Source organism: Felis catus, chromosome D1 (genome assembly GCF_018350175.1).
Source record: "Felis catus isolate Fca126 chromosome D1, F.catus_Fca126_mat1.0, whole genome shotgun sequence".
Classification (NCBI taxonomy): domain Eukaryota; kingdom Metazoa; phylum Chordata; class Mammalia; order Carnivora; family Felidae; genus Felis; species Felis catus.
Window position 1 is genome coordinate 115,109,385 of NC_058377.1, and position 65,524 is coordinate 115,174,908.

The following is a 65,524-nucleotide window of genomic DNA, read 5'->3' on the forward strand; positions in this document are numbered from 1 at the left end:
ACACCCCAGGCCCTGACCCCACCCACACGGGCCTGGGCTGCCAACTTCTCTGTGGCCACCGTCCAGTGCACGTGCGAGTGTGAGGCTAGGGCTGCACCTTGGTCTCCGTCCCAAAGGCCACAAGGAGTCACACAAGGTCACTTTCACCCAAACTAGGACCGCGGTCCCCACTGCACTGGCCTGCCCAGAATGACACGCCGAGACTTGCTTTATCCAGGGAAGCGATGCTGGACCCGGGTGCCTAGAGCAGGTCAGCTCCCACCCCCCCTTCTTTCCAGCAAGCACCCCACGGGCTGGTTCCTCACTCTGCCCTGAGGGCCCCTCAGAGCCATCCTCAAGGCCCCTTTTCTCCACCCCAGCTCTGTTCCGCCCAAATTCCCAGTGCTGCCCTCTGCTGTGGGGATAACTTCTTGGATATGGGTATTTCTCCCAAACTGTGCTGGGAGCCACCCCCCTCCTACGTGAAGGGGGCCACTGCCTCTCCAAGGCACAGACACTGGACAGGATAGGGCTGGGCGGGGGTGGAGCTGGATAGGGTCTGTCAGGTTTGGGGGCCGGAGTGGAACACTGGGCAGGGGCTGAGCCAGACCCCCGGGGGGTGCCCTCTGCCCTGAGTGCAGACCACATGTTAGTTAACAGTCGCCACCAGGCTCTGGCCACATGCCAGTGAGAATTCCCAAAGCTTTACAGACGCTAACTATTGTGGGGCACCTGTGGGGGCTCAGTCGGTTGAGCATCTGACCTCTGCTCAGGTCATGATCTCATGGCTTGTGGGTTCAAGCCCCACGTCGGGCTCTGTGCTGACAGCTCGGAGCCTGGAGCCTCCATCGGATTCTGTGTCTCCGTCTCTCTCTGCCCTCCCCCCGTTCATGCGTGCTCTCTCTGTGTCTCAAAGATAAATAAGAACATTAAAAACAAAAATCAAATGCTAACTACTGTGACCTCCACACCCTCTCGGGTTCTCTTTTTCGTCTCGGGCTGAGAGACAGAGATGCTGAGGCACAGAATGTTGGTGAGCCCCATACTCTCAGCTCTTCTGTCCCCCCTGGAACCTAGAGCTTCTCCCGACCCCCCTGCTCTGCAAGGAGCGGTCCACCTGCGGCCTCGCCCCTGGGCCTGAGCTCACCTCCACCGTGTCCCTGCCTGGACCACTACCCTTCACTCTGGGTACAGCCTGGCTCAACCCTCCCTTCAGATACACGCGGCCTGGCAGGGTCCACCATGGGACTCAGGAGTGGGGAAGTTGTCTCAGAAGCCCAGCACTTTGTGGCTCAGGTGGCCTGGTGGCATGCCAGAGCACTTAGCAGAGCGGCTCTGACGACATGGTCCAACACCCCGTGCCTGGGGCTCGCAGGGGGCCCGAATCAGCCGGACTCACCCCGCCTGGGGAAGGGCCCAGCGGCCCTGGGCTTCCTCAGCCACACGGGTGATTGCCTGAAGGCCCAGGCACCAGGGGCTGTGAAGGCGGCCGATTCTGGCCTCTCGCAGGCATAGCTGGTCCTGTGAGCGCAGCACACGGAGCCTCAGATGTGGGTGGCGTGTGTCCTGGGCTCAGATCCCAAGGTTTCCCGAGGCCCGAAGGACCCACATTCGTGGTGGTAAATACTGAAAGTATTCACGGAAATGCTCTCGTAAAACACCCTTACAGGGAAGGGAGAGAAATCTGCGGGTGTCGCCACGACGCCTGTAAGTCTGTAAAGGTGAACACACTGCGGAGAACTCCCCCACATTCTGTTTTCTGAGGGCTGACGGAGAGGCTGGGGCTACGGGACTGTCAGCCCAGGCAAGAACGACTCTCTGCTCCTTAAAAACAGGAGCTGCTGGGAATTTGAGGCCCAGAGGGCTTGGCTAGGGGAGCATCAGGGAGACAGAGCTGCCCCCGGGGCGAGGACATCCGGGCCTGGGGTCCCCACCCTGAAGCCCTGGTCTGACAGGCAAGGACCTGTGTCTGGCCGATCCCAGGAGCAGAGGCCCAGCCTGGGAGAGGAATCTTCCCTGCAGGGGCCTGAGGACGGGGGTGGGGTGGGGGGGGGTGGGGGTGTCTGCTGCCCCAGACGGGCACCGTGAGCCAGAGAGGCCAGAGGGAGGCCAGGGGCATCTGGGACCAGCCCAGAGAGAGCTTGGGAGGCCCTGACTCCAGCTGACCTGGCTGTGAGCCTCTGAGAACTGTCCTCACTGAGGCATCAGAGTATCTTTGGGCCACAAGACAGGCCACTGGGGCTGGGAGGGCAGATTCCCAAGGTGAGGACATGCCCGTTCCTGCTTGCGGGATTTTACCTGGGGCACTCCCGGTGGCTTTGTCATCCTGACCCCCTCCGCAGCGTGGCCACCAGCCCCCAGTTAAAAGGAGTCGAGGCATGGGGCACCTGGGTGGCTCAGTCGGTTGAGCGTCCGACTTCGGATCAGGTCACGATCTCATGGTCGGTGAGTTCGAGCCCCGCGTCGGGCTCTGTGCTGACAGCTCGGAGCCTGGAGCCTGCTTCGGATTCTGTGTCTCCCTCTGTCTCTGCCCCTCCCCCGCTCATGCTCTGCCTCTCTCTGTTTCAAAAATAAATAAAAACATTAAAAAAAAACCCCCAAGGAGTCGAGGCAGCCTGGAGACAGTGGGAACGGGAGGCCCGCCTCCTGCTGTACTTTGGCCTCACGGAGGACGACGGCTGGGCAGGGTGCTCTGGAGCTCGGAGGAGGAAGGAAAAGAGAGCAGGGTCCAGGGTCCGTGGCCCACGGAGGCCTCGTGCTCTCCCCAAGACAGGGCAGCATGGAGCCCGACACGGGTTCCATCCTGCGACCCTGGGATCATGACCTGAGCTGAAGTCAAGAGTCAGACGCTCAGTGGACTGAGCCCCGCAGGCGCCCCGTAATGATTCAGTTTGTAAAAATGATGTGTGTTATGGAAAACTTGAGGAAAGCAAGCTGAGGGAAGAAAAGCGTATCCCTCCATTCACAGTTATATATATTCAACCTACTCTTCAGTTATTTTAAGGCATTTTCACTCAGTTGAGACAAAAAAATGCATATGTGTTTTTAATCTGTGTTTTTTCACTTAACTGTGTAACATAAGCATTTTCCCATATGCGAGTAGCACTTTGAAAGAATACTTTGTAACGGCTCAGCGGTGCTTTCTCAGACGTCTCCCTGCAGTTGGACATGTAGGTGGTTTATAATTTTTGCCTCCAAGGACAGATTCATATACATTGTCATTATTTCGGGGTTTTTTCCTTAGGATAGTTTATAAAAAGTTGAGGGAATAAAGCATAAGCAGTTTTAAGGCTTCTGATTCTTTTTGCTGAATTGCTTTCCCAAAGGGCTGTGCCAGATGGGACCGGGTGATGAGATCGGCCTTTATCTCACATCCTTCACCGAGAGTAGGACACCTGTCTCCGTCGGGCCAGGCATTCCTCCCCCACCTGGGCTGGAGACGCCTGCAGTGACGCCTGTGTCAGGGGAAATCCATTGGGTTGTTTTAACATGATGCGAATGTAAATGCAGACAGACCCCCCTGCGCCGGTGGAGTTGGAGACCAGGAGGAGACCGAGCCCAGGAGCCGGCTGGCAGCGTGGACCATGAGTTTGCATTACTCGTGCTCAAAAGCCCTTGCCTCTGTTCCCTGAACTCTAATGGGCCATTTGAAGACTGTTGGCCTGTGCACACTGCTGTGTGACCCTAGCGTCCTTCTACCTTCTCAGGAAGAGTGATCGTAGTTCCCAGGCTACCTTGCAGGAAGTTGTAGGCAAGTGACCAACTATGTGACAGGTGGAGCGCCCCTCCTTCACTTTCCTCTCCCTGCTGGCTTGAATGTGGCTGTGATGCCTGGTGGTTTAGCAGCCACTTTGAGCCATGTGGTGAGACCAAGTGTTTACAGTGGCAGAACAACAATTAATACTAGTCCTGGACTAACCCTGCCATGGGGACTCCGCGGCCTCAGTCTTAGTGCACGTGTCTGGGTTTGCTCCATCACACCCGCACAGGCTCTGTGCTGCTAGGTCCCTCTCTCGGTCCCTCTTTGTCACAGTTTGGTCCTGGCCCCTGCTGCTGTCACAGCCTGCCGTGGGGTTCCCGAAGCAGAAATGTGGGTGAGATGGAGCCACATAATCCCAGAGCAAATGTGTGTCAACGCTGGGCCTGGACCACAGGGTCACATGGGCTGCATGATGATGTGCCCTGACGCTGTGGGCGCTGCCTGTCCCCCGTGACCTCAGGGGCCCACTAACGCTGTTCCATGTTTCCACGTGCCTTGCCCTGCTGCAGTGCCACTCTGTCCTCAGCTTCCAAGCCGGGTGCCCCACGTCCCCGTTGGGGGCACTCTGCTCTCTGGTGGCCCAGAGCCTTCCCCAACTGCTGCCCTAGGACCATAGGATCCATGCGGCCCAGGGCCAGCGTGTGCCCTCAGGATCCCAAAGGTCCTTCCCTCTCCCAGTTGGGGTCCACAAAGCAGGGGCTCAGGGCAACAGTTTCTTCTTCATCTTCAATCCTTCCTGCCCAATTTTCCTCTAAGGGAACAAACACTGGACTTGGGGAGTGGGAGTCAAGGGCTGGATGCTCTGGGGGCAGGGGGCTGGGGGAAGTGTGTCCTGGGATCTGGAAGAGTGAACCCTGGGATAGTGGGGCGTGCTCATGCGCTCCACTCATGCTGTACCCCAGGAGGGAGGTGCCAATCTAACTCATCTTATAGGGGAACCCCCCTGCAGGTGAGCGCAATGCCCTCAGGTCGGGGGAGGGGTCCCCACCTGACCAGGTCCTCAGGAAGGTGTCAACACCCCCCCCACACACACACACACACAGGGAGGGGTGTGCCTTCCAGCACAGGAGTGGCAGCAGAAGGATCAGCCAGGAGAAGGAGGAAGAAGGAGGGAGGGGTGAGTCCCACGCGGAAGTCAGGTAGGACGCGCCCAGCTGCCTTGCTGCCACACTCCGGTCCAGCTCTGCGGGCACCGTGATCGATCGCTAGCCCCTCGCCAGGCTCTGGGACCAGCATGCAGGTGAGTCGGGCTGGGCGGGGTCCATGCTTGTGGCCAGGCCACGCCCACCCCGTGGGCCCCTCCAGCCAGCCCTGCCAGCCTCGCCTGGAAAGTGCCCGTGGAGGTTCCCTGGAGCCCTCAAGGCTGAGGTGAGGGTGGCCAGAGCTCAGACGGAGCCCCTGGGTTGGCTGGGGGTTGGAGCAGGACAGAGGGCAGATTTCCTCCTGCCCAGCCAGGGATTCTGGGGACCCCAGGGCCAGGCCTTTAGTGCATACGTAGGGCCTACAAGAGGAGAGCTTGTCCATCTCTAGACTTTGCAGCTCTGCCCTGCAGAGGGAGAGGGGGCTCTGGCCTCCAGGGTGGGCTGACCTGGGGTTGGGGAGCCCCAGGGTGGCCGACCGGGCCCTCTGCTCCCTGGGAGTCCTGCCCCAGGCGCGTTGGTGGCCGGCTGGGGGATGTTGGACTCTGACTCTGGGAGGCAGAGTAGGAGGCTGTGGGAGTCCCAGGGAGGTGGGCAGGAAAACATCCTGGGAAGACATCGTTTCTCCCCTCTGCCAGGGAAGGTCATCCGGGCCCGGGCCAACGACTGGGTAGCTCTGGGAGGAGAGCCATGCCGAGGATGAGAGCGAAACTAGCCTCCCACTCAGCCTCCCTGGGGCTCTGCCAGGTGTGGGCCAAGCAGGCGGCCTCCCGCCCCACCTTTGCCCAGGGCCTCCTCGGCCCTTCCAGAGCCAACTCTGGCACCTGGCTGCTCAGGCTAGCACACGGGCACACCTTAGCCTGACCCCAGCTTCCTCCGCCAGCCCTTTCCCCTCATGCCAGTCCCAAGCTGGGGTGAGGGAGACACTCGGGGCTGCCCAGGGGCGGGTGGGGAGGTGGCACGGGGTTTGGCTTAGGCTCGAGAATCAGTGCCTTGAAAGGGACGTACGCAGATGCAGACGGCAGGGAGGACTTGGTGGCCCCAGCCACGAGCGGGATCTGAACACACCCTTCCACTCCAATCCCGTCCGTGGCTCCCCATGGCCCCAGCGGCCTGAGCAGCTTCCATAGTCCCTCTTCTGCCAACCCCCAGCCTCACTTCCTGGCAGCTCCCTTCTTGCTCTTTATGCTTCTGCCAAGCTCAAGTGCTGAGTTCTGAGTCCCTGGGAGTACTAACTACCAAGTCCTTGTTGATGCTGAGCACTGAGTCTCTGGGAGGTACTGAGTACCAAGTCCTTGGAGGTGCTGAGTACTGAGTCCCTGGGAGGTGCTGAGTACTGAGTCCCTGGGAGGTCCTGAGTACCAAGTCCGCGGACACTGATTGCATGCTGCCCCTCAGGGCCTGTCCCTACATGTTTCCCTCTCCCAGGAACGCTGCCCCTCCTTTTTTGCCTCCTGCCAGCCTGTTGCCCTACAAGGCCAAGCTCCGGGCCGCCTCTCCAGGCCCCCGTGTCTACTTACACCGCCCATCACCCTCAAGCCTGCTCTGTAGCAGGCTCCATCATAAAGGGTCTGGGGATGGGTGGATGGACACATGCGACGAGGAACTGACAGAAGACAGACGGACAGCTGAGGAGGTGGAGGGGGGCTGGGGGTTGCAGATGACTGGCTTCAGAAGTTGAAGAGAGAAGCAGGTGTGGGGAGATTCGCTCAGGAAGGGTGGACCCAGGGCGTCTGGGCTGAGTAAGCGAGGGTGGGCTTCTCTGTGCTTGTACGCTTCAGTGGGGGCAGGAGGGTCCCCTGCTGGATGATGAAAGTCCAGGATGCCCATGGGGCCCGGGCAGAGGTGTGCTGTGACCCCAGGGTGAGATGTGCCACGGAGAGTGAGGGGCGGTCCAAACGTATTCCTTGTGCAGCTGGGGTGTCACCCGTGCGTGCTCCATGTGGCCCACCTGATCAGGAGCTGGGTGGCAGTCCCACCTGCACAGCAGTGTCCTCAGTCTCACTGGTGACCTAGAGGCCAAACTGGGAAGGACTGCCCCACTCTAACTGTTCGTGTCCTGTGCTGTCGGGGCGGGAATGTCTCCCAGGAGTTGTGGTGTCTCCAGAAGTTTCCTCGTTTGGAGCCACTCTGGCCCGTGTTACGCCGTGGGCCCTGGCCCACTAGGTGTGCGGCTTGCCGGGGGTGGAAGCTGGAAGGACTAAAGGGAGAACAATATGGGTCTCCGAGCCTGCACCCCTCATCTGTGCAGGGACTTGCCTGGGGTCTGCACATGGCCGAGGCCAAGTATGTAGGGACAGCCCCTGTCTCTGCCCTGGGGGCCTGGGGGCCTGATGGGCACACACAGCTTCCTGGAGGTGGAGCTTGCTGGAGGTGGGGGCGACTTCACATAAGCCCAGTCCCCACGTGTGAAGGCCTGTCACCCCGGAGGACAGACGGACCGATGGACAGCCTCGTCCTGGAGGCCGTGGCTGTGGCTGTGGCCCACAGAAGGGACTTGCATCCAGCGAGTGACCTCAGGGATGGTGAGCCCAGAGTACATGGGAAGCAGATTCTCAGAACCTGGTCCCTGTCTGGCTGTGGGGAGGAGGACGGCCAAATGGAAGGGGGGACCCTGACCTGACTGCTCCTGTGGGTGCCTGCCCATTGTCGGGGGTGACCAGGCAGTGACCTGGGGGGGGGGGTCTCTGTCCAGTGGCGGGAATCAGATACCTTAGGTGCATCACTCCCCACTGTCCAGGTCACACGCCAGGCCCCCAGAAGAGGCCGAGTCAGCCTTTCCCAGTTGCTCTGGGCAACTGTCCCAAAGCTGTGCAATGTCTCTGGTAGGGGAAGGTGCTGTCCAAATCGGGAGCTGTACCAGGCCCAGCAGCCTCATTTCTGGGATTCAGTAAGGGCCCCCCGCCAAAAGCCTGAGCTTTGAGGTGCCTCTAGGACAGTCCCTCCTCCCCAGGCTCCATCCTCCTGCTCGGACCCCCGTGTTCTGCCCAGTCTGGTTTCCCCGTGCTAACCCTTCACCACCTGGGGTCCCATCTCCCACCCCTGGTTGTCCTGCCTGTTCTTCCCACTGAAGCTGGGGTCTCTCCTCGCAGGATCTGCCAGAGGCGCTCAGTTCGGGGTTGGGGGTGGACAGGGAGAGCCCCCTCCCGCGTCTGAGGTCAAGCACATGAGGTCCTGTCGGTGCACGGGTCATCGTCCGACACGGCACTTGCTGAGCCTGTGGTGGGCGAGTCACAGAACCCGAGGCTGATGACCTGGATGTCCCTGTTCCCATTCAGTTGAGACTTTACTCTCTTCCCCGAGACAGAGGCACGTCAGCCCAGGGGCTCTCCCCGTCCCTGCAATTCTGTGAACGGCAGGTTTCTCCTCTGGCCCAAGATGGGACAGGAGTTTCAGACACCGTAAGCCACATCCGAGCGCTAGAGGCTTGTTGTCTGTGTTAGCCCAGGCTTCTGAGATGGACACAGGGAGAGTGGGGCCGACCCGGGTCCCACCCTGGGGCTAGTAGTTCCTGGTGTGCCTGGGTGGGGTTGCAGGTTTTGAAACCAATAAAAAACAGATATACCCAGTTAAATTGAATTTTACACGAAAACTTTCTTTTTAGGTATAAGTGTGTCCCATGCAATAACTGGGACATACTTATACTACAAAGCATCTGTTGTCTGTCTCGGATTCAACTGGGACCGGGCAGCCTGCATTCTTCCTGACAGCCCTTCAGGGCGGACCGGCTGGAGCAGTCCAGGGAGGCTTTCTGAAGGAGGCAGGTCTTGAGCTGGGTGGAAAGTGGTTGTGGAAGGGAAGGGGTAGGAGGTGGGCGGACCAGCAGGGGGAAGGAGGCCTGGCAGCGGGCAGGATAGAGAGGAGGGTGTGATGTGGTTCCAGACAGCCACGGCCCACACTGAGCTCGTAAGCCAGGAGAAGGGCGGCAGGGGCGGTGGGCTGGCAGGAGGCCACGGCAAGAGCCCAGCAGGAGCGAGGTGGGTGCTCTGTGGGCCCAGCCCCCAGGGCGTCCCCCGCACCCTCATCCCCGGGACGCTGCAGGGTCCCTGCGCCTCCCCGGAGAGCTGCCGCCTGGGAAGCACGCTTAGCGCCACACTGGGGTGCAGGGCGCGTCCTGCAGCCAGGCCGGAAGAGGTGGGCAGTCTTGCCTGAGGGCGCACAGGGTTGGCAGCCCAGGCTCTGGGCTCCAAGGCCAAGGTCCCCTCCACATCTCAGCCTGGAGCTCCCCCCTTGGGACCCACTGTGACCGTCTGCCCTCGTCGCCCGCCTCCCGCACCTCCACTCCCTCGGCTGCCCGGCCCCGCGGCGAAAGGGCCCAGGTCTGCCTCGCAGCCTGCTGTCCGTCTGCTCATGAGGAGTGAGGCCTGAGCCCGCCCCCTCCCCACCTGTGCACGTTTAGCGCCTCTGCAAAGATTCCTGCGGTGTATAGAGACAGCACGAGGCTTCTCAGCGCCCCTCGCCCTCCTGCCCCGATGCCACAGCCCCGTGGCTGGGGATCTGGCCAGAACCTAGAGCCCGACACGGGCACCTGGACTCCGATGTCACCAGCTGCCCTGCTTGCGTCCTTCCTGTTCCCGGGTCCTTGCAGGATCCCACGTGGCACTTATCCTCACGTCTCCTTGGGCACCTCCCGTCTGTGACGTTCCCTCTCTCCCTCCTTGTCCCTGGCCATCCGGCTTTGACACCGCTCAGGCTCTGGAGAAAGTCTGCTGTTTTCTCAAGCTGACCCAGGACTCCGTGTTTTGGTGGGGGGGTCCCTAACAGCTAACCCATACCACTGTGACCTAGACCTTCATCACGCAGGGTGGGGGCCGCCGCTGGGCTCCTCTCCTTCCCCTTCCCACGTGTCCTTTCTCAGCCGGGAAGGCTGGAGCACACTCACAAGGGGGAGCACCGAGGGAGGGAGAGAGAAGGCCCCGTGCTGTCCATAAACGCCGCCACAGTAAGGGGGGCCCAGGAGGGGCCCCGGGGGCTGTGGACTCGTCTGCCTCCTCCTTGAGGTTCTGCCCCTGACTTATGATCCGTCCGTCTGGACGTGCCTGCAGCACGTACCTCTGGGGCTTCTCATCGACTTTGACTGAGCTCAGAGCCGTGTCACGTTGGTCCCCAGGGCTCCGCGTGTCGCAGCCCGTTCACGTCTCTGCTGCGTGATTGTCCACCGTGTGCGGGATAACTTCATCCAGCCACCCGCTGGTGGGAACTCGGGTTATCGCCACAATTTCTGTATGCAATATGCTACCGGGAGCATCTTGTTCAGGGGTAGGTGGCCCGCCCGGCTGTACAGTCTAGGATGTTCAGCTTTGTTTCGCAAATTCGTGCGCAGGGAATCTGTTTGACGCGGTCGGGCCACTGAAACGCCCGTAACCCAGTGGGTAGAGGGGATGCCTCCGGTGACCTGACCCGTGTTTCCCTGACCGTCGAGAGTTCCGTGTCTTCCTCTTCTGCGAAACCCCTCTCTGCTGCTTGTCTTTTCTCAAGGATTTGAGGAGCTGTTTGCTTCCGTTTTTGAACAGACCTTTGCCGGAGGCCCCGACGCCTCTCCGGCCATCCTTGCTCCTTGAGGTCCCAGCCCCGCTTGCAGCTTCCCTCTCGTCCTCTCGTTTCCCTGCACCCCTGCTTTACGTGTTGCCCCGTGCTGCCCCTCGGTGCCGAGGCGCCCCGGCCGGGAGGGCTCTCCCCGCAGGAATGAGCCCCACCCTCCTCTACTCCCAGGCTGAGGAGAGCCTCCGGATCCTGGTGGGGACCGAAGGAGACAGCCTCCCGCTGATGGAGATCAACGCCGGTGAGGTGAGTCCCCTGGTGAGGGGAGATGGGTCCCACCCATCCCGGGCCCCGTGCCGGCCCCAGCCTCGCGCCTCCTACCTCCAGACCGAGGCCTCCGAGCAGTGGGATTACGTCCTCGTGGCTGACCGCCGCACCCAGAGAAACCCCAGGCAGGCCTGCCAGCAGCGACGGTTCCTGGAGGAGCTCAGGACAAAGGGCTTCCATTACAAGGTGTGCTGGCTGAGCGCCTGGCTTGGTGTGGGGCACAGGGGACAAGTGTGTCCCGGGGGCCCGGAGACACGGCTGGGGCCTCGTGCCTGAGGTGGAAGGGACAGGCCGGTGTCAAAAAAGGACGAAGGGGATGGTTTCCAAAGCGGAGCGGAGGTCCCCAAGCGCCCTCCCGCCCCCCAGATGATGGAGGACCGCGAGAAGGTGTTCTTCGGGGTCCGAGCCGACAGCAGGATCTTTGATCTGTACCGCACACTCCTCATGGAGCCTGAGGGTCCTGCCGCCAGAGGGCAGCCTGCCAGGCCAGCCCCCATCCCAGCCACCACCAGGTGAGAGGCTGGCCCAGAACGCCGTGTCCCTGGTCCGGTCAGGCTTCCAGGCGTGGTCTCGTGTCAGAGGTCCCAGGGGCCGGGCTCCGTGACTCGGTGTCCGTGTCTGTCTGTGATAAGGGACAATTCAGTTCTTGCTTCTAGGAGAGTTCTGGAGGTTACGTGTGTTCCCCGAAGGGAGGGCGGGATTTGGACAGGCCGGGAGGACCCTCCCAGCCAGCCCTCCCCCCACCCCCCCCCCCCGACCTGGGATGTGGGTCCCCACCTCCCCTCTCCAGACCAGCTGCGCCTCCCCGGACCTCTCTCCTCAGCCTCCCAGGCCTCCCAGCCTCTTCTCTGCAAGCATCTCCTTCCCCTGCTGAGGCTCCACCTTCCACACCACTCTACCCTCGCTCCTCATATCCCTCCTCTGTCACCTGCCTGGCCTTGGCACAGGCCTCTCTGAGCCTCAGTCTCCCTGTATGCAAAATGGCTCACGGGGTGCGAGGGGGATTTGTGCATGTAAAGGCGTAGAGTGTGCTCTGAATGTGCGGGGGCTCCAGGTGGGAGGTGTGCTTGGAGGCGGGGGGAGGGGGGTCCAGGCCCAGTATCTGGGAGGGAACGGTGCAGGCCTGAGCCCTGGGAGGGGTCCTGGGAGGGGAGGGCCTACCCTGAGAGAGCCCCATCCTGGAGCCGTGGGGCACAGGCCACAGAGGACTTAAGAGGTGGGGGTCGGGCTCCCAGGTGAGTCTTAGATTCTGGGCTCCGGTCAGGCAATCAAGGCAGGCAGGCTGGAGGCTCCACTAGGGACACAGAGGGGCCTGGGACCCGGCCAGACAGAGGGTGGGGTCCCCTGAGGAGCTCTTGTGTTCCAGAATCCGAATTGTCAACTTTGTACTGAACAGCAAGACAGCAGCTGGTGGTAAGGATGGGGTGGGCAGGTGGCCTGTGCAGCGCCCCACCCCCGTCCCAGGAGGGGTGTCGATGTGGGGAGAGCAGGGCAGGGTCCCCCTCACCCCTCTGACCCGACACTTCCTGTGACCTCCAGACACGTTAGAGGATTTGGTGAAGAATGGGGTCTTTGAGACCAGATTCGCTCTGCACAAGGTGAGGGGTGGGCCAGGGCTGGGAGAAGGCCTGAGGGCGGGACCGGAGGCAGGGAGCCCTCGCTGTCTGTCACCTGTGCCCAGGGGGAGGACGACCTGAAGAAGAAATGGGCCCAGTGGAGAAACATGGTCAACAAGCAGCCGATTGATGACATCAGGTGACACTGCCTCAGACAAATCACCTGCGTCCCCACAGACACACCCGTGGCCCCACAGACACATGCATGTGCCCACCGACACACCCAAGATCCCAGACACGCCCGTGTCCACGGCAGACAGATGTGTCTGTGCTCCTGGGTGGGACACAGCAGTCTGGTCTCCCCATGTGGCACCTGGACCCCGGCACTGGCCTGTGGGGTCACATCCGGGGGTGGGGAGGGGCGGCCTGACGGGGCAGCCTCCCCACAGGGACTACTTTGGCGAGAAGGTGGCCCTGTACTTCGCCTGGCTGGGCTGGTACACATACATGCTGGTACCCGCTGCGGTGGCCGGCCTCGTCATCTTCCTGAGCGGCTTCTCCCTGTTCAACGCCAGTCAGATCAGGTGGGGATGGGAGGCCTGGGGCGCGGGGGGGGGGGGACAGGACCCCTCAGGGACCCCTCCTCCCCGAGTCAGGGGAGAGCCGCCACCAGCCCGTCCCTGCGCCCTCAGCAAGGAGATCTGTGAGGCGGACGACATCCTGCTGTGTCCTCGCGGGGACCATGGCCGCAAGTACCAACGGCTCTCGGACACCTGCACGTTTGCCAAGGTTTGCGGCTCCGGGGGTTCTGCTCCCCCCCACCCGGGGGTCCCCTCCGGCCATCCTCTCCCACGAGCAGGGCGGAGGGTCTGCCCCTGCAGAGCCGTGGGGTGGGGGGCGGCGGGCCACGGAAGGCTGTCCCCAGCCTGGCTGCCGCTCTCCCCAGCTCACTCACCTCTTCGACAACGAGGGCACCGTGCTCTTTGCCATCTTCATGGCTCTGTGGGGTGAGTCGCTGGGGCGCTGGGAGGGCGGCGGGGGGGCGGCCTGAGCCCCGGGGCCACTCCCCGCCCCCTGCCACCACCCCAGCCCTGCCCCCTCTCCCCCCCCCCCCCCCAGCCACGGTCTTCCTGGAGATCTGGAAGCGGCAACGAGCCCGAGTGGTCCTGCACTGGGACCTGTATGGGTGGGACGAGGACCAGGTGAGCGGCCGGCCGTGCGGGGCTCTTTCCAGCGCCCCGTGCGGCCCCCACAGCGCGTGGGACGCGGGTGTCCCTGTGTGGCAGGCCGCCCCCCGACCGAGCGTTGCGTTCCCTCCACAGGAGGAAATGGCACTTGAGCTCATTAACTGCCCTGATTACAAGCTCCGGCCACACCAGCACTCCTACCTGAGAAGCACGGCCATCCTCACTCTGTGTCTCTTGATGGTACTCCTGGGGGGCCTGCCGGGGGGCTGGAGACCTGGGCCGGCGACAGCCCTCCTGAGGACCCTCCCCGCAGATCTGCCTCATGATCGGCATGGCCCACGTCCTGGTGGTCTATCGCGTCCTGGCCGCCGCCCTCTTCAACTCGGCCCTGCTCTTCCAGGAAGAGCAGGTGACCACGGCCGTGGTGGTGACCGGGGCCCTGGTCCACTACGTGGCCATCCTCATCATGACCAAGGTGGCTGGAGGGGGGGCGGACAGAGGGAGGGCGGGGCGGGGGTCTCCACCGAGGCCCCAAGTGAGCCGTCTGGTCTCCCGTCCTGCAGGTCAACAAGCGTGTGGCCCTCAAGCTCTGTGACTTCGGTGAGAGAGGAGGCGTCCGGCGCCTCTCTGGCCTTGGGGGGAGGGGTGCGCGGGGGAGGGACAGGACCCTTCGGGGCTGGGAGCCTGGGTCCCTGGATCCTCTGTGTCTCCGCCGCCTCTCACAGCTGGCAGACAGGTGAGGGCTGGCGGTGTCTCTGAGTTGTCGGGAGAGGGACAGGTTGGGGACGGGAGAGGGACAGCCCCCGTCTCGTTCTAGAGAAGCCCAGGACGTTCTCAGAGCGCGAGAGCAAGTTCACCGTCAAGTTCTTCACTCTGCAGTTCTTTGCCCACTTCTCCTCCCTCGTCTACATCGCCTTCATCCTGGGCAGGTAGGGGCGGCCCCTCCCACCGCCTGCCTCCGACTCTTTCCCCTTTAAAGGAAATACCTGCTCATCTTAATTTTTAAAACGGTTTGTGCTCAGAGCAGTTGGAGCCCAATGTAAAACCACGTGCAAGAGCCCACGGTGAACCCCCGGCTCTCTGCTCCCTGCCCTCGAGGTGACCCTGTAACCGTTCGGTGGGTCTTTCCAGAACTTTTTACACATTGAAGTACCCACGCATATACACCTGTCGACATACACTGCTGTCTCCTGTGAATAATCCTATCTTCTCTTTACGCTGAAAACATACCATGGGCACCTCCCACATCCGCATGGATGCTGAGGCCTCATTTTTAAAACCACGCTATGAGTGCTACTTTGTGGAACGTGCTGGAATTTGTTTTCTCAGTTCAGCTGGTGGACGTTCGGCTCATCTCCAATGTTTGAGCTTCACAAAGCTGCATCCCGTGTAACACACATGCACCCCCCATTCCCTTTCCTTCTGGCAAAATGGACACGTTTTCGGTTCAACCAACATACACTTTTTTGTCCCTCCTGAAAAAAATAATTGCTTCACCTGTTCTGTGTGTTTAAATAGCACAAGACACAAACATGTTGCCAATTGGTTCCAAACTCCAGCAGAACTTACAAAACCAACCCAAACCACACCAACTCCTCCAAGTACGTTCAAAGACATCAGGCGGTGCCTAGACCTGGGCCGTCCTTGGAGATGCCCCCGCCTAGGGGCCTGCCCGTCCCCTTGCGGCTGTGTGTGCTCATGCTGGGTCCGGGAGCCCCTTGTGGTCTGCCGTGTGGGACCCCAGGTTTCCCAGGCTTCCTGAGGAAGGGTCCGTAGGAAATCGGAGGCCCCTACTGCTGGAGGCAGACTTCTCCCTGCTCTAACCTCGGCTACGCTGGCTTCTGAAATCTCTCAGCAGACTGTCTTGGTGGGTGTTTTCACTGGACGGGCTTGAGCGGTTCGCCTCTCTCCTCTGCCTCGTCCACGGCGATCTCTGTCCAGGATCATCTCCACCTCCACACAAGTCTCCTGCCCTATTCCTTTCCAGGAGTGCTCTCAGCAGTGCGCCCGATGTCTGGGCCTCCCTGCTCCTGCCTCTCCCCTCCCCAGGCCTGCCGGCCCTTCCCTGGATGCCCACTTCTCCTCTTCTCCCGGCCTCGAAACATGCCAACGCCCTGGTATCTGTCCTCATGACCTGACGTCATCTAGACACATCAGTGAGGCCCGCGTTCCTGTCTCCAGCACAGATCTCTCCCTGAAGTCCAGACTCACGGGTCCGGCTGCCTCTCGTTCCCCCTCAGATGCCCCGGCGGCACGCCGGCCTTACCGCCCGCTTGTCCACGCCTTCCCTCCTGCGCCCAGAGCCCTGGTCCTCCCACATTCCCCACCTTCCCTCTGGCCCCACGCCCTCTTTGCTGCAGTCTCTCTTACGGGACCGCAGCTCCCTGAGGGGTCTTTGCCGAGTGGGCAACCACAGCAGGCTTGGCCTGTAGAATCGACCTCAGTCAAATGGACAGGAATGACCAGACACTTGCTGGGCCCGGAGCCTCGGGTCCTTCAGTCGCGAGTGGCTTTCATGCATCTTGTGTCTTTGGACACAGACGCCATTCCTTTTGTTTGGAAATGGGACCTTCTGAACGGACCGCCTAATTGCTTTTGCTTTTTTTCCTCCCGTTTTTGCTCCAGCTTCTGGGAGTTCTTCTTGCACTGTTTCCCAACCCTTCGATTGAATGTTTTCCTTCTGTACACGCACTTCCCCTCAGGGCCCTCCTTTGGACAGTTCCTTCACAGCCTCCTTCTCATGCCCCCTGACCCCATGGCTTTTCTTGTCTGAGGAGCTTCCTCTTTTTTCCCCTTCTGCTCTGCGATTCCTTCTATGCTTTCCACATTTCTTTTACTCTTTCCCTAATGGTCTCCGATTTGGATGTTAGCGGCCTCCTTAGATGTCCTCCTTAGATGTTCTTGGCCCCCGTCCATCAGTGAGAAAGGCGCGTGCCAGTGGCTTTGCTCTGGGCCACACCTCTCCCGCGAGGGGCTTCTGCTCTGTCAGTCCCTGCATCCTGCCTGGTGGCAGAAGGAAGCTTGTCAGTGTTGCTGGGAGCTCAGTGGGGGAGAGACAGTATGGGGGTCTCAGTATGCAGTGGTCCAGCCCCCTAGGAGCGAGACTCTGTCTTCCTGACCGTTGGCCAGGAACCTGACTTTTGGTTTAATGCAGTTTGTATTTTTTTTATCATGTAAGGGAAAGGAGGTGATTTTAAGCACAAAGTAATCCTGTGTGCACGGTTTCAATGGGGAGAAACTGAGGCCACTTCTAACAGGTCTTGTCAAGCACCTGTCTGCGCCTGGGATGGCCGGGCTGCTTGTGTGTGTGTGTGAGTGCGTGTGGAGGGATGTGTCTGGATGTGGGCAGGTCCCCCACCCCCACCCAGTCAGAAGCAAGGTCTGCCCCTCCTCTAGCCTAACTGTCCTTCCTAGGATCAATGGTCACCCTGGGAAGTCTGTGCGCCTGGCGGGGCTGTGGAGGCTGGAGGAGGTCAGTCTGTCCGGTACACTTTGTCATGCTGTCCCTGAGCACCGCCCCCCCCAGCCCTGCCTCCCCATACCTGACCTCCCATCCCCACCCCTGATCTCCCACTCCCCACCCCTGACCCCCTGACCCCCCCATCCCCCCACAGTGCCATCTCAGTGGCTGCATGATGGACCTGTTCCTGCAGATGGCCATTATCATGGGTCTGAAACAAACACTCAGCAACTGCATGGAGTACCTGGGCCCGTGAGGACCTCCCTCCTTCCCTAGGGCCCTCCCGCTTCCCCCCCGACCCCAGGGAGCCCCCCCATCTCCACATCTCCCAGAGCCAGCAGTCCCAAAGGGTCCTCAGCCCCCAGTTCCCCTCCCTGTTCCCCACTTGTTCTCATCACCCCCAGGTGGCTGGCCCACAAGTGTCGCTTAATACGGGTCAAGCTGGGCCACGCGTCCGAGGACCCTGAGCTCAGGGACTGGCGGCGCAACTACCTCCTGAACCCGGTCAACACCTTCAGCCTGTTTGACGAGTTCATGGAGATGAGTACGTGGTGGGTGGAGTTGGGGGCCTGACCGCGAGTCTCAGGGGCAGGTCCTGGGGGACTGGCCGAGGGGGCGGGCGTTCTGGCGGGTGGCGTGCCCCACGGCACAAGGGGACATCTCCACACCCCCCAGTGATCCAGTACGGCTTCACGACCATCTTCGTGGCGGCCTTCCCGCTCGCCCCGCTGCTGGCGCTCTTCAGCAACCTCGTGGAGATCCGCCTGGACGCCATCAAGATGGTCAGGCTGCAGCGGCGCCTGGTGCCCCGCAAGGCCAAGGACATCGGTCAGGGGCCCGACTCGGTGGCGAGGAGCACGGACGTTCCAGCCAGGGGCGGGGTGGCGAGGGGTGCTGGGACCAGGGGGTGCCCTCGAAATGATCCCAAGCCAAGCCCCTCCCCCCAGCCCTTCCCCAGGTTCTGCCTAGGCTGAGAGCTGGCCTTGGAGAGTGGTGCTCAGGCCCCGGGAAGAGGCGGGGCTGGTGTGCACCCGCAGGCCCCTGCCTCCCTCCCAGAGGAGGATCCAGCTTGGGGGGGGGGGGCCAGGCAGAGGAGCTGGGCTCTGAGAGCCCGGAGCTGAGGGAGGGAGGGGTCCAGCAGCTGGGGGCAGGGGCTAAGAGGTGGCCTCCGTCACCCAGACTGTCCTTGCCGAGATGGCCAGGTATCAGGGAAGAGCAGAGGGGACTGGGTGCTGGGTGTGGGCAGAGGGAGAGGTGGGGGGGGAGAGGCCCCACTCTAGGGCCCAGGTTAAGGTGTTCTGACCCGGGAGTGGGGCAAGCTTGGGGCAGCTGAGGGGTTCAGGCAGAAGATGGGGGCCAGGGGGGACCTGAGCCCCTCCTGGTCTATGTCCACCACGGCCCAGGTTTTCCTCGTCAGTGAATGCTGCCCACCGAGCAGAGGCATGGGCAGAGGTGACAAGGCCCCATGACCATCCAAGCTCCCAGCCTTGGGGACCATGGGTGGAGGTGGGGCGGGCAGTGTCAGAGGGTCAGGGTTTGAGGAAGCAGACTGCTTCACCCCACTGCTGTGGCCCAGGGACCTGGCTGCAGGTGCTGGAGACCATCGGCGTGCTGGCGGTCATTGCCAACGGAATGGTCATCGCCTTCACGTCGGAGTTCATCCCCCGAGTCGTGTACAAGTACCACTACGGCCCGTGCCGAAAGGGGGCCGACCCTGCAGTCGAGTAAGGGGGCGCCAGGGGAGCCTCGAACTGTCCCGAGATGCCTGGGAAAACTGGCCCAACCACAGCCCAGCCCTAGGGGAGCGCAGGGGAAGGGCTTGATGTGGCCAGTGTTGTCTGTGGTTGTCATGAATCTGGGCCTGAGGGGGGTCCTGCCCTCCCATGACAATCTGCTAGGAACCCCCATGGGGGAATTAAGGTCCCAGCAGGAGCTGTTTTCTGAGCAGCCACCACCAGAATGACTCCCTCCCAAAAGTCAGATCCTCTGGGGCCTGCTCCACAGAAGAGGGCCGAACAGGGGACCACTGCTCCTACAGATGGGGTTTGCAGGGGTCTCCCTCCGGAAGGCTCCCCTCGGTTTTTGCCACGGAAGGCAGGGGGGGGCCCTCTGAGTCCCTTCAGTCACCCCCAGAGGCCCCTCTCCCACGCAGAGAAATGAAGGGGGTTCGTGCTGTGCTCCACCCTGACAGCCCCCACCACACAGGGATTAGCTCCAGGAAAGCACCCTGGAAGCCAGAAGAGGCCACGCTCTGCAGCCCACACCTGCCTCTGCCCTTCTCTCCCTCCCCCAGCTGCCTCACAGGTTACATCAACCACAGTCTGTCCGTGTTCCACACCAAGGACTTCCAGGACCCCATCCGGATAGAGGGCTCAGAGAACGTGACTGAGTGCAGGTCTGGATTCCCCCAGCCCCCATGAGCAGCCTCTGAATTCCTGCCCTCGGCCCCCTGACCTCAGGTGCTTCCCCCCACCAGGTACCGGGACTATCGCAACGCTCAGGACTACAACTTATCCGAGCAGTTCTGGGTCCTCCTGGCCATCCGCCTGGTCTTCCTTATCCTGTTTGAGGTGGGCCAGAACCGGGGGAGGGGCCCCACAACGGAGGCGGCTCTCTCCAGCCCTTCTCCCTGGCCCCCAGCCCCTAAAATGCCTGCTCAGCCCTTGTCCCGTCCCCCCACGCCTAGCACGTGGCCTTGTGCATCAAGCTCATTGCCGCCTGGTTCGTGCCCGATGTCCCCCAGTCGGTAAAGAACAAGGTTCTGGAAGACAAGTACCGGACACTCCGGGAAAAGATACGGTATGGGAGGCTGAGGCCAGGCGGGGGTGGGCCGGCCCGAGGTAGGGCCTCACCCTGAACCCCAACGCTTCGCCCTGATCCCCAACAAACCCGGTCCTGCCTCCAGCTCCAGCCGCAAGAGCACAGATGTGTAGGAGACCCAGAGCTGGCCAAGAAGACTGGTGCCCAGAGCTGGGACTCAGAGCCACCACCACCTACCCCCCCCCCCCCCCACCGCTTATGTGTGGGGTCCCGGGAGGCCGGTGTATACGCGGGGTCTTGGCGGGCCTGCGTGCATTTGAGGTGTTGGTGAGCAGCACTCTGTGGTCTAGGAGGCCTGTTTCACGTGTTAGGGCTCAGGCTTGGTACAGCCCTGACTTGAACTCTGACTGACTCCTGCCACCCACAGAACTGGGGTGGGGGGGTGCTTCTCAGCGGTCAGAACACAGGAAAACCAGCCCAGTCTCCTGAGCCTCTCTCTGACTTGTGGGACCCATATCCTCCCCTCCCCCCCCCCCCAATTCTGGCTGGTCAGGGGGCCCTGACCCCACCTCTCTGGCTCTCCTCAGCCTGAAGAACTTTCTATAATAAAATAAAAACTTCTTCATGTCAATTCTGGGCCTCTTGTGGATTGTGTCTGTCCTCAGGGCTAGATGGGAAATTCTCCCAGATGGAGCAAAGTCTGGAATGTGGCAGCCTCCTGGTCCTCCTCTGGTTTTCCGTGGGTTTCCAAGCGAGCAGCGCCGTGTTGAGATCCTACCGTCCCTGCACGGGAGGGTCAGGGGCAGGCTTCCCGCAGGAAGAGCTGGGGAGGAGGGGCAGAACCAGAACGGTGCCCCTGGGGACAGTGGAAACTCTGAGGAGTCCCCCAGGTCCAAGACTCTGCCGGCTGGTTGGGCCGGTTCGCCCTCTGCCCCCAGGCTGCGTGGCTGCAGTTCCGAGGCTTCCCGGCGCCCGAGAGCAGGACGGTCTTAAGCGCCGGACTTGGGCGCAAAGCGGGACTCTCGGGTCCGCCCTCAGGCCCTGGCTGCTGGGCGGGGCTGCACCTGCCGCCGCCGCCGGGATCGTCGCCGCTGCGCACCTGGCTCAGGTGAGCTGCCCCGCCCCCGCGGTCGGCGCGATCCCCAGGTCTTGGCAGCAGGTGAGTGGCTCAGACCCACGGAGGTGAGTTGAGGTCGCCGGCTCCTGGGAGCCGGACTAGGCTTGGAGCTTGGGGGCCCCTTGTCCCGAAGAGCCTCTGGGCCGTGGCGGGCGCGGTCCCGCAGGAAGTGGCTCGGAGTCGGGCCGGCTGTCCCCGTCGCCCGGAAGCCTGAGTTTATCGGCGTCCCGGCCCCGTGGGCCTGGCGGCGGAGCGGGGAGGGGGGGGCGGGGGGGGAAGGGGAACCGCAAGGGCCACGTTTCCCGCTCCGCCCGACGTGGGCAGTGGTGGCTTCCTCGTGACCTTTGCCCAGGGGAGGGAGGTGGGACGCGGAGGCGCGCGGGGACCCTCGCCGCCGCCCGCAGCTCGGATCCCAGGCGCGAGGCCTCCCAGGGCCCCCGGGGCGTACCGAGGAGCCGGCTGGGGCCGTGCGCGGCGCTGGTCGCCGGGCGGAGCTACCGTCACGCGCGCGCTCCCGCCGTCCGTGTGTGGCCCCCACCTGCCGTGCTAGGCCTGCGCGCCCTCCGCGCCACCGCCGTGCGCGCCCGACCCGCCATTCACGGCCCCCTCGTGCGCGCCCCAGTCCGCCCTCGGCTCTCGGTGCGCGTTCCCATCGCGATACCCGCGTCCCCGCCCTCTGTGCCCGACCCCCACCCGCGTGCTCACCGCGCCTGGAGGGTGGGGGCCTGCTAAATCCGGATCGCCCCTGACTAAGGCGGAGCGCCGGAGGTGGGGTGTATAGTGGAGGAGAACGGGGCGTGTGGCCCGGGGGAGCGGGACAGAGCTCCTCGCCTGCGGGGCCGAGACCTTGTGTGCAGTTGTCCTGCGGGAGACACGTCGGGGGGCGCAGCAAACGCGTGGTGCACAGAGGTCTGCAGGCCCGCTGAGCGGAAGATGTAACGAGACCGTGGGGTTCTAAGCAGCAAACCAGACGGCGGAGGGGTGGGATCGCCGCCCCTCCCCACCCCCACACCCCCTCCCCTTCCCCCGCCGTTTCCTGCGCCGCCGCCGCCGCCGCCGCCGCCGAGGGAGCCAGACCTCCAGCCAGAGCACAAGCAGAAGACCCGGAGCTTTCTAGGAACCCCTGGGAATGGGGGTGGGGGTGGGGTGGGGGAGGGGAGGGGCGGTTCTTGATGGTGCCTGAGGTGACGTGGGCTTGTGGGCGCTCACCTTGGAGCGTGAGCCTGGGGAGGAGGGTGTAGTTTAGAGGAAGAAGGTGGGGGCCGTCATGGCTGTGAGATGGTGGCACCGGGGGACACACACTGAGCAACAGGAAGTCTGGCAGGAACTTTGAGAGGCAGCAAGGCTGCTCGGGGCTCTCTGTGTCCTCCCTGGGTACCCCTAGGCCGGTCACTGACGACTGTTTGCCAGGTGCTTACACCATCCACCTCTGGGCGTCAGGCCCATCGAGGCACCTTCCAGGAGGGGCTGGTAGCAATACCCGCGCGCAGCCAGGAAGCTGCAGCTCGGTGGGGAGAGGGTGCGGGCAGGTCTTCCGGTAGTTCTGTGGGACCCTGAGCCCTAGATGCACCATCAGCTGAGGGTCTTGCCAGCCATGGGGTGGGGGTGGGGGTGAGCAGGGCTGGGGCAGGGTCAGAGCAAGGACAAATGAAAGCCAGTACTGAGGGTGGCCCACTGGTGGACCCCTGCTCTGGGTAGGTGAAAGCAGGGACAGGGCCTGAAGGGGCCCCTTGCCCGGTTTCTATGGGTAGTGATGCCAGCCACCGATTTCTGGGCCCTGAGTCCCAGTCAGTCTGGGGGGGAAAGTGACAAGAGGGGATGCCAGCTGCCTCGCCTCCCCCCCCCCCCCCACAGCTGGGCTCAGAGCCCAGGAACCTCTATTGAGGCCTTTTCTTGTTTCCTTATCTGGAAAAGGGGGGACTGCCTTCCCATCCCAGCCTGAAACTAAGGTCCATGTGATACCACAGCCCCTGTCTGGGCACTGTAGGGGGGAAGTGGACCGGGAGGGAGCCCAAAAGCTCTGCTCAAGGCCCCATTATTGGCAGGAACATCCACAGGACTCCCCTCACCCCAGCAGGTCACAGGCCAGATGCACATTGGAGGCTCTCACCATCCTGAGTGTCACTCTCTGTAGGCTGTGTCTGGGAAGCGGTGACCCTGACTGGGGGGGTCTCCTTAGGACCCCCTCACATCACCCGGGGCCCCAGCCTCTCCGCAACCTCCTCTCCATCGCCCAGGCTTGGCCTCGGGAAGTACACTGCCTCGGTGGGCTGGGGTGGGCCCCGGAGGAAGGAGCCGCTTGACTCGGAGTTAACAGGAAGAAGTTGAGCAGGCGGGGCAGGGGCGAGAACCACCAACTGCGCGCCTGCCTGGGTGGGGTTTGGGGTCAGGAGAGGATGTGACTGTAAAGCCAGGAAGCTGCAGGGAAAGTTCTGATTAAAACACACACACAAACAAAAGGCAGGTCCTCACTGTGCTTGGCGATGCGCTCTGGGGCTGCGGTGCTGCGGGCCGGACCTGGGGCCCAGCTGAGCACACAGTTTGCTCCCAAGCAAGCATCAATGACCTCGACGACCGCCATCCCCCCCCAGGAGGAGAGAGCTGGAACCAGGTGACTTCGCGTGCTCCCCCGACAGCCCTGCCGCTCCGCGTGGGCCTGTGTGTGCCTGTAAGAGCAGGGGGTGACAGGAGGCTGTGTGCGCGCCATGGGTGGCAAGGGCAGGTGTGAGATGCAGCGTGCGGTGTGGGGTTTGTACAGATGCTTGAGGCCATGCGCCCTGTGCGAGCTGTTGCAAGTACGTGTGTGCTGTGTGTGTGGCCACAAGAGTGCTGGAGGTGCGGGGGGGGGGTGCATGTAGTGCAGGTGTGCATGGGGAGAGGGCTGTGTGTGCATGTGGTGTGCAAAACAGACTATGCAGGGGAGGGTGCGCAGGGGGAGGTTGTGCAGTTCGGCCTTACCTTCCAGGAAGGCCGGAGACTGCCTCCCTGGGGGTAAAAGATCTTAAGAGTTTGAAAGGTGTGAGTGTTACTGCAGGAGTTTCCCTGGGACCCGCCGAGCTGGGGACCCCGGGGAGGGGGTGTGCGCTGCCCTGTCTCCCACAGTCTCCCAGTGGACTGGTTCTGCTTCAGGGACCTTCCCGAGACTGCCCCCCACCAGAGGGCTTTGGGAAGGAACCTCCTCACCAGTTCCCTGCCTGATGCTCCAGCAATCCCCGAGGAAATTGAGCCAGCCGAGCCCAGGGCTCCTGGGGGTGTGGAGGCTGGGCCAGGCCCACGGTGGCATCCCACGCAGAAGGAACGCAGGGGAGGCTGAGAGACTTGGGGCCCTAGGCGTGGGGAGGACAGCCCTAGGCAGGAGTGGAGTGAGGTCTCACTAAGTACCTGCTGCATCAGCTGGGGCTTCGAGGAGGTGGCCCCAGGCCTCTGGCTCCTGCGCTGGGGGGTTTGGCCCCTCCTTTCAGCCCAGGTCGCCCTAGAGCTTTTTGTGTCAGGAGGCACCTGCGGCTGCTCCCAGTCTGGGTTCGGATGGTCCCAGCCCCACAGAGGAGAGGAGGGTCACCCGTGGTGGGGTGGGGGCCTCCCTTGGAGAACTAGACAATGTGGACAAAGGTCTTTGGTTTTGGACATGACAAACGGGGCGGGGGGGACACGGGTGTGGGACCCGGAAGGAGGGGGGACCCACAAGGCCTTCTGGAGCAGACTCAGTCCAGCCAGGCCCCCTCCCTCCTGCCTTGAGGACTGTGGCCTGGCTCAGCTCAGGTGCCCTGTCCCCGCACACGCGTGCACACGGGACATGTCCAGGACAAAACGCTACAGCTGGGAGTATGGCTCCGAGTCCAGCAGCCCACACCCACCCCGTGGTGGCAGGCAGGTTGCATGTGACCCTCGGCGCTCAGGGCCTGGGTAAAGCGAGGTCTGCACCCTAGTCCTCCTTGTCTGTGGCGTCCCTATCCCGGGGAATAGTGGGGACACAGCCACATGCCACCCTATGAGGGGTGCCAGGGGGCCCTCCCTGGGCCATCGTGGTGACACCGGAGCAGGCGAAGGTAAGTCTGAGGGCTCTCCAAGCCCCCTGGGCCGTGCCCACTCCAGCATGAGCTGCCACACATGATGCTGTGCTGATGTGCCCGGCACCCTCCAGGCAACTGGTATGAGGTTACATGTTAACTCATCCTGTTCTTGTTTAACTTTCTCCTTTGGGATGGCAGCAGCCTCTGACCCCTCCTGGTGTCCTGACTGACCGGCCACAGAGACAGAGAGCCCTGGGGGACCAGTCTGCTCAGCCAAGGAGCCCTGAGGAGCCGGGGGGGTGGCACCAGTGCCCAGCCTGCCCCGAGAAGGCCCCGGCCAGACCATGGCAGGTAGACGGGTCAGAGAGGGACAGGCACGGACCCCACTCCCACCCCCATCCCTCGGGCTGGCTCCATGCTGTGATGTTGACTGGCCTCCGGCCAGGGGTACAAAGGCCTCTACTCATCCCTCCCACATAGCCCAAGGTCCTGACCCCACAGTTAGGGCAGGACCTGCGCCTTCTCCTTCCCAAAGCCTCTAGACTATGGTCGTGGAAGTCAGTAAAGCCGAGAGACACTGGAAATGGCAGCTAGTGGGGGCCCCTGGGGGCAGGATGGGTAGGTGTGGGCTACCAAGAGACCACACCACCAAGATGACGGTGGTCTCCTCTCACGTCCCCTGGGACTCTTCGCCCTGATTTAAAGATCAGAAAGCGTAGGTCTCAGGGAGGTGGGAAAGCTTGCTCGTGGCCAACAGAGGAAGGTCCTGGAATCCCATGCTGCCATCCCAAGTGGAAGGAGTGGCACGCTTAGCACCTGTGCCCCCCCAAACCCCTGGTGTTTACACTTGTTGTAGCTCCCCCAGCAGAGGGGCCGGGGGAGGGGTGCAATGCCTGGCCATTCACCTGGGCGGGAGTCACAGTTGCCGGCAACAGGTGCACACAGAAAATGTGGGAGCTGGGCTCATGTCCCGGGTGGATGGGCAGTCAGGTGGGCCCCCTGAGCTAGGGTGGGTCAGCTCAGCTATGACTCTGGCCCCTGCCTTCCATGAAGGCAGGCAGAACACCCAAGACCTTGCCAGGCCCTGTCCCCTGTGGGACCTGTGCATGGACATGGTGAGGCCACCAAGCATCACATGGCACTGACCGTCTTGTTTTCTTCCTGGCCCACAGACCATCTGTGGTTGGTGGGAGCCCAGCATTCCAGGCATGGCTAATCACTGGGTCCTCTCTCTGCAGGTGTCTGTGACACGGCCCCCAACTTCCTCTCCCCGTCTGGAAACCAGGCCCTGGAGCCTGCCCTGGGCAGTGCGGTCTCCCTGAACTGCACGGCCTGGGTGGTCTCTGGGCCCCACTGTCCCCTGCCCTCAGTCCAGTGGCTGAAAGATGGGCTGCCGCTGGGCAATGGAAGCCACTGTGGCCTCCATGAAGACTCCCGGTAAGAGACGGGGGTGTTCAGGGTCAGGTGACTACCCTGATTATACCCGTGGCCACCTATACCCTGGTCTATAACCACCTGGACACGGGCAGAGTGCCACTTCTGACACAGACCAAGGGTCAGTGACTGCAGGGACAGATGGCCCCTTGTAGACAGCCCAGGGCCAATGGTGCTAGCACAGTCCTATGGCCTGAATTAGGCACTGACCCCCCAAAACCCAGACCCAAGATCACGTGACTGCCCCAGACAGATCCACACCCCCACCAGGTTTTGGCCACTTCTCTTAGCTTTTGGCTCAAGGGCTACTCAGGAAGCCCACACCTGCATCCTCCGTGGGTGAGTCCAGGGACATCCACTGATGTTCTCAGGCCCTAGGTAAGAGGGTTGGGCCTGGTCTCCCCAGGATCAAGGCCAACTCATCAGAGGTGCTTGTGTCCAGTGTTCTGGGGGTCAACCTGACCAGTGCTGAGGACTATGGGGTCTTCACCTGCTCCATCCTGAATGTCAGCTCCTCCTCCTTCACTCTTTGGAGAGCTGGTGAGTGGGAGTACACTGAGTGGAAGGTGGGAGGTCTGGGGGGGGGGCTGGGGAGCCTTGAGGCTTGGAGAATGCCGGGTGGGGGTGGCAGCGGTTCAGACTGCAGCTCTGTCCCAGGCCCAGCTGGCCACCTGGCCGCAGTGCTGGCCTCACTCCTGGTCCTGCTGGCCCTGCTCCTGGCGGCCCTGCTCTATGTGAAGTGTCGACTGAATGTGCTGCTCTGGTACCAAGACGCCTACGGGGAGCTGGAGATGAACGGTGCGTGGGGCCAGGATGGACGAAGAGAATGAATCAGCTATGAGACCTCCCTAGGCTCAGTTTTGGGTGGGCGGGTTGCCCCGGTAAGTGTGGAGGGGGGACCCTGGAGGTCCCTCAGGGGCTGTTGAGCACGCAGTCCAGGAAAGAGGGCAGAGGGCTGGGGTCGGCAGAAGCCAGATAGGCGGCCAGCATCCAGAGCTGGAGGCGGCGTTGTGGGCGTGCGTGCGGGATCTGCTGGGTGGGATCTGCCAGGTAGGCAGGCCTGGTCCCCCCAAGCTCGTGGGGAGGGGTTAGAGGACCCGGAATGGGCGGGGGCGGCGGCCAGGGTAGCGGGCCCGGGCCTGGAAAGCCGGGCGCTGACCCTTTGCCGTCCGCAGACGGGAAACTCTACGACGCCTACGTCTCCTACAGCGACAGCCCCGAGGACCGGAAGTTCGTGAACTTCATCCTGAAGCCACAGCTAGAGCGGCGTCGGGGCTACAAGCTCTTCCTGGATGACCGCGACCTCCTGCCACGCGCGGGTACCGCAGGCCCAGCCTGGTGGCCTCGCTCCAGTCCGGAGACCTTGCCCGCCCACCCATGGCCCCGCCCCGTTCTGGGCCCGGGCCCCGCCCTCCCATAGTACCGCCCCCGTTCCGGGACCGGGCCCGCCCTCCGTGGCCCCGCCCCATTCTGGGCTCAGGACCGCCCCCCCATGGTACCACCCTCGTCCCGGGACCGGGCCCGCCCTCCGTGGCCCCGCCCCATCCCCGGGCCCCGCCCCCGTCCGAGACAGGGCCTGCTCTCTGTGGCCCCGCCCGCTCTGGGCCCGGGCCCGCCCCCCGGGGCCCCGCCCCATCTCCCTCCGGGCCCCGCCCTTCCTCGGCCCCGCCCTTCCTCGGCCCCGCCCTTCCTCGGCCCCGCCGACGCCTGGTTTTCGCAGAGCCCTCCGCCGATCTCCTGGTGAACCTGAGCCGCTGTCGACGCCTCATCGTGGTGCTGTCGGAAGCATTCCTGGGCCGGGCCTGGTGCAGCCACAGCTTCCGGTGGGTCCCGCGCAGGGTGGGGTGGGCCCCCGCCTCGTCCCCTCCCTGACGGTCCCGCCCGCGCAGGGAGGGCTTGTGCCGGCTACTGGAGCTCACGCGCAGGCCCATATTCATCACCTTCGAGGGCCAGAGGCGCGACCCCGTGCACCCCGCGCTCCGCCTGCTGCGCCAGCACCGCCACCTGGTGACCCTGCTGCAATGGAAGCCCGGCTCCGTGGTGCGGAGAGGGGCGAGGGGAGGGGCGCCCTAATGGGGATGGTGGTACCGGGCTCCAAGGAGGGCCTCCTCCCTCCAAGGAGGGCCTCCTCCGTGGGCAGCTCTGTGGTGTGGGGACTTGTGGATGGGACCCCGTGGGGGTGAGGGTTCTGTGGCCTGCTGCCCAGAAGAGGGGCCTCTTTTGAGGCCCCTGGAGCCAGGTGAACGCATGCCTCCAGGTGTGCTCTTTGGGGCCAAGGCTACCAGGCTAACAGCCCAGTCCTGGCCCCCAGGCGCCTTCTTCAGAGTTTTGGAAGGAGCTGCAGCTGGCACTGCCACGGAAGATGCGGCACAGAGCCATGGAGGGAGACCCCCAGACCCGGCTGCAGGGTGACAAGGACCCCATGCTGATCGTGCAAGGCCACCTGCCCGAGGGTCGCACCCTGCACCTGGAGCTGGACCCCGACCCTGAGGGGGACCTGGGTATGCCCCCCTGGTCCCACCCCAACCCTGAGAAGCTTGGCCTGGGGCGGAGGGGGTGCACGGGGCTGAGGAGCCCAGAAAGGGGTCCAGGTGGCGGGGACTTCCTCCCTGCAGCCCATCGGTGGGCTTGACCCCCAGCACACCCTCACTGCCTCTTTCCCGGAGGCACGCGGACCCAAGGCCTGCCTGGGAATCTCCAGGACCTCAGATGCCACTATGCAGGAGGGTGAGCAGGGAGTGACCCTCATTCATGGGTCCTAGCAGAAGTCAGGCTGTGGACAGCCCAGCCTCAGGCCTGGTGGTACCCTCTTCCCAGGTGTCCGAGGGCCTATCTTTGGGGAGCCATCAGCTCCACCCCATGCAAGTGGGGTCTCCCTTGGAGAGGGCCGGGGCAGCGAGGTGGATGTCTCGGACCTCGGCTCCCGCAACTACAGTGCCCGCACGGACTTCTACTGCCTGGTGTCTGAGGATGACGTGTAGCCTGCACCCGCCGGAGCGTCAGGATCACCAAGGACAGCTGGGTGCAGGGCGGGGTGGGGTTTTTCTCCTCTCAGCAGGACTACCAGCCATGAGACCTTGAGGGAAGTGGGGGGACTCTAGTGTGCCTCCTTGTGCCAGAAAATAAAGTCCTTTTAGATCCTGCCTGAGCCTCAGCCTCTCCTCTCCTGGGGCAGGAAGGAGCACATCCATCTCAGGGTCTCCACGGTCCTCGGCCCCTCCCCTTCCTCATCCCCACGGCCACCCAGTCACAGGTCTGGCTGTCCACGCAGTCCCGCCCTCTCTCCAACCTCCATCCTGAGCCAGCTCAGACACATCTCTTAACGGTAGCCTCCTTGGGTCTCTCTGCTTGGGGGCGTGACGGTCCCCAGCCCCGCTCTGATCCACACAGGTCCTGGAGGAGGGGCAGGCCCCTTAGAGTCTGCAGGTTCTGAGCTTTGCAGAAGAAGCCTTTTGTTGTAAAAATGTGAGTGGGAGGGAGCTTCACCACCAAATGTCCTGGTTTGGTGAGATGGGTTCCCACGGCTCAGTCAGACAGTGCGAGTCCCTGGTCACCCCCAGGACACCCCCAGGCCCGGCGAGGCAGGGCACAGACAAGTGTTGGGTGTGGACGGCCCAGCAGGGCAGCACCTCAGCCAGGGGAGGTCACAGCTCTCCCAGGAGTGGCCACCCCTCTGCACACACGGTCCCCAACACTGCTGCGTTTGTGCCTCGGTTGGCCCCTGGGCTGCCTCTGCTGTCTGCCCTGGTCCCTCCGGTTCTCTCCCCACCGGATACTCTTGTCCTGGTCCTGGGCATTCTGACCTGGAGAAGCATCTGAGTGACTCGGGGTGAGTATCATCAGGGGCAGGCGCGGCTATGCTCAGGGACGCTGCTGAGTCCCTGGCTTGGACCCCCAGGTCGAGCCAGCCGAAGAAACTTGCAGGGCTGTGTCCACAGCTATCTTTATTCCCAGCGCTGGCAGTTCACCACCTCTGCCCAATGACCCGGTCACCACCCCCCACACCGAGCAGCCTCAAGCCCTGCCCTACCCCTGCCCTATAGAAGCCAAATCCCTAAAACAGCGCCCCCATGCCCTCCCTGGTGCCTGGGCCCCTGCAAAGTGGCACACAGGGCTCCCGTGAGAGGCCCCGGGCCATCAGCCTTCTCCGCCAGGCTGGCCAGCGAGCAGCGCAGAGCTGAGCCTATCCCTTGGAGGCTAGGCGGCGTTGCATCCTCCTCCAGGAAGGCCTCACCTATGGGCCCAGGAAGTCCTCCTTTCGATAGCCTTTCTGCAGTGGACAGGGGGGCCCAGAGTCAGGGTTCCTGCCCGCGGGCCCTGTGGTCCCCATGCCCCACTCCTCCCTGGGCCTCTGGTCTCCTTTCTCATGTTCCCCACTTCCCGAGTCTCCCGTTCCACGTGAGTTGCCAGGTCTGTTCCCTGCCGCCCGATGTCCCGCCCTCGGGTCCGGCCCTGCCTGCCCTGGGTCGCCAGAACGTACCGCCCGGAAGTCTCGGTGGAGCTTGCTGTATTGCCACAGGTTGGCCAGGAGGCTGGAGGCTGCTCGGGAGGACTTCTCACTGTCAGGGCTGGGGTGGGGCGGGAAGGGCAGGAGTCAGCAGGAGGACAGGCTAGGCCGCGAGGGAGGGTGCCGGAGGGGCCTCACCTGTCCCGCTTCTTCTTGATGAAGACCAGCTTTCGGAGCCCGTCAAAGTAGAGCAGGTCTCGGGCAGCGATGGGACTGGCCACCACCAGGTTGTTGAGCACGGCTATGATGTTGACCAGCACGTCGGCGGGGGGACACTTCTCGCCCACGCTGCCCGGCAGCTTCTCGATCAGGTGACTCACCACCTTGGTGGCTGCCGGGAGGCCGGGAGGTGGGGAGGTCAGGAAGGCAGCCTCCGCTCCTGGCCGCCTGCCCACCCCCCCCCCCCGTTCCGCACCCCCATCTATCCGCTCGGCTCTAGCTCGCCAGGGGCTCGCCCAAACGGGCAGCAGGAAAGAAACCCCAGGTGTGAGCCCAGCTAGGCAGGGTGAGGGCAGAGCCCGGGCTGCGGGGTGGCCTGACTCACACATCTCGTCCTTGTTTCTGGCATTCCGAGACAGGTTTCGGATGAGGCCAGTCAGCGAGCGGAGCTGGTGGTGGTCAGCGGTCCGAACCCGGTCCAGCAGCGGGTTCAGGACACGCTCCTGCTCTAGGGCCAGGCGGCTCAGCACGCCCGCCCACTGCGGGTAGGAGAGGAGCTGGTGAGCGCCGCGGGTTGGGGCTCTTCTCTGTCCCCGTCCCTCTCCCTCCCCAGAACCCTGAGGCAGGACTGGACCCCACCGTCTCTCACCTGCTCTGTTCTTTCTGCTTCTGCCCTCGCAGCCCAGCCAGGAGCCTCATCACGTGTGACTTGGGTCAGCCCCTTCTCAGCTCACCCCTCTCCCTAAACCCTCAGGGATCCTGGGGGCCTGTCCCGTCTGGGAAACTGGCCTCACACTCCTGGCTGCCCCTCCTGTCCCCTGCCTCTCGCACCCCTGGATGCGTGTCCTGTCCCCTCCGGTGTCCCCTGCCTCTCGCCCCCCTGGCTGGACGTCCTGTCCCCTGGTGTTCCCTACCTCTCGCACCCCTGGCTGTCGTCCTGACCCCTGGTGTCCCCTGCCTCTCGCACCCCTGGCTGCGTGTCCTGTCCCCTCCGGTGTCTCCTGCCTCTCGCACCCCTGGCGGCGCGTCCTGTCCCCCAGTGTCCCCTGCCTCTCGCACCTCTGCCGGCGCGTCCTGTCCCCCGGTGTCCCCTGCCTCTCGCACCCCTGGCTGTGCGTCCTGTCCCCCAGGTGTCCCCTGCCTCTCGCACCCCTGGCTGTGCGTCCTGTCCCCCGGTGTCCCCTGCCTCTCGCACCCCTGGCTGTGTGTCCTGTCCCCCGGTGTCCCCTGCCTCTCGCACCCCTGGCTGTGCATCCTGTCCCCTGGTGTCCCCTGCCTCTCGCACCCCTGGCTGCGTGTCCTGTCCCCTCCGGTGTCCCCTGCCTCTCGCACCCCTGGCTGTGTGTCCTGTCCCCCGGTGTCCCCTGCCTCTCGCACCCCTGGCTGTGCGTCCTGTCCCCTGGTGTCCCATGCCTCTCGCACCCCTGGCTGCGTGTCCTGTCCCCTCCGGTGTCCCCTGCCTCTCACCCCCCTGGCTGGACGTCCTGTCCCCTGGTGTTCCCTACCTCTCGCACCCCTGGCTGTCGTCCTGACCCCCGGTGTCCCCTGCCTCTCGCACCCCTGGCTGCGTGTCCTGTCCCCTCCGGTGTCTCCTGCCTCTCGCACCCCTGGCGGCGCGTCCTGTCCCCCAGTGTCCCCTGCCTCTCGCACCTCTGGCGGCGCGTCCTGTCCCCCGGTGTCCCCTGCCTCTCGCACCCCTGGCTGTGCGTCCTGTCCCCCAGGTGTCCCCTGCCTCTCGCACCCCTGGCTGTGCGTCCTGTCCCCCGGTGTCCCCTGCCTCTCGCACCCCTGGCTGTGTGTCCTGTCCCCCGGTGTCCCCTGCCTCTCGCACCCCTGGCTGCGTGTCCTGTCCCCTCCGGTGTCCCCTGCCTCTCGCCCCCCTGGCTGGACGTCCTGTCCCCTGGTGTTCCCTACCTCTCGCACCCCTGGCTGTCGTCCTGACCCCCGGTGTCCCCTGCCTCTCGCACCCCTGGCTGTGCATCCTGTCCCCTGGTGTCCCCTGCCTCTCGCACCCCTGGCTGCGTGTCCTGTCCCCTCCGGTGTCCCCTGCCTCTCGCCCCCCTGGCTGGACGTCCTGTCCCCTGGTGTTCCCTACCTCTCGCACCCCTGGCTGTCGTCCTGACCCCCGGTGTCCCCTGCCTCTCGCACCCCTGGCTGCGTGTCCTGTCCCCTCCAGTGTCCCCTGCCTCTCGCACCCCTGGCTGTGCGTCCTGTCCCCTGGTGTCCCCTGCCTCTCGCACCCCTGGCTGTGCGTCCTGTCCCACAGGTGTCCCCTGCCTCTCGCACCCCTGGCTGGGCGTCCTGTCCCCCGGTGTCCCCTGCCTCTCGTACCCCTGGCTGTGCGTCCTGTCCCCTGGTGTCCCCTGCCTCTCGCACCCCTGGCTGTGCGTCCTGTTCCCCGGTGTCCCCTGCCTCTCGCACCCCTGGCTGTGCGTCCTGTCCCCCGGTGTCCCCTGCCTCTCGTACCCCTGGCTGTGCGTCCTGTCCCCCGGTGTCCCCTGCCTCTCACACCCCTGGCTGTGCGTCCTGTTCCCCGGTGTCCCCTGCCTCTCGCACCCCTGGCTGTGCGTCCTGTTCCCCGGTGTCCCCTGCCTCTCGCACCCCTGGCTGTGCGTCCTGTCCCCTGGTGTCCCCTGCCTCTCGCACCCCTGGCTGCGTGTCCTGTCCCCTCCAGTGTCTCCTGCCTCTCGCACCCCTGGCGGCGCGTCCTGTCCCCTCCGGTGTCCCCTGCCTCTCGCACCCCTGGCTGTGCATCCTGTCCCCCCGAGGTCCCCTGCCTCTCGCACCCCTGGCTGCGTGTCCTGTCCCCTCTGGTGTCCCCTGCCTCTCGCACCCCTGGCTGCGTGTCCTGTCCCCTCCGGTGTCCCCTGCGTCTCGCACCCCTGGCTGCGTGTCCTGTCCCCTCCGGTGTCTCCTGCCTCTCGCACCCCTGGCTGCGTGTCCTGTCCCCTCTGGTGTCCCCTGCCTCTCGCACCCCTGGCTGCGTGTCCTGTCCCCTCCGGTGTTTCCTGCCTCTCGCACCCCTGGTGGCGCGTCCTGTCCCCTCCGGTGTCCCCTGCCTTTCGCACCCCTGGCTGTGCGTCCTGTCCCCCCGGTGTCCCCTGCCTCTCGCACCCCTGGCAGCCTCCTGTCCCCTCTGGTGTCCCCTGCCTCTCGCACCCCTGGCGGCTCGTCCTGTCCCCTCCCTCTTGGGTTTTGGCTCATCCACCTGGCTGTGTTCATCCCGCTCCAACAGACTAAACTGGAAAGCTCCTGCACCCTCCTCATTCACCCTTCGTGTCCCCAGTGCAAGGCCACACGTGGGTCCTCACCCTGCGGTCGCCCGCGGTGATGTTCTGCAGTGCTCCCGCGGCTGCCTCGGTCGTGTGTGGGTTGAGTTCACAGCGCTGCAGCAGCCGGTTATACAGCCCCACGATCTGGGGGCTCCACAGCCACTCAAGACCCTTGGGGTCCTTAGACACCTCGGCGAAGGTCAGTGCATCAGCCGTGAGGGGCAGCTGGGTGGGAGGTGTGGAGGGTCAGCTGGGTTCGGGCCGGGGGGCCCTGCTCCCAGCTGCCCAGGCCCGCGCCCACCTCTCGAAGCCGCCGGCTCTGAGGCGTGAAGCAGCCCACCACCTCGCCGGGTGGCGCCCCGGCCGTGTCCCTGCGGCCCCGGCCCTCGAGCCGCTGCAGGGCGGAGGGCGGCATCTCATCGTACAGGCGGTAGGACAGGTTCCTCAGCACGCACACGGCGTTCTCCACACTCTGCAGAGGGTGGACCGTGGTCAGCGTGGGCCAGAACCCCCCAGGACCTTTCGGCAGTGGCCGCCCCTCACCTTGTCCTCACACTTGCCCACGTCCAGGGCGTGGTTGATGTAGGTGACCAGGGCATCCACCAGCCCGTGGCACTCACGCATCTTCTGGCGAGTGGCCTGGGAAGCTGAGCTGAGGTTCCTGCGGACGGAGGCAGACCGGGGACCCCCCCCAGTGGGAACCAGTCCCAAGGGCCGAGCCCTTGAGCCCCAGTCACCTCCTTGCCCTGAGCTGGGCCCCGCCCCCTGGCACCTGCAGCCCCTCTGCATGCCCATCCTCCCCCACCCCCCGCCAAGTATCCAGAGTGGAGGGGAGCCTGCGGACCCCAGGGCCTGCTGCCCCCTGACATATCATCGCTCTGCCTGGGACCGGCTGCCTGCCTCACTTCTGTGCCAGCACCCGTACCTCGCGTGGCCGGCCTGCTTCTGCCTGCCGCCCTGGCCAGCCCCACCCTGCCATTCAGACCTGGGACTCAAGTGCCCCTTCTCCAGGCCTCCCCTGCCCCCTTCCAGGCACCCAGTTCTTTCCCCACGGCCACCCTCTTAGCCTCTCTCTCTGCCCCCCCGCCCCGGCGCACCTGAGGAAGCCCGTGGCATTATAGAAGATTTCAGCCTCAGAGGCATTCTGCTGGATGAGGGGTGGTCCTCCGGCCCCCGAGAGGGGGCTCAGCACCAGGTCTGTGAGCTGTTCCAGTGTGTCCCTGGCCAGGCGATCCTTCAGATGGTCGCTGGAGGACAGGTTCCACAGGATCCCTGGGGCAGGCGGGGCGTGGCCATGGTCAGCAGTCGCCCACTAGTCCCCTCCAGGGAGGGTGGGGACGAGGCTCCCAACCTCTCCCAGGGCCCCTCCTGGCGTTTGGAGCCTCGCTCGAGAGCCCCGTGGAGAGAGCCTGCACGCAACCTACAGGTCACGGGGCTGTGACACAGCCGAGAGACCGTGCCTGGGGACACGGGGCCCGGGGGCTGGAGGCTAGCTGCAGACCTATGGCACGAGAACGGTCGGGACCGATGGAAGTGGCGGGGACAGAGGAACAGAGAACGGAGGGAGGGAGGGAGAGGGCTGGCGTGGGCTGGCAGGGCACCTGTGACGTTCTTGCGCAGCTCGTCGTCATGCTCACGCAGCGTGCGCAGCAGCTCGAAGATGCCGTTCTCCTCCACCAGGGCCAGCTTGTTGTCCGCGTTGTCGTAGATGAGGTTGCGCATGGCGCCCGTGGCGTGGCGTTGCACCTCCTGGTTGGCGTGGTTGAAAAGCTTCACCAGCCTGGGCACGGCCTGAAGGCTGCGGGCCTGCACGCACAGGCACGCGGGTGTGAGCAACGTGCACACAGGCGTGTGCAGACGGGTGCGAGTACGGGAGGGCGTGTGCTGGTGACGGAGACGTGCAGGTGTACGCAGGCGTGTCAGGCGTGTGCAGGGGTGCGCAGGTGTCTTTAGATGTGTGCAGATGCGTATAGGTGTGCGCAGGTGTGCGCAGAGGCACGCAGCCGACTTGTACGTATGCACCTCACTTCCTCCTGCCCCTCGTCTGCTGGGGAGGTTCTGGGCCAAAGGGGGGTCTGCCTGCCCACTCAGCGTGGGGACCGTTGAGGGGTGGTTAGGGACCGGAGATTAATGACAAGTGGGAGGATCACCGAGGGTGGTAGGCAGGGGTATTCACGGACCAGTGGGCCGCAAGTGGCACCAGCGGGGGCGGTCGGTCACCTGCTTCTTGGCTGCCGCATCGCTATAGCACTTGTGCTGGATGTAGGCTGCTCCCAGCACCTGCAGGTTGGGGTCTGAGGCCATGAGGTACTTGACTGCTGAGGGCAGGTCGATGTCGTCAAATCTGTAGGGACGGGGGCCAGGAGGGGTCAGGCTGACCCTGGGGCCGGGCCAGGGCTGTGGCAGAAGTCCCCTCCCCAAGCCAGGCCCAGCTCACCCGCTGCTGAGCCTCTGCAGAGTGCGGTGGCCACCGTAGCTGTCCAGTCCACGCACATCCGGCAGGTGGCTGGAGTCGGCCAGGCTCAGGCTGAGGCTGCGCACGGATGGTGCTCGGGCCACAGGCTCCAGGACACCCCCTGGGGCCACCCCGGCCACGCCACGGCTGCGGTGGCCGCTCTGGAATCGCTGCAGGGTCCGCATGGCCGGCGCACGGATGGTCCGGCTGGGTGGCCCCTCAGCGGCTCCCGGCCAGTCCAAGCCCCCTGACCGGCCGGAGCTGGCCTGGCGCTCGTAGCCAAAGGCCCTGTAGGCCGAGGCAGCTGGGGGCTCCAGCTGCTCGGATACCACGCTGTAGCGGTCATCCAGGCCCCCGGCCCCTAGCCTCAGCGAGCGCAGGGACAACGTGTCGTAGTCCACCCGGCTCCCCGCCCCCCCACGCTCGTGGAAGGACATGGGCCGGGTAGGCATGGGTGCGGCAGGCTGGGCTCCCCCGTACCCCGCGACCCCAAAGGCGCTGCCCCCGTTGTGGGCAGAGCTCAGCCTCCGACTGGAGCTCAGATCCACAGCTGAGCGGGAGGACCAGGAGGCCGGGCTGTAGGCAGGCTTGGCAACGGGCCGGAAGGTCTGCGGGGCAGGGAGGAGAGCAGTGAGTGGGTGCTGGGGGCTCACCTGGCACCAGCCCCTCTCCCTGACCCGGCAGCTCCCAGCTTCCCCCAGAGCCTCCCCCACGAGCCTCTCCTGAGGCTGGAGAGAGTGTACTCACAGAGACGTTGTCCCCACCGAGGCTCTGGGAGCGCGAGCTGAAGCCAGACTGCAGGGTGTGGTAGTGACCGCGGGATGTGCCTGCCGACAGGGACAGTGGTGGCCTGGCTGGGCCAGATGCCTCATGGGTCTCCTCCGCTTGTGGGTCCACCCTGGTCGGACCTCTCCCACAGCCCCCTGCCCCTCCAGCTGTGCTGGGGGATGGGCACGCTCACCACCCCCCACCCCCCCACCTCCCACCCCCGACCCCCTGGCTGCCTGGGAAGTGTGCCGGGACTCCATCAACTCTCTAGTCCCTACCAGGACACACACCTGACCCCCTCCTCCAGGAAGCCACACTGACCTCTGTGAGCCCGTCCTTTGCTGTGGCCACACGGGAGTGATGCCACACTCGCCACGGACACACAGTTCCCTGTCCCACCTGGAAAAGCCACGCCCACCCCATCCAGCCACACAGAAACTGAGGCTGCTGGCGCCAGCCTGACTCTGTGGTGAGTGGACAGACGGGGGGGTGGATGAAGGGTGGAGAGATGGCAGAGGAGGAGGAGGGAGGGCTGGTCGGACCGTTGGAAGGAGGGGTGGATGGACAGATGGATGGCTGGTTTGATAGACAACAGGTGCATGAGCTGGAAACACTGAGGACGGTTGGGTGAAGGTCAGACCAAGGCAGAGCAGGGGGATGGACTGGGGTGAGGTGGCTCCGGCGTCTCTGGACAGGGAGGAGGTGCCCGGAGGGGATCAGCCTCTGCCAGGGTCCCTGCTAGGGCCATATCTTGGGGGAGAAGAGTCACACGTCCCCAGAGAGCCTAGGCAGGGTGAGTGGCTGAAAGGACTCATGATGTGAGTGAAGGGAGGGGGCCTCGGCCCCTCCCCCGGCCTCTTCCAACTAGGTCTGGGGGGCTCCCCTCCCAGTACGTTCCCCAGACCCGCCCTGGTTAATGAGGCTTCTGGGCAGGGGCTATTAACCCTTTGACGCTAGTGAGGCTCAGCCTGGGGGGACACACCCCCAGCCTGGGGACCTTACTCCCACCCCCAAATTATAATCCTCCCCCTAATTGGCAGGGTAGCCAGGGTGGTAATTAACCCTTCCCTGCTCCCTCCTCCACCCCATGACCCCTGGGCACCCAACTACTTAGCCACCAGCAAGGCTGAGGCCCAGGGAGGAGAGGACCCAGGAATCCAGGCTGCTCTGGCAGGCTCCTATGCTGGCTGACCCTCTCCCCCGCTGTCTGGCCAGCATCTGGAGACCTGTCCTGGAAAAGGGCCCTCTAAAGGTCACGTGAACCACTGGGGAACTGGTGTCTTGGCTTCTGACATCCTGGGAAGTTCACCTTACTATCTAACCTTGATCCCTGTTGCTGCAGTCTGGCCAGGGAGGAGACGGCATTTCTAGAACAACTGCTCTGAACTCACCGTGTCTGTGGGATCCTTTAACAGGCATGCGCCCACATGCACACACACACATCCACACACACATGCACGCACACTCACGCATTTGCTCTCGAACTCACACACACCCTGGTAGAGCCGGGGTTCCGACACAGGGCGGTCTGCCCGCACCGAGGGGGCCCTCCCCCACCTGATGTTCTCGGGAATAATATCTGGGTCACTCCTGCGGGCCCCCACCCCCGCCCCGCCACAATTCCACAGGGAGACCCCGGTCCAGACAGGCAGGTGGCTCTGGTCCAGGCTTCCCAGACCCGCCCCCTCACGTTTCTGTCTGCTTATTCCCTTGGGGCCTGGAGGGTGGTGGGGAGGGACGCTGGAGTCTGGGTGTCTGTGTCTCAGGGTGTTTGTGTCTTAGTGGGACTGACGTGTATGTCTGCGCGCCCGAGGCCGCGTGCGAGCCTGTGTTACGTGGGACCGGACGTGTGCGCGGCCCCGTTTTGCCGACAGAGGCAGGCCCGGGTGGCCTGCCATGTGCCGATCGTGCCATGTGCCGACGGCGGCGCTCGGGGCGGAAGGGGCGGCGGGGCCCGAGCTCGGGGGGTCCCTGCCGGCTGGTGGGAGGCCGCACCCATGCCTTCTCCCACACCTGGCGGGCGGGGCGGGTGACTCAGTGCGAGGCCTCGGTGAGTCAGGGCGCTGAACCCCATGCCGGCTCTACCCCGGCCTCTGGCCCTCGTACCGCCACACCCACCGAGGCCACCTCTGCCCACTGCCGTTCCCGCTGCCCGGCACCCACCCTGCAGGCGCCCGCTTACCTCTGGCCACCTCGGTGGCGCCCTCGGGCTCCGCCGCCCCGTTGTGCCGAGCCTGCCGGCCCAGCTGCAGGAGGCGGGCGCAGACCTGCTCCTGGACGCGGGCCGCCCGCAGCCGGTCGGCGTCGGGCCCCTCTGCGCCCCGGCGGTCCAGCTGCAGGTCGGAGGGCAGCGCCAGGGAGCACACGCCGGCCTCGGGCTGCAGGGCCGACAGCAGGAAGTTACCGTCCTGCATGGCGGCAGGCGCGCGGGGCTGGGTATGCGCCCGGCCTGGGCCGCCGCCGCCGCCGCCGGGGCCTCCTCGGCCTGAGCAGTCTTCACCGTCCCGTCCCCGAAGTCCCCTCCCCACTGGCCTCGCCCAGAGCCAGCCTGGAGACAGACGCCTGCCCAGCCCTGAGCTTGGCTGGGGGCGGGGACACCTGGGCCAGGTGAGAGGGAGGGGCCACCACCAGCTTAAGGTGGAATTTGGGCGGAAGAACAGGCCCCACGTCCCGGCCTGGCCTCCCCGTTCCTTCCGCCTGTTCCGGGACGGGGCGGCAGGGTCCGGGCCCATCTGGGTTCCCCGGCCACAGTGGGGCCTTTGGGGTAGGGGCGGGATAATCAGGCCCCACTGTCCTGAGTGTCAGGGAAGGGCCAGGTTAGGTCACTGGGGAAGCTAAGGCCAGCCACCTCCAGGAGTCTGAAGGGAGGGATCTTCCCTCCCTGGGTGACTGGGGCCCTGAGCCAGGCAGGGGTCAGCGTCCTGGGTCACTATTAGGAATCAGGGGTCCATGCTAAGGGTGAGGACTGAGGACAAAGGGCATGGGGTGGGGGAGCTTTGGGGTGGAAGAGGGCCCCATGGACCTCGATCTTTGGTGCCCAGGAGACCCCAGAAGCATACAGATAGACTGGCCCACACCCTAGTCTTGTGACCCTCTGGATCTCTGTCCTGTAGACCCCAGAAGTTGCCCCCATCTCCCCAACTTCTGCAGAGGCCTCCAAAGGGCTGGCTTGGCCCTCTCTCTCACCCCTCCCTGGCTTCTGCCCCCCAGGCTGTGAGGTAGAAGGCCATTCCCTACATGTGAGTCAGGGCTCAGCTCAACAGAGCTCTGATGGGGCAGGGTAGGCAGGACTGCCACAAGGCATTGACTCAGAGTCCCCCCCCCCCCCCCCCCCCCCCCCCCCCCCGTCCAGGCTGGGGGTGCAGGAGCAGAGGCTGTGTCAGGGGAGGAAGAACCCAGGAATCTGGCAGAACAGTGATTAGGAGGGGTCGGCATCAGGGGTGGGGAGGGGGGCCCTGGCCTATCAGGGCTTGCCCCCAGAAAGTCTCCCTGGGGTGCTCCCATCCAGCTGGACCAGCATGCTGCAAGGCCTCCTGGGTAGGCCTAGAGTGAATCTTGGATAGGCCCCTGGTGGATGGAGTAGGGGCAAGGGGTGAGCTGGGCAGGGCTGGAGGGGTGGGGGGGTTGAGTGGCTTCAGGTACCTCCTGGGGCCCCCTTGAGGAGTCACTGTGGGGCCCACCCTAACAGCCTCCTCTCTCCCGCGGGAGTCCCTTACCCTGGCCCCTGAAGACAACTGCCTTAATCTGCAATCAGTCTTTTCAGGGGATGTGGCCCCAGGTGGGGATGGTGGATGGGGGCCTGGGGGTGAGGAGGGAGGTCAGGGTCAGAAGGCAGGCCTAGGAGTGAGGTCAGTGCTGGAGAGGAAGGGGCAGGGTGGGGACAGGCTCAAAGGGGAGGGGAGGGTCCCGGAAAGGTCAAGGTGAAGCCTGGGGTGGGACTGCTGGGCCGAGGTGGGCGCTTGGGTGGGAGACCTACCGTGCTGGGGGTCTGGATCCTGCAGGCTCCGTGGCTCAACCCGGAGGCCACTGCTACAGGCAGAGGGGTCCTGGACTCCATCCCAGGCCCAGCGCGTCCGTCTGGGGCGGCCTCTCACTGCAGGACGGGACTGTGGGGGCACCAGGAGGGCGGGGTGGGAACGCCCGCACGCCTAGCTCATCAGACCGGTTGCTTCCCTGGGAGACGTGTTTTGTGTGGAAAAATCCTGGGAGACAAGTTTGTGCGGCGCTGAGCTCACCTGAAGGCACACGCCTGGCACGGGCCTCGGGCCCGCCCTCCATCTGGGGTCTACCTGGGCCCACCTGGGGCCCTGCCTGGGGAACCAGCCTCGAGGCTGCAGGTAGGGGTTCAAAGGGCTTGTGGGGTAGCCCCAGGGGTAAGCCGGGTCAGCCGGGGCTGCAGAGGAGTGGAGGGGGCTTTGCTGGGGTGGCACGGCTGGCTCCCACTGCCCCAAAGGTGTGCTGAGCATCCCTGAGGACATGTGGACCCCTCCCCCACCATGGACCTCTTACCTCTGTGGCCCAGCGTTCCTAGGAAGTCTGGGATTCTGGGTGCTGTAACCACCGCAGGGCCAGGGGGCTGGCCGTGGCCCAGACCTGTTACCAGCACTCTGAAGCCCAGGCTGGGAGCCACATCTGGCCTCTGCGACCAGCCTTCTGCTCTGTCCTCCTCAGAGTTCCCCTTTCCCTGTAGTGCAACGAGGATTCAAGCCTAGGCTTGATGGTAGGCTTCCTGGAGGAGGTGGGTTTGTGGCAAATGGAAGACCCATCTAGGGAGCTTAGAAAACGGATAGGGCCGTTTGTGGGGCAGGGCCTGGGAACCCGCGTCTAACCCTCCAGATGGCTATGGTGCATCATCAGTGTTGAGAACCTGAGGCCTGGGGCCTCCACGGGGGAGTAAGTTAGGCTCTCACTTGGGAGGTGGGCAGCTCCTGGGGGGAGCCTGGACTCTGCTCTGGGGAGTCCGAAGGAAAGGCTGTGGCAGCTTGAGTGGGGTGACTTAGCATTTATACTCCTCCATTGCACTGGGCATAGAGGATGTGCCAGGTGGTCGACTGGAGGTGGGGACCCCCAGGCGGCTGTTAGAAAAACCTCTGGGAGAGGAGCGGGGGACAAAAATCAGGGGGCAAGGGATGGGGAGGCCTCCAGGGCTCAGTGCCAGAGTGGAGGGAGGGGGTGGAAGGAGGACCCCCTAGTGCTGGCTTCAGTGACCTGGAACTGGAGGAGGGGCCCAGAGGGCACCCCAGCCCTACCCCACCATCGGGAGCGGGGTGTGGAGTGGTGGTTATTAGGGAGCAGAAGATGGGGAAAGTTTGCGGCAAAAGAATGTCGACAACAAATGTGGGCGCTGGCGCACAGAGCGGTTAAGCGGATTGCCTGGGACCACACAGCCCGCAAGGGTGGGGGTGGATCGGCAAACTTGCCAGGGAGCTGACGGCTGGAGGGGAGGGCGCAGCAGCTCACTGGCAGCGGGAGGGCCAAGGCTCGCATCTTGTTTCCTTCCCACTCCAGCCCCCCCGGGCGCAGCCTCCCAGGCTTCCTGTCTGTGAGCCTGTGCCCACGCTCGCAAAGCTTCCAACGTTCCACGGGCTGGGATCCCGCCAAATGCAGCCTGAGCCCGCTTCGTCCACAGAGCCCACCTGGGTTAGCGCGATGGCCACCAACCCCCTGGCCCTGTGGGCAGGCTGGCCTCTGCGTCTAATTCCCGGGGACCCTGGTTGGGACGTTTGGGACCTGGCATCCTCTGTGCCTCCACCTCTTGCCTTGCGCCTTTGGCGTGGAAGGTAGGTGAAGGATACGGGCGCCAGGTGGCCCAGGGAGCGGGGTGGCACTTTGCATCTCCACACCCATCCACCCAGCTGTTCCCCCGCATCTGTCCGTCCGTCCGTCCGTCCCTTGTGTGTTGGTCAGATGTGTCCTGAACTCTTCTAGGCACCTGGGGCTGTTCTGGGGAAGGCAGGTGTGACCCAGATGTGTGCAGCTTTCCCCGGGAGCTCTCCTGCCCCGCAGGAGAAACCGGCGCTGACCTGCCCTGCCCCGACCCGACCCGACCCGACCCCGGCCCGTGTTCTCCGGGATCTTCACCTCTGAAGCCCGCTGACCTCCTGTGCCTGTGTATTGGCTAAATTTCTGGCATCAGTTGGTTCAAACTTTCGATCCTGGCATGTATTTATTTCAGAAAAGTTTTCTCCTGCTACATCACTCACATACTTTTCTTCTCTTGTCTCCTCAGAAATCGCTTTTAGCTCTGTTCTTTTCCATTTCATTTTGTGCACTGTTCTTGGACTTGTCTTCTGTGTCCCTGGTTTTTATCATTGATTTTTAAAGAAGACTGAATTTTTTAGAGCAGTTTTAGGTTCACAGCAAAATTAAGAGGAAGGTACGGAGATTTCCCCGCCCCCCCCCATGCATAGACTCCCCCCTTTCCCAGCATGCCCCCCCCCCCAGAGTGATACATTCGTTACAATTCACAAGCCTACATGGACACATCATTACCACCAAAGTCCACAGTCCACACTGGGGCTTGGAGAAATACATAATGACATGTGCCCATCATTGTGTCAGCCAGAGTGGTTTCACTGCCCTAAAACCCTCGGCCTACTCATCCCTTCCCCCACCCTTACAACCCCTGATAACCACTGGTCTTTTCAGCTGTGTAAGAAACTGGCAAGTGTCTTCCAGGGTGGCCACACCAGTGTGCATTCCCACCAGCGATGACAGAGTTCCTGGTGCCCAATGTCCTCATCAGCGTTTTCTGTCAGTGTTCCAGATTTGGGCCATTCTAACACGTGTGTAGAAGGATCTCGTCGTTTTAATTTTCATTTCCTGATGATGCAGGACACACAGCGGCCATTCGTGTGCTCACTTGCCATCCGTGTATCTTCTTTGGTGAAGTGCCTGTTAAGGTCTCTGGACCACTTTTTACTGTTTATTTAAAAATGTTTTGTTTTGGGGGCACCTGGGTGGCTCAGTCGGTTAAGCGTCTGGTTTCGGCCCAGGTCATGATCTCACCGTTCGCGGGTTCGAGCCCCGAATCGGGCTCTGTGCTGACAGCTCGGAGCCTGGAGCCTGCTTCAGATTCTGTGTCTCCCTCTCTCCTTGCCCCTCCCATACTCACGCTCTGTCTCTCTCTGCCTCAAAAATAATTAAACAAACAACAACAAAAAGACATTTTAAAAAGGTTTTGTTTTGTTGTTTATTTTGTTATTATTGAGTCTGAAGAGTTCTTTCCGTATTTTGGATAACAGTCCTTTATCAGATGTGTCTTTTGCAAGTATTTTCTCCCTGGCTGTGACTTGTCTTCTCATTCTCTCGATACTGTCTTTCACGGAAGTTCATGAAGTCCTGCTTACCAATTACTACTCTCATGGACCGTGCCTTTCGTGTCATGTCTAAAAAGTCATCATCATGCCCCAGGTCATCCAGGTTTTCTCCTATGTTGTCTTCTAAGGGTTTTATAGATTCGTGTTTTACATTAAGGCCTAGGATCCATTTCGAGTTAACCTTTGCGAAGGTTTAAAGTCTGTGTCTGTTGCACGTGGACGTCCAGCTGGCCCAGCAATGTTGTTGAAGAAACGGTCTTTGTTCCTTTGTCAAGGACCGTGTTTATGTGGGTCTGTTTTCTGAGCTCTCCGTTCTGTTCCATTCACCTATTTGTCTACTTTCCATCAACATCACAGTCTCGATCACTAGCTTTTCAGTTAGGTGGCATCCACCGAAGTTTGTTCTTCTCCTTCAGTGTGGTGTTGGCCATTCTGGGCCATTTGCCTCTTCGTATAAACTTTAGAATCAATTGTTGACATCCACAGAATAACCTGCTATGATTTTAAGTGGGATTGCATTGAATCTACAGATCAAGTTGGGAAAGAACAGACATCATGGTAATATTGAGTCTTCCTATTCATGAACACGGATATTTCTCCATTTATTTGATTTTTCTTTGATTTTGTTCATTACAGTTTTGTAGTTTTCCTCATATAGATCTTGTGCATATTTTGTTAGATTTATACTGAAGTAACTAATTTTTTTGGTATTAATGTGAATGGTATTGTGTTTTAAATTTCAAATTCCAGGGGCGCCTGGGTGGCTCAGTCGGTTAAGTGGCCGACTTCGGCTCAGGTCATGATCTCGCGGTTCGTGAGTTCGAGCCCCGCGTCGGGCTCTGTGCTGACAGCTCAGAGCCTGGAGCCTGTTTCAGATTCTGTGTCTCGGGGCGCCTGGGTGGCTCAGTCGGTTAAGTGTCCGACTTCGGCTCAGGTCATGATCTCGTGGTTCGTGAGTTCGAGCCCCGCGTCGGGCTCTGTGCTGACAGCTCAGAGCCTGGAGCCTGTTTCAGATTCTGTGTCTCGGGGCGCCTGGGTGGCTCAGTCGGTTAAGCGTCCGACTTCAGCTCAGGTCATGATCTCGCAGTTCGTGAGTTCAAGCCCCGCGTCGGGCTCTGTGCTGACAGCTCAGAGCCTGGAGCCTGCTTCAGATTCTGTGTCTCCCTCTCTCTCTGCCCCTCCCCCGTTCATGCTCTGTCTCTCTCTGTCTCAAAAATAAACGTTAAAAAAAATTAAAAAAAAAAAAGATTCTGTGTCTCCCTCTCTCTGACCCTCCCCCGTTCATGCTCTGTCTCTCTGTCTCAAAAGTAAATAAACGTTAAAAAAAAATTTAAAAAAAAATTTCAAATTCCAATTGTTCATTGCTGGTATATAGGAAAACAATTGACTTTTGTGTATTAACCTTATTATATCCTGCAACATTGCTACAATTGCTTATTAATTCCAGGAGGGTTTTTTCTTTTTGTTTTTTTTTTTGTTTTTTTTGCTGATTCTTTTAGATTTTCTACGTAGATGATCATCAGCAAACAAAGCCATTCATGTACGTAACCCTTTTATTTTCCATATGTATACTTTTTATTTCTTTTTCTTGTCTTATTGCATTAGCTAGTACAGTTGACCCTTGAACAACATGGGTTTGTGCTGTGCGGGTCCACTTATTGGTGGATTTTTTAAAAAATGAATACAGTACTGTGCTGTATTTTCTCTTCTTTATGATTCTCTTAATAACATTTTTTTCTAGCTTATTTCAAGAATACAATATATAATACACATATTTAAAATACATGTGTCAATTGACTGTTATCGGTAAGGCTGCCCGTCAACAGTAGGCTGTAAGTAGTTAAATTTTGGGGGCGTCAAAAGTTATGCACAGATGTTTGTGCAGGGATTTTGCCCCTAACCTGAAAGTCAGCTGTACTTCCAATATGTTGTTGAAACGGAGTGGTGAGAGGCATTTACTGCTAATTAAAAAAAAAAAAAAAAGTCCTCAAGTGTCACCTCTGAGCCCTTGTACCCCCAGTGGCATCCTTGGTAGCTTTACAGCCTTCAGATCTTTTCTGGGATGTCACCTTCTCAGACTTGCTTTTTCTGACCACTGTTTACAACTGCAGTCTCATTCAAACTTACTGTTCCCTTTCCTGGCTTAATTTTTTCCACAACAGTTGCCACCATCTAATATGCTAGACGTTTTCTTATTCTGTCTCTCATCCGCCAAGTTCTACAAGGACAGACTCTTGTCTCTTTTGTTCACCTTTCCTCAGCACCTAACAGTCGGTGTTCAATGAACAGTTGTTAAAATGGATTAATAAATTATGGTTTATGTATAGTCCACATTATATGTGATTTTGAGATTTTCTTCTGCTTCTGGAAGTAATCTTTTTTTTTTTTTTGGTGTGAGGCTTCATCTGCCTGTTGCTTGCATGCCCCCTGCCCCTTAGAGGATGTATTCCTTTTTTTAATGTTCATTTATTTTTGAAAGAGAGAGACAAGGTGTGAACCAGGGAGGGGCAGAGAGAGAGAGGGAGACACAGAATCCTAAACGGGCTCCAGGCTCTGAACCCTCAGCACAGAGCCTGACACAGGGCTCGAACTCATGAACTGCAAGATCATGACCTGAGCTGAAGTGGGATTAACTGAGTCACCCAGGTGCCCTGAGAATGTATTTCTAAATCCAGCACTCGTTTTTTTTCTTGTTATAAAATATCTGTGAGTGGAGAAAATTCCCACTCACTAGATACTTGAACTAGATACTTGGGGAGAAGTGGGCAGTGTGAGCTAAAGACATCTGGTAGCTTCTGAGCAGGTATGTGGCAGCGTGGTGGTGTCCTCTGCCCTGTAGGCACTTGTGCTCCGTGGACCCGCAGGACTTGTGAGGCCCATGTTATTACGTGGGACTTGGTGTCTACACACATCTGCTGGCTACACTGGTCAGCAGTGGCAGTGGTCAATGTCCCTTCCAGCAGGGTCATTTCTAGAGTCTTCTCAGGGCCAGATGGTGGTATCCATCTGGTTCTTCTTTCATTGGAATCTTTCCTGCTGCCCCACGTTCATGGTGAGGTCTGACCTAAGGAGACAACTTGGGTCAATCTCACAAGGGTTATTTGGGCTGCTGGGTGCATGTACCGCCTTCCCACTGAATGTCAGTGAGGAGGTACAGAGAATTATGGCCCCAAAGAATCCAAGCCCTAACCCTGGAACCTGTGGCTGTCAACTGACATGGCAAAAAGAACTTTGCAGATGTGATTACGTAAAGAATGTTGGTGGAGATGGGGAGATTATCCGGGAATAATGGAGGGGAGCAGTGTAACCACACATGTCCTTACAAGAGGGAGGCAGGAGGGCCAGAGAGATGTGATGATGGAAGCAGAGGTGACAGACACAGGAAGGGAGGGCTCTGAAGATGCTAAGCTGCTGGCTTTGACATAAGCAGCAGCCCTGAGCCAAGGAACTCAAGTGGCCTCTAAAAGTGGGGACAGGACAAGGCAGATTCATTTCTAAAGCCTCCAGGGGCGCCTGGGTGGCTCAGTCGGTTAAGCGGCCAACTTCGGCTCAGGTCATGATCTCGCGGTCCATGAGTTCAAGCCCCGTGTCGGGCTCTGTGCTGACAGCTCAGAGCCTGGAGCCTGTTTCAGATTCTGTGTCTCCCTCTATCTGACCCTCCCCTGTTCATGCTCTGTCTCTCTGTCTCAAAAATAAATAAATGTTAAAAAAATTTTTTTAAAGCCTCCAGATCGGGCCACAGAAACCTTGTTTTTGGGCTTCTGACCTACAGAACATGGAGGTCATACATTCCGTGTTTCTGGAAATCTGTCACGGCAGCCACAAGGACCTCATATAGGCAGCTGCTTAGTACCAGGCAGAGCACTGGGACCCATCTTCAGACAGCTGAGACCCCCAGGGAGGCGCTGGGCCTTGACAGCATCATCCAGCCTCTGGGTCAGCACTCTCCTAGTGTGCTCCTGACCCTGAACTTCCACTGACACGAACAGAAGTAAAATAATCACCCCCCACCCCCATTATGGCGTAAACCAGCTTGAGTTGGGTTTTCTGCTTCTGGCGGCTCAGCCCTGAGTGCCACTCCCAACGTGGCCACAGAACGGGTGCCGGGTTCACCTTGACCTTCTAGGAAGACCGGGTAGGGCTAACATCTAAGTTCTGTTTTCAAAAGGAGTGAAATGACCGAACGTTCTTTTCTCAAAGCTGTGCAGGCCCTGCCCCACGTCTGTCACTGGTGGCCACATGACTCCACGGGCACCGAGCAGCAGGAAAGAGGCCCGAAGCCCTTTCACCTCCAGGTCCCACCTCTGAAGGTCAAGAGGAGAGGGCAGGAAGAGAGTGGTCTCGGGAGAGGGTGGGGTCGGTAGCCGCTGCTGCTGTGGGACAGGAAGGGGCCTCAGGGGCAGAGAGAGTGCCCGTGAGGGCAGGGCTCCTGGCAGTCACTGAGGCTTATCTCTGCCCTCCCAAGAGAACCAGGCAGAGGACAAGTCAGAACTAAAAAAAATATTTCATTTCATTCTGAATAAAAAACGGAACAGACAGAACTCTCGGAAATCCTGAAAACAACGTCATCGCTACAGCAAAATTTCACAGAAATCATCGCGCAGAGTGTGGAGACCAAGCCCGGGCCCCAACCAGCTGTGAAGGCTGCCTCTCTGGGGAGGGGCACAAAGGGGGCGGTGGCCTCGCTGGGCCAGGCACAGGTGGTGGCCATTCCCCTGCGATAAGCCTTGCCGGGGTTCCCAGGGACCAGGCTCAGGGCCCGGCCTCCAGCCCCCACCAGGGGACGGGGGCCAGGGGCCGGAAGGGGGTTGCCTGGTCTTCAGGATCCCTCGGTGCGGGAGCCCTTCCGGCCACGTGCGCCCCACATTCCCCGCTTGGAGTGGTAGTGGTGGTAGAAATTCCGCACGCGGAGTCGCTCCACCTCCAGCCCTGCCTGCAGGACCCTGGGTGGAAAGGGGGTGTCAGGACCCTGGAGAGGGGTGCCTATAGGATCTGGGTGGTAGGGGGATAGTTGTGGCTGCCCTGGTTCTTCCGGAGCCTGGGGGCAGGGCAGCATGGAAGTGCTCAGGACCCTGGCCCAAGGGCTAGGGGTGTCAGACCTTCCACTACTGTGGGACCCCGGTGGGAGATGGGGACTCAGGGCCACCACTGGGCCTACAGGATCTGGGGACAGAATTTGTTGCAAGGCTGTTCCCGAGTCTGCAGAACCCTAGAGATAGGAAGAGGTGTGGGGTGGGGTGGGGTCACAGATCCTGGGATACGAAGTGGAAGTCCCTGCAGCACGTGAGGACCCTGGGGTACCCTCCCCGCTCAGAGGAAGTATCCTCAGTCCCCGAGATGGGGGGCAGTCACCTGTCCAGGAGCTCCCAGTCCTCGCCCCCCCACTGGTCCCGGAACTCCTCAGTGTTCATGCCCCCGACGCGGTCGAAGTCTGACTTGTAGATCCCGAAGAGGCCGAAGCCATTCACCTCCCAGTAGCCTGGGTAGGGAGGTGCCCTTCAGACACCAGAACCTGCAAGCCTTCCTCCCCAGCCTCCAGAGGGGGTCTGCTGCAGGGTCCCATCCTCAGAGGGGTGTCAAGAGTCACTCTTCTGTGTGGGATCATAACCTGTGGCCCTGCACACGACTGGGGTGCTGGAGGAGGTTCCCAGGCATGACCCTGGAGGCTCTGGGGTCCTAGGCAATAGGCGGGGCATTGATGGATCCCCAGGCCCACCTCCGGGGTTAGGAGAGGCCCCCAGGGGCCTGGGCCTCACCCTGCCATTGGTGGAACTCCCAGTGTTATTGGGGCATGGGAGGGCATCCAGGGCATTACCGTGCGGGTCCCCCGGCGAGCTCCCACAGCCCAGGCGCATGACCACGGGCGCAAAGGCCAGTTTGCCCTCCACACAGTGTTTGCGGATGCCGTCCAGGATGTTGGGCGGGAAGTGGATGTGCAGATCACAGAGGAAAACGATGCTGCTGGCATCCTGGAGGCCGAGGTCACGGGGAGGCCTGAGCACGCCCCTCCACTCCCCCAGCGGAGTTCCTTCCTTGGTGGTCTGGACGGGCTCTCCCTGCTCTCCCAACCCTCCCACGCACCTCCACTGCGTCCACTCCAGCCTGCAAGCCCGCCGAGCGCTCAAAGTTTCCAGTTCGCCTCAAGTACTGGTACCTGGGGGAGGTGGGGAGGAGAGGGGAGGGGGCGGGAGGTCACAGGCCCTGACCCCTGAGGGCCCGGGCTAGAAAACCCGCGTCCCGGAAGGGGCGGGGGAGGCAAGACGCGCTCGGCCGTCCCTGGCGGGGGCGCTGTTACCGGGGCAGCCGGGCAGAGCGCAGCGCCTGCTCGACGTCCATGTCCTCGCTCTCAAAGTCCACCAGGGTGATGCTGAAGTGCGAGTCCCCCGTGCGGGCGTGCAGCGCGGCCATGTCCGCCAGGAACTGGGCCACCCAGCGCGCCTGGTTCTTCACTGGAGGAAGGGGGTGCCGCTGAGCCCACCCGACCTGACTCCGCGGGACCCGGTGCACGGCCAGCGGCGCTCCCACTGGCCGCGGGGGCTCGGGGAAGCCCAGCCCACGTCCCAGGTGCCCGGGCCCGAGGCGGTCCCGCGCACCTGGCACGATGAAGTGTACCATCACATCCTGGCGCCAGGCCAGGCGCAGCGGCCGGCAGAGCTCGGGGCGGCCGTCGGGGCGCGTGGGGGCGGCGGGAGCGGGCTCCGGGCTCTCTCCGTCGGCGTCGGCGCCTCCCGCGTGGGCTCCGGGCAGTCGCAGGAAGACGTACTCTGACAGGCGCAGGCGGCCGCCCCCGCGCTCCTGCAGCTCCAACTCCAGCAGGAAGCGGCTTCCGCGCGCGGAGTCCCGGCGCTTCTCCACGTTCACGATGCGCAGAAGCGCGTAGCGCCTGGGAAGCGGGGGCTGGGTCGGCACGCTTGGGCTCCGAGCTTGCGGCCCTCCCTCTTCCCTGCCCCCCTCGCCCCCGAGTGTCCCTGCGGGTCGCCCCCAGCCCCAGAAACCAGGCGGCCACTCAGAAGACGGGCTGGGGCAGCTGCCGTGAGTGCCCTCGTGTCCCAGGCTGCCATACCCCGCCCACGCCGGGTCCTGCCGGGGAGCTCCGAGAGGGCGGGCGCCCATTTCGTGCCTCCCCTCCCTAGGGCAGCCTCCTCTGTGGTCTTCGTGTCACCGCTCACGCATCCACAGTGACCTTTATGACGGCGCCACCCACTGTCCACAGGACGAGGTTCGCTGGTCTTACACTGACATTCTAGGGCCTTAAGCCGACTCGAGCTTGCCTTCAATGTCCCCTCGTGCTGAGTGAGCCGACTTCCTCCCGCACTGGCTCTTTTTTCTGGGGTATCCAATCTGCAAGCTTGCCCCAGTCCTCCCCGGCTCTTTCCGAGGCTCCGCAGATAAGCCTCCCTTTTGCCTCTTCCGGCACCAGCCCCGGGGCCATCCTGACCCAGGGGAAGATGCCGCTGGGCCTACCCTGAGCCTCTTCTGCCCCTTCCCTCCGTCTGGCCCTGCTGAGCGTCTTCGTCCTCCACTCTGTTACCAAGCAGAGGCTTCTCATCCTGGGAAAACGGGACCCTGCCCTTGACTAAAGTGGCTTCTTCCTTTCTCCAAATGTCCTCCCTTTGCAGCCCCCTGACCATGGGAGCCTACCTGTGTGACCCCCAAGGAGTCCCCACTCCTCCCTGCAAACCCCGCCATTCCCACTGTGCTCTCCCCAAGTGTCAGGGACTTTCTGCCCCAAACACTCTGGGTCTTTCTGAACTCTCAGTCCTTAGGCCCACCCACACCCTACTCTCACGAAGCTTGAGCCAAGAACTCAGCCACCTAGAATCAATCCCTGCCCTTCCCACACCATCTCATCACTGCCCTGGCACAAGCCAGGCAGTCATGGCCCCTGTGGGCTTCCCATCCTGTCCACTCCCCTCCAAGGCAGCAACAGGCCTGTCTGCAACCCCAACAGGCCGGCCCCTGTCTTGCTCAAAACCTGGCACGGTCTGCAAGAAAAATGAGTCCTGAGCAGGTTGCTCAAGGCCCACGATGGCCCCTTCTCCGTCCTCTGCACACCGGGCCCCTGGCCTCCTGCCCCAGTGCCTTTGCCTACCAGTGCTGTCTGTACTGCTTCTACTCCTCTTTTAAGGCTCACAGAACCCACCAGTGTCTCCTTTGGGGCCAACTTTGGGGCCTCCCATTCTCTGCCCCACTAGCCTACATATGGGGGTGGTGACAGGCCTCAATTCCTGGGGGGTGGGGGCGGGGATCAGAGGCAGCAATGGGGCAGGAGCCCTGCGCTCCCCTGAGCTGGAGAAAGACCCTCTGGGAAGACCCAGGAGCCCTGTACCAGAAGACGAGGAGGGGTCCAGGGACTCTCAGCCTGACCTTTGGGTCTCTACTTAGAGGAGAGCCCTGGCTGGTTCAAATTCATTCTTGGGTTCAGGCCCAAGGTGACAGGGTGGGTTTGGAGGTTCAGGACAAGGGAGCCCACCCTGGGTGCCTGTGAGGAGGTGAGGCTTCTAACACTGAACAGGGACCCTGGATACTAAGAAGCCCCAGGAGACAGGGAAGAGACAGGGAGAGAAAGCTCTTCCCTTGGAGGTCCGTGTGCCATGCCCAGACCAGCACCCTGTTAAACCCTGGGAAGGTCTGAAGGTTCCACAGAGGCCAGGACTTCCCCTTCCCAGGCACACACTTCCCAGGGCCTCCCTCCCACGCACCCCCCCAGGTCCTCCCCTTCCCAGGCGCATTTCCTCCCAGGGCCTCCCCTCCCACACGCACCTCCCAGGGCTTCCCCTTCACAGGCACCCCCTCCAGGGCCTCCCCTCCCATATGCCCCCCCCCCCCACATTCACCACCCCCCAGGTCCTCCCCTTCCCAGGCGCACTTCCTCTAGGGCCTCCCCTCCCACGCGCACACTCCGGACGCACCCGCCGTGGCGCGCATTGAGCCGCTCCATGTACTGGGCCACCACGTCCACGGCCTCGGCCTCGGGCAGCTGCAGGTTCCCCGACACGTTGCAGCGCAGGTCGTTCCAGTCGGAGCGTAGCTGCTCGAAATCCACGGCGCCCACGCTGAACGTGCGCTGCCAGTCAATGGCGTCCTCGCGCCAGCGGCCACGGGGGGCTCCCGCGGCCTCCTCGCTGTCCTCATCTTCGCCCCGCGCCCCGTCGTCGTCATCGTCTGCCTCCTCCTCGTCGCCCGCTGCAGGCAGCTGCGCCCTGGACACTTGGGACAAGCTCAGGAAGGAGGTCACGGGCTGAGCTTCCGACGACAGGTTCGCGGCCGCGGTCGGAGCTGGGAGTCCCAGCAAGCGCGGCTGGCCCTCCAGGCTCCCCTGGGTGGCCTGCGCCCGGGCCGGGGGCCTCAGCTCTGCGCCCGGGGAACCACCGGTCCTGCGGCCTCGAGACCGCGGCGGCCGTGGGGGCGCCCGCAGCTGCACCCGGGGAAGAGGTCTGGGGCGGAGGAAGACTCCGGGGAAGGGCGGCCAGGGTGGGCCGCGTGGGCCGAGAGGCGCCCGCAGTCCCGGCCGCACCCGCGTCACATACACCTTCGGGGGCTGCTGCTGAGCCGCAGCTCGGGGGCGCAGGGCGCGGCCCAAGAAGAGGGGCAGGGGGCGCGCGGCCCGGGCGGCCCAGCTCAGCGCCCGGGAGCGCCGGGTGGTGGGCAGGTCTCCGGGGCTGGGAGGCACCGGCGGGGCGGGCGTGGCTCCGGGCGCTGTGGGGGCCGCGGGCAGGGGGAGGTGGCGGCGGCTCTGCAGGGGGGACGCCTCCGTGGGCTCCAGGCTGTCTAGCAGCTCCCCCTCTTCCTCATCGTCCAGGAAGTCTGCGGGAAGCAGCCCAGGTGGGCACAGGCTGGGGGGGGCGCACTCCACGCCCAGGTGGGCACAGGCTGGGGGGGCGCACTCCACGCCCAGGTGGGCACACGCTGGGGGGCGCGCGGGGGTCACTCCACGCCCAGGTGGGCACAGGCTGGGGGGCGCGCGCGCGGGGGGCGGTACTCACCATCCGGGTTGAGAAAGAGGAAGGCTCGGCGCTGCACCTCTTCCTCCTCGTCTTCCTCTCCCTCCTCCCTGTCCATCTTCATGTATTTATAGAACCCAAACCTGGGGCGGTGAGGGGCATCAGAGAGGACCCCCCCTACTGGCCGCTGCCCCCCCCCCCCCCCGCCCCATCCCTTGCCTGCCCCGCCCACCTCTCCAAGTACAGCGGCGACTCTCGGTAGAAGCACTTGTTTTCCGTCTCCATGTGCGTGAGGCGCGTGTGGTCATTGGGGTAGACAAAGGACAGGTACACCTGTGGGCGGGGCAGAGGGCTCAGGGGACCCTGGGCGGGAGGCCGGGGCCTCAGGGAAGGTCTTGGTGAGGGGCACTTACAAACTGCAGCCCCTGGTATCTCGCGATTGGAAAGTCCTTGACAACATAGGTGGGGGCGTAGGCGCAGGGCTCCAGCACGTTCTCCAGACTCGAAGGCTCCACCCGAGGTGCTGTGGGAGGAGTGGTCACAGAGTGGCAGGCTGGGTATCCCTGCCCCCCCCCCCTCCACGGTCCCCTCTCACTGAGGAAGAAGGTGTCTCGGGGGTCTGGGCGCAGCATGTCAGCTCTGGGCTCCTCCTGTGGCAGGCGCCCCCCCACGTGGCTGGCTGGAGACTGCGGGACATGGGCCACGTGGTCCATCTTCAGGGACGATTCATCTGGGGACAGAGGAATGTGTGTGTGGGGTCCTCAGGAGTACCCAAGGACCACTCCTCACCCCTCCCCACCCACATCCAGAGACCACCCCAAAGAGACCGCAGATCAGGAGCCCACCCCCCTCCCCAAAGAGGCACTGGGCTCCACACCTGTGTACAGGGAGATGTGAGCAGAGCCTATGACCTCAAACTTCAGGCCTGGCAGGAAGGCTCGCCACTAGGGAAGGGAGAGAGCGGTCAGGACCAAAGCTCTGTGGTCCTGGAGCTGGAGAGGAACGGGTCTTTTCTGAACGTGGGCACGGGGAGCAGGTGGGGACAGCCCCTTCGAGGGCACAGGAAGCTTGGAGGTTGGATGGCAGAGGGGTTCTTGGTGGATGGGACACCCCCCTCCCATGCTCCCTCCAGGCCTTTCCTGACACCCTAAGCACTTCCTTGCCCGCTGGTTATGGCTTTGCCACCGCCTCCTTCCCCATGCTGCAGCCATCGCCTGCCTGGCGGTCACAGCTAGCCTTCTAGAGGCCCCTACCCCTCGCCTCACTGGACCTCACCCTCCCTGTTTCCCCATTCCTGTGGCAGCTCCTTCTCAGTCTCCTCCTTTGCAGACTCGGTTCCTCCCTCCCTCAAGTTGGGGTTCCTGGGAGCTGTTTCAGGCCCTCTCCCTTCCTAGCTCATTCTGGGTCTTCTTGGCACCCCCTTGGCTTCCACAAGATCACCCCAAGCCTGCGTTTCCAGCCTGGACTCCCTGCCAGCTGAGCTGGGTTGATGCCTAGCACACACAGTCGACAAATGCCCCATCTCCCCTAGCCAGGCTCAGGCCCCACCTCCCTGCTTCAGGGACCATGTCTAAAAGATCCGCCCCCGCCCAGGCTCTCTGCAGCAGTGGCCAAAGGGTTTTTCCTGAAATGCAAACCCAATTGCTTTGGGCTGTCCAGGGTTCACGTTGCAGGCCCTGCCTGGCCACTGGATCCTCTGGAGTTCTGGAAGAACTCTGCTGTTCCTCTGCTGTTCTTGAGATCTGGAGTTCACCTGAGGCACCCCAATTCTCTCCTCACTGGATCTCCCTACGAATGTCTCATCTCTCAAGACTCTACTCAAGCACCACTTCTCCATGAAGCCTCCCTGGGCAGAGTTGATCTTGGACCCCCCCGTCCCTGAGTGTCTGCTTTGCTAACTAGATGGGAACTCCTGGGGTGAGGGGGCAGGACCCACACCATTGTCCTGCAGGGAGTGTTGGGAGCAGAGAGAGCAGGGGAAGGGACGTGGATTCTCCAGAAGCCCATGGATGGCAGGCCACACTCACGCCCACTTCCACGTGGTCTGAGCCTCGGTCGTCCTGCTTGTGCAGCAGCTCAAAGTAGTACCTCCGGGAGGCCATGAGCCTGGGGACATAAGCGGTCAGGGGGACATGCTCCTACCATGCTCCAGGAGCCCCAAACAGAAACCCCAGAAAAGGTGGGGTGCTCAGGGGCGGTCCCTCGGGGCGATGGCAGTGTGGCCACGACAGTACAGGTGCAGTGGTTTCCTGTGTGCTGGTGCATGTTCCCCCCGCCCCCCAATACACCCCGGTGCACACACGCTCCCAGTCACTCACCGCTTGGGCTTGGACACCTGCGAGCTGAACTTGGTGAATTCCCCAGGTGCTGTCCACTCTGAGCCAGTCTGGGAAGCGATACAGAAGGGTGGGGGGGTTCACCCTCTCCTTGGGGGCACCAGCCTCATCCAGTCCCCGTCCCTCAGAAGCTGGAGGAGACAGGTGACGGAGGCGGAGGAGGCCCAGTGAAGACAGATAGGGGTGTGGGTGGAGGGGCTGGGGTGGGAGGGCTGTGGGGTTAAGGGTACCTTGCCCACAAAGGCCACCAGCTGGGCACCCGCCGGGCTCTCATTTGGGCTCAGCCAGAACTCAGAGTTGTCATCCGAAGCCACAGAGAACTGGACGTCTCCTAGGCCACAGGACAGGGGCTCAGGGGGGTGGTGTGGGGCCCTTCCTGCTGCCCCCTCCCTGGCACATCCCCACCCCCGCACCATCTCTCGCCGGGTGGATGAAGCCGAAAATCCGTAGTCCGTAGTTCTTCCACTTGGGGGACACAGCCAACTTCTTCACGGTGGTGCGAGTCTGGGGGGACAGTGGCCTCTGACGTCAAAGCCTTTCCCTGTCCTGCCCTGCCCCCCACCCCCTGCCAGCTCGCTACCACTGGCACTCACGTGCGGAAACAGCGGGAAGTGCAGGTTCCTCCTCAGATGGCCCACGGCGCCTCCGCACCAGTCCTCAAACACATGCAGGTTCACCTGCCCCTTGTACTGGGGGGGCGGGAGGTGGGCCTTACCTTCTGCACAGCACCCCCCCCCCCAGCCCTCCCCTGAAGCTCATCACAAGCCAAGCAGAGCTCACCTCTTCCCACCACGGGGGAACCTGATGGGTGAGGTTCAGAGGGGGTGGCTTTCCAACCCCCACAGGAAACAGCATGTTTGGGTCCCGTCCTTCTGGCTACAGGACAGAAAAGGCACCAGGGTCAAAACAGAGCAATGGGAAGACAGGGAGGGGTCACCCCCCCACCCCCCCCACACACCGGGACACACTTCACAAGGACTCCCCTGCACACATCCAGCCATAAAGTCCCGAACCCATGGTACCCCAACCACACACACCCAGAGGACCCTCACCACACCTGCCCAGGCAAGCACTGGCCGGCACGCTCGTGCACCCATGCCCGCCGGACGTGAACTGCAGGCTGGGCTGTGCTCCGTGCCTGCACCCGCGTCCTCCATCCACCCAGCCCACAGGTCCCGAGGCCACTGGCACACTAGTGGCCTCAGGGACGTGTGTGTGCCGCACACACGTGTTCTTTCCCACAGCCCTGCTCACCACCTGCTCCTCCTCCCGACTCTCGCTGGAGTCCTCCGCCCTCTGTGTGGACAGCGCAGCCCGGACGCCCCTGCCCTCCGTCACACCGCTCAGCTTCTCACCATCTGTGGGCGGCACGTGGGGCATGACTGGGGCCCAGGCTCTCTCCGAGGCGGCCCCTGCCGCTGGGGGTCAGGCGGGGACAGCAGTGTCTCCTGCTGAAGCCTTCGCACTTCAGTCTGCTCCCCGTGCTGCCCAGGGCCCCACCCGTGGCTGTGCAATTGCTCTCTGGGTCCTTCTTCCACATTCCGCCTCTGGGGTGGGCAGCCCCCTCTCAAGCCCTCCAGCTGGCTTTTCCTAGCCCCCTGACTGGTGCCAGGGAGCAGAGTCATGTGTGTGCATTTGCTAATGCATATACATACACACTTATCTGGCCATCCTCACCGCGGCTCTGCCTCCGGGAAGGCCCCCAGGACTACTGCACTGCGCCCTCAGCACTTTTCCCTCGTCCTGAGGGTTCCGTGTCTCCCTCCCTCATCAGAACTGCGTGCTAAGGGTTAGTGCTAGCGCTTGTTATTGGAAAGCTGGTGCTTTTGTGTTCAGGCTAAGCCAGCCCCTGCTCACAGCACATGTGCCACCTGCTGGCCTTGAGAGGGGTTCAGGACCAGAGGAGTCCTGGCACCAGCCTGGACAGAAGAGGAACAGACATGCTGGTCTGGCTGCTGGGGGGCCGGGGGCCAACGTGGCTCCAGCGACTGTGACCCTGAGGAACCCCTCCTAGGTCTGTCTGTGGCTCTCTCCAGAGCTTGGCACCCTTATATAAACAACCCCTATCCTAGGGCCGACCATCCCCATGCCCCTAACTCCCTCAAATTCCCAGGCTTCTTGCCTAAGCTGTGGACCTGAACATCCTACCCTGTCCTCTGGGGGGAGGGGTGTGCCACACCTTGGGACTCAAGGCTCTTCTGGGAGGCTTTATTATATCCCACCTCTGCCCCCAGCCCTGTGCTCCCAGCCAGGGATACCCAATCCAGGAGCACCCCCTCTGCTCCAGGGCAAGGCAGAATTTCGACATTCATGCCCATCCTTCAATCCAGACCCACAGATTCCTGTGTGGACACAATTGGCCTGAGTCCCTTCTCCGGGGGAGGGGAGCTGACCTTAGTCTCCTGCCTATAGGACCCCTGTGGTACTTGCCCACCTGCTCCTTCTTCTGGGTTCCTCCCCCACTGTCCTCTGTCCAGCTGGGAGGTGAGCCCCTAAGAGGCTCCTGGCCAAATCCCCCCAGCCTGGCCCTATGCTCCCTGCCCACCAAGCTAAATCCATGGGTACCAGGAGCCTTCTGTGGTGGGGTCCCAGCCCAGGCTTCCACCACTGTCCAGCACAGTGAGATCCCCAGAGGGCTCCTGCCACATGGGTACCCTGCAGGATACCAGGAAGGTAGACCCCCTGTCCCGCTCCAGTGCTGCCTCCCCAGCTGGAAGTGAAGACAGCACTGAGCCAACAGTCAAAAAGTCCTCGGGCGTGTCCAGCTGCTCCGCTTCTCACAAGCCTTACCCCGGTGGGAGCCCAGGTGGCTGGACGAAGAGGCTGCAGCCCAGAGCCAGGACCCATGGGCTGGGGCTTTCCTGGAAGGTGCCCCATGAGAGTTTGACCTTCCAGGACGCTGAACAGCTCCTGCTCACCCAGGAGTCATAAGGGCAGTCTGCTGGTCCAGCTGAGAGCAGAGAGGCCCTCAGAAATGGGGTTCCCACACTTCTACTCCCTCCCAGTTGCTGAGCTAGACTCCCCAGCTACTCAGGAAGTCAGTTGGTGAAGACTGCGGTTGCTCAGAAAGCCACAGAGGTGGCTGGGGAGGGGGGGTGGGTTTTCTTCTGTGTCACTGGGTCACGATCTGGGATCCTGCCTTATTTGCTGATAGCTGGGGAGGGGGGCTTCTTTTAGGGACTGAGCTGTGCTGGGGACCCCTCATGGGTGTGGTGGCTATGAGGGGTGTAGACTCTGGGGGGTTGGGACAAGCTCCACACCCCTGGCCTGGGAGGTCTGTGGAGCCAGGTGTCCAGGCACATGGAAAGGAGGCAGAAGGGGACCGAGCAGGGAGGCCCTCAGTGGAGTGGCCCTGGGTGCCGTGGGCCAAAGTCACTGTTAGGAAGAGGGTGAGGAAGCGGGACCCACACCCCTGACCTCTCACCCTAAGGGCACCCAGCACCACACTTCCTAAGAAGGGGTAGGGGCAGCCCCTGCCTGGGCAGAGGAGGCTTCTGCTCCGGCCTCTGCTGGGAGGTTTAAGGTGTGTGTGGGGGGGGGGGGGGGGGAGTGTTACTCGTGCCCTGAGGTGCTTCCCTCTCTCCCATGCCCTCCCCCTTCCCCAGGTTCCAGGCTCCCTGCTTCTCCCCTTCCCACCAGGTTGTCACAGGCTCATCCCTCCTGCCAGGCACACTCTCCCCCCAGATGTCGTGGGCGGGCAGCACCACCTTCAAGGGGCCATCCAGACCCCCCTGCCCTGGCTCTTTCGCACCACACTCACCAGGAACTGATTTGCTTTGTGGGTTTATTGTCTTCACCGGAGTGTGAGCTGGAGGAGCCTGGGAAAGTTTACTCCAGGCAGTTCAGGGGTCCCCAGGCTGGACCCCCATCACTGTGCTTCCCCACCCCCACCCCCACCACAAAAGCCTGCCCCTTGTCACAGGGTTAGTTAGGGCACCCCTCAGGAAGCCTTCCAACTGCACCAGTCAGCTCCCTCCTAACCCTCCCCGACCCCCACCCCGGGGGGAGGCTGGACCCCTCCCTCCTCTCTCCCCCAGCAGACGGGTAAACTGAGGAGACAAGCGGTGGGGGTGCGAGGCCTTCCTGAAAAGCTGCAGGGCCTGCGGGCGATCTCCCTGAGAGCCCGCTGTTCACCCCGTCACTGCTGGCTCCAGGTCACATCCCGGAGTCGGCCCAGGTTCGGGGACGCTCCCCAAGTGGGTCGCGGGCGTCACTGCTGACGTCATTGGGCTCCGGGCCCGGCCGAACCGCGCCCCCTGCCCAAATACCGCAGAGCCGGGAAGGGCGGGCGGCCGGGGTCTCCGGGCGCGGTGCGGAGGCCCGGCCCCCCAAGCGCTCCTCGGGGTGCCCCCGCCCCCCGCCCCCGGACGCGCCCCCGTACCTCGCCCGTAGCCCAGGCGCTGGCGCAGCGCGCGGCCCTGGCGCACCAGGCTCAGGTGCACGTACGTGAGCCACGCGGCGCAGGTGACCAGCACCAGCAGCAGCAGCAGCTTGATCTGTTTGCGGATCTTCTTCACCGGGAACCACGGCATCGCGCCCGGCCCCGCCCCGCCTCGGGCCGCGCTCAGCGGCACCGCTGCGGCCCCCGGTTCCCGCGCGCCCCGCGCCGCGGCCCCCGGCCCCGCATGGCCCTTTGTCCGCCGCCCGCGGCCACACCGAGCGGCCGCGACCCCAGGCTGCCCCCCGCCCCCCGGCCGCGGGCCCGGGGTGGGCGGCGGAGCGGCTCCCGGCGGTGCCCCCGCCCGGCCCCGCCCGGCCGCTCGGGCTCCACGCTCCTGGGGGCCGCGGCGGGACCCAGCAGCATCCACGCTGCGGTGCTACCCACCGTGAAACGGGCCCGGCGGCCGCGCGGCGCGAGCCAACCGGGGCCCGGCCGGCCCGCGGGGAGCCAATCGGCGGCGCGGGGGGCGGGGCCGGCGGGTTAGGGTGTGCCCGCCGCCCGTCTCCACGCAACGCGCGCGCATCCACCTGGGCGCGCCGGCCCGCGCAGCTCCCGGGCGCGGGGGGCCGGAGGTGCGGAGGCCCGGGGACGGGGCCCCGGGAGGGGTTCACGGAGGACGGGGAGGTGCGGGGGACAGGGCAACGAGGGTCCGGGGGGGGGGTGCGCGAAGGACGCGGGGACACGGGACAGAGGTCAGGCGGTGTCCAAGGGACAATGTGGTGCGAAGGACGCGGGAAGCAGGGACGGGGGATGGGGAGGTGCAGAGGCCGGGGCCAGGGGTGTTGGTGGGTGGGGACGGGGGCGGGCATAGAGGCAGGGGACATGCAGAGGACCGAGGACCGGTGTTGCTCGAGAGACGGGCTGCAGAGTCAGGGGGACGCGGGAAGTGTAGAGGTGCAGGGTAGGGGAGACACAGAGCCCTGGAGGATGTGGACGTGGTTACGCGGGGGTGGGGACCAGGGTGTGTAGGGACGGAGGCAGTGGAAGGCGCAGGCTGTGTGGGTTGGGGGACAGTCGGGACACAGGCAATAGAGGACTCATGGACAGGAAATGGGGGGCACCAGGGCTTGGGGAATGTGGGGGAAAGCTGGGGATAGGGGTACAGCCTGGTCTTGGAGTTGGAGCCAGCCTCTAGAAAACAGTGCAGCCAGAAGGAACGGGGCTCCAAGTGGAGGAAAAGAAGTTTGGGAGAGAGACAGGTGGTAGGTAATGGTGATGGGTGAGGGGGGCAGGAGTGGGTGTGTGGGCCTTGCCACGGAAGTGAGACAGAGGAGGGTCTCCAAAGCACGTGGCTTCATCCTGCAGGGCCAGAGTCTTAACCAGGCTTCCATGTGGGTGGGCGGCAGAGGGGCCTGGTGGTGACTTCCAGCGAATGCAGAGCGAACACGGAGAGAAGTTGCACAGACAGATGGGGCAGGGCACACTGGAAGAGTCAGGAGGGGTGCGCAACGTACGTCTTCCACGTCCACTGTGGACTTGAGTGCTGGGGTCTGGCGTGCGGCTCCCGCTGAGCTGATGGTGAACTTTGTGCACTTGGTTCCAATTCTTGCCTGGGCCATTCTGACCCGCCCAGCGGCCAGCCCGACCCTTCTCCCTTTACCCCTTCCTGCACCTGTTCCAGTTTTGTGTTGCTGTGTAACCAACCACCCCAACATTAGTGGTGTGAAACAAGGCCTACTTATTGTGTTCATGGATTCTGCGGGTCAGGAATTTAGACAGGGCCTCATGGGACAGCTTTTCTCTGCTTGATGATGTGGTGGGAAGATGCGAAGGGCTGGGGTGACTGATGGCTGGGCTGCAGTCATCTCGTGTTGGTGCCTTGGTGGAGACGGCTTGGCTCAGCCAGTCTGGTTCACCGGAGCATCTGGACATAGCCACTTCCAGGAGGTGGCCTCTGAGCTCCAGCAAAGGGGCAAAGCGCCCGATGGGTCACCACACAGTAGTTCTGCCACATGCTGTCACAGGCCACCCAGGTTTGAGCAGAGGGGACGTGGACCCCACCTCATCCCGAACAAATTGTGTGGGAAGTTGCAATTTGGGTGTAACATGCACACGCCCTTCCTTTTCTGTCCTTTTATTTTAATGTTGGGGCACAGAATCAAGCTGGCCACATCCCACGATTACAGCATTCCGTCGCCTACCCTGTGGACAATGCCCCCATCTTCAAATGTCCTCACCCACCCCCTCTCGTTCTTGCCCCTTCCCTCCCCCAACTCACCTTCCATATTTAAGTTGTCTGCACACTCATTAAAACATATCAAGCTGTGTGTTTTAAACGTAGCAGTATAGTAGAGAATGGTCATAGGAACCAAAATCTGAGATGTAGGTGTGTTTATTGCTGCTGGAGTATTGTTTCTTAGTGCCCCCTTAGCAGACAAGGCAAAGAAATATATGCCTAGACCAATTGTATATACACGAGCCTGTTAATGTTTCTCTGTGCAGCCAGCTGTACCTACGTTAAGCTAAACACGAGTTCTTACTACGTCTCCGACCACCACCCGTTACCCCAGGGCCTATCCTCCACCCGATCCCCTGTAACCTCCCACTCAGTGGTGAGACCGCACGGGGTTCCCACCGGCCGCCGGCCTCGTACTCAGTTGTTCACTCCAGGACGCGGGCCGCAGGATCAGAACTGGTCACCTGACCCCGCCGGGAACAACTTCGTCAACTAGAGCCCGGCGCTCGCGGGCAGGTGCCCTGCCTTGAGTCTTACGGACTCCCGCCCCTTCAGTGAGGGGGTTTCACGCATTTGTAACACCCCGAGAGTCTGGCCACAGTCTGCATCCCTTCCTGGGTCCCCGACGTCCGAAATTATCTTTCTTTAATTCGCGAACATTAGGTTTACTCTGTGTTGAGTTCCATGCACGTTGACAAATCTACCATTACAGTAGCGTTCAGAACAGCGTCAACATCCTCCACACCCTGTGCTTCCCCCAGTCATCTCATCCACCTCCTTCTGTGTCCCTGGCAGACACTGGTCTTTACTGTCTCCTTATTTCCCCTTATCAGAATGTCGTATAGTTGGGGTCTTTCCAACTGGCTTCTCTCGGCAACATGCATTTATGGTTCATCCATGTCTTTTTGTGTTTTGGTAATTATTTTCTTTTTAATCACTGAATAATATTCCATTGTATGAATGTACCAGTTTGGCCATTCACCCGTGAAAGACATCTTGGTTGTTCCTCGCTCCCAGTTTTTGGTAATCACGAATAAAGTTGCTACAGACATTTGTGTGCAAGTTTTTGCGTGGACATAAGTTTTCAACTCGATTGGATAAACACCCAGGAGTGCAATTACTGGGTCATATAGCAAGACTGTGTTTAGCTTTGGGGGGCGTCTGGGGGGCTCAACTTGTTAAGTTTCCAATTCTTGATTTCAGCTCAGGTTGTTATGCCCAGAATTCATGATCCCCAAAGACCCCTAGGGAGCCGAGTCCGATGCAAAAGCAAATGGGCCTTATTCGAGCTAGCTCGAGCTCAATCCCCTACCTGCACCGAGGCAGCGGTGAGATACCGGGGAGAGAGTTTCAAAAGGACAAAGGTTTTATTGGGGCCTAGGAGCAGTTGGTGAGGTAATGGCTGTGGCCTCAGCCGATTGGCTGGGGAAGGGTCGGAGTCCTGTTAGGCAGATGAGCGGGAGGTTACTCAAGGGGAGGAGGCGTGGTCAAGGTGAAGGACACAGAACAAGATGGAGTTGGCCGATGTAGGCCCGCCCTTTCAAGTTCGTGATCCCAGGGTCCTCAGATTGAGCCCCGAGTCCAGCTCAACACTGAGCGTGGAGCCTGGTTAAGATTCTCTCTCTCTCTCTCTCTCTCTCTCTCTCTCTCTCTCTCTCTCTCTCTCTCTCTCTCTCTCTCTCTCCCCCTCTGCCTCTCTCCCCTGCTTGTGTGTATGCTCTCTCTCTCTCAAGAAAGAAAGAAAGATAGAATCTTTACAAAGACTACATTTAGCTTGGGAAAAAACTGCCAGATGTCTTCTAACATGGCTGCATCAATTTGCATTCCCTCCAGCGATGAATGAGACTGCCTTTACTTCCACATCCTTGCCAGCATTTGGCGTTGTCAGCTTTTAGGATTTTAGTCATTGTATTGATATCTCATTATTTTAATTTGTA

The 65,524-nt window shown here is 62.3% G+C and overlaps 4 protein-coding genes and 1 long non-coding RNA gene across 18 annotated transcripts; 2 read left to right on the forward strand and 3 right to left on the reverse strand.

The window, feature by feature from the left end:
• Positions 1-4,851: 4,851 nt before the first annotated feature.
• Positions 4,852-19,911, forward strand: ANO9 (anoctamin 9). Of its 2 annotated transcripts, XM_019812902.3 has the most exons (25): positions 4,852-4,979; positions 5,517-5,625; positions 10,591-10,665; positions 10,747-10,872; positions 11,053-11,198; positions 12,053-12,099; positions 12,226-12,284; positions 12,368-12,441; positions 12,692-12,826; positions 12,935-13,031; positions 13,189-13,249; positions 13,362-13,444; positions 13,565-13,669; positions 13,743-13,904; positions 13,993-14,029; positions 14,247-14,358; positions 16,844-16,901; positions 17,044-17,141; positions 17,294-17,433; positions 17,565-17,717; positions 18,466-18,613; positions 19,183-19,284; positions 19,366-19,459; positions 19,576-19,688; positions 19,795-19,911. In XM_019812902.3, exons 2-25 carry the CDS (start codon positions 5,569-5,571, stop codon positions 19,820-19,822), a joined length of 2,310 nt encoding a protein of 769 aa, XP_019668461.2. In that variant the 5' UTR covers positions 4,852-4,979; positions 5,517-5,568; the 3' UTR covers positions 19,823-19,911. The 2 variants fall into 2 exon arrangements, with proteins under 2 accessions (XP_019668461.2, XP_019668462.2); XM_019812903.3 differs by lacking the exon at positions 5,517-5,625 and having other exon boundaries at positions 4,859-4,979.
• Positions 8,453-12,841, reverse strand: LOC123380688. The gene is made up of 2 exons (XR_006586762.1): positions 12,750-12,841; positions 8,453-12,379 (listed from the first exon to the last, which is right to left on the reverse strand). It is a non-coding gene; the product is annotated as an uncharacterized LOC123380688 (long non-coding RNA).
• A 707-nt stretch (positions 19,912-20,618) lies between the features above and the next one.
• SIGIRR (single Ig and TIR domain containing) lies at positions 20,619-29,353 on the forward strand. 9 transcript variants are annotated; one of them, XM_045039783.1, is made up of 10 exons: positions 20,619-20,757; positions 24,975-25,127; positions 26,015-26,213; positions 26,617-26,750; positions 26,868-27,008; positions 27,386-27,529; positions 27,931-28,033; positions 28,100-28,250; positions 28,522-28,711; positions 29,028-29,353. In XM_045039783.1, the coding sequence occupies exons 2-10, from the start codon at positions 25,121-25,123 to the stop codon at positions 29,189-29,191; spliced, it is 1,233 nt and encodes a 410-aa protein (XP_044895718.1). In that variant the 5' UTR covers positions 20,619-20,757; positions 24,975-25,120; the 3' UTR covers positions 29,192-29,353. The 9 variants fall into 9 exon arrangements, 8 of the variants coding, with proteins under 8 accessions (XP_044895718.1, XP_044895721.1, XP_044895720.1 ...); XM_045039786.1 differs by having other exon boundaries at positions 20,622-20,757; positions 24,978-25,127; XM_045039785.1 differs by having other exon boundaries at positions 20,671-20,808; positions 24,978-25,127.
• Positions 29,354-30,137: 784 nt separating this feature from the next.
• On the reverse strand, positions 30,138-41,503 carry PKP3 (plakophilin 3). Of its 2 annotated transcripts, XM_023240227.2 has the most exons (14): positions 41,348-41,503; positions 39,554-39,749; positions 37,351-37,430; positions 36,586-37,211; positions 36,369-36,492; positions 35,750-35,954; positions 35,246-35,420; positions 34,692-34,809; positions 34,450-34,620; positions 34,188-34,373; positions 31,262-31,415; positions 30,856-31,048; positions 30,691-30,778; positions 30,138-30,480 (listed from the first exon to the last, which is right to left on the reverse strand). In XM_023240227.2, exons 1-14 carry the CDS (start codon positions 41,426-41,428, stop codon positions 30,445-30,447), a joined length of 2,433 nt encoding a protein of 810 aa, XP_023095995.1. In that variant the 5' UTR covers positions 41,429-41,503; the 3' UTR covers positions 30,138-30,444. The 2 variants fall into 2 exon arrangements, with proteins under 2 accessions (XP_023095995.1, XP_019668459.2); XM_019812900.3 differs by lacking the exons at positions 39,554-39,749; positions 41,348-41,503 and adding an exon at positions 37,693-39,479.
• A 7,672-nt stretch (positions 41,504-49,175) lies between these two features.
• Positions 49,176-61,571, reverse strand: B4GALNT4 (beta-1,4-N-acetyl-galactosaminyltransferase 4). 4 transcript variants are annotated; one of them, XM_023240224.2, is made up of 20 exons: positions 61,352-61,571; positions 58,228-58,328; positions 57,751-57,846; positions 57,564-57,659; positions 57,384-57,474; positions 57,201-57,301; positions 56,953-57,020; positions 56,662-56,740; positions 55,512-55,578; positions 55,230-55,364; positions 55,048-55,157; positions 54,867-54,967; positions 54,677-54,777; positions 53,603-54,497; positions 51,284-51,573; positions 50,986-51,139; positions 50,772-50,844; positions 50,506-50,659; positions 50,043-50,169; positions 49,176-49,633 (listed from the first exon to the last, which is right to left on the reverse strand). In XM_023240224.2, the coding sequence occupies exons 1-20, from the start codon at positions 61,500-61,502 to the stop codon at positions 49,510-49,512; spliced, it is 3,114 nt and encodes a 1,037-aa protein (XP_023095992.1). In that variant the 5' UTR covers positions 61,503-61,571; the 3' UTR covers positions 49,176-49,509. The 4 variants fall into 4 exon arrangements, with proteins under 4 accessions (XP_023095992.1, XP_023095991.1, XP_023095994.1 ...); XM_023240223.2 differs by having other exon boundaries at positions 58,225-58,328; positions 61,352-61,569; XM_023240226.2 differs by having other exon boundaries at positions 61,417-61,523.
• Positions 61,572-65,524: the final 3,953 nt, after the last annotated feature.

Excerpts from the sequence above, each read along its gene's own strand:
- ANO9 (XM_019812902.3), top strand. The coding sequence starts at position 5,569 with ATGCCGAGGATGAGAGCGAAACTAGCCTCCCACTCAGCCTCCCTGGGG. Across the intron at positions 10,666-10,746 it reads TGGAGATCAACGCCGGTGAG|ACCGAGGCCTCCGAGCAGTG; the intron begins GTGAGTCCCCTG and ends TCCTACCTCCAG. Across the intron at positions 13,250-13,361 it reads CATCTTCATGGCTCTGTGGG|CCACGGTCTTCCTGGAGATC; the intron begins GTGAGTCGCTGG and ends CCCCCCCCCCAG.
- PKP3 (XM_019812900.3), bottom strand. The coding sequence starts at position 37,972 with ATGCACCTGTTGTCTATCAAACCAGCCATCCATCTGTCCATCCACCCC. Across the intron at positions 37,212-37,350 it reads TCGGTGGGGACAACGTCTCT|ACCTTCCGGCCCGTTGCCAA; the intron begins GTGAGTACACTC and ends CCTGCCCCGCAG. Across the intron at positions 35,421-35,749 it reads GCTGCGCAAGAACGTCACAG|GGATCCTGTGGAACCTGTCC; the intron begins GTGCCCTGCCAG and ends CGCCTGCCCCAG.
- SIGIRR (XM_045039783.1), top strand. Across the intron at positions 26,214-26,616 it reads GGCCTCCATGAAGACTCCCG|GATCAAGGCCAACTCATCAG; the intron begins GTAAGAGACGGG and ends TGGTCTCCCCAG. Across the intron at positions 28,712-29,027 it reads CGACCCTGAGGGGGACCTGG|GTGTCCGAGGGCCTATCTTT; the intron begins GTATGCCCCCCT and ends CCCTCTTCCCAG.
- B4GALNT4 (XM_023240223.2), bottom strand. The coding sequence starts at position 61,502 with ATGCCGTGGTTCCCGGTGAAGAAGATCCGCAAACAGATCAAGCTGCTG. Across the intron at positions 57,847-58,224 it reads GTCGGGAGGAGGAGCAGGTG|CCAGAAGGACGGGACCCAAA; the intron begins GTGAGCAGGGCT and ends TCTGTCCTGTAG. Across the intron at positions 55,365-55,511 it reads TCACATCTCCCTGTACACAG|ATGAATCGTCCCTGAAGATG; the intron begins GTGTGGAGCCCA and ends CTCTGTCCCCAG.